This window comes from Chelmon rostratus, chromosome 4 (genome assembly GCF_017976325.1).
Source record: "Chelmon rostratus isolate fCheRos1 chromosome 4, fCheRos1.pri, whole genome shotgun sequence".
In the NCBI taxonomy this organism is placed as follows: domain Eukaryota; kingdom Metazoa; phylum Chordata; class Actinopteri; order Chaetodontiformes; family Chaetodontidae; genus Chelmon; species Chelmon rostratus.
Genome location: NC_055661.1, coordinates 24,938,825 through 25,010,913, shown reverse-complemented (window position 1 = coordinate 25,010,913; position 72,089 = coordinate 24,938,825). Strand labels below are relative to the sequence as shown.

At 43.9% G+C, this 72,089-nt stretch overlaps 2 protein-coding genes across 2 annotated transcripts; both read left to right on the top strand.

Moving 5' to 3' along the window:
- Positions 1-28,864: 28,864 nt before the first annotated feature.
- On the top strand, positions 28,865-29,827 carry gsx2 (GS homeobox 2). Its single transcript, XM_041936106.1, has 2 exons — positions 28,865-29,240; positions 29,487-29,827. The coding sequence occupies exons 1-2, from the start codon at positions 28,865-28,867 to the stop codon at positions 29,825-29,827; spliced, it is 717 nt and encodes a 238-aa protein (XP_041792040.1).
- A 5,129-nt stretch (positions 29,828-34,956) lies between these two features.
- On the top strand, positions 34,957-52,959 carry pdgfra (platelet-derived growth factor receptor, alpha polypeptide). Its single transcript, XM_041935163.1, has 29 exons — positions 34,957-35,135; positions 37,458-37,533; positions 37,608-37,898; positions 38,143-38,403; positions 38,849-38,988; positions 39,847-40,009; positions 40,393-40,585; positions 41,067-41,182; positions 41,274-41,570; positions 41,646-41,912; positions 42,015-42,145; positions 42,235-42,403; positions 42,671-42,860; positions 43,018-43,133; positions 43,278-43,404; positions 43,538-43,734; positions 44,845-44,939; positions 45,404-45,536; positions 45,862-45,966; positions 46,829-46,939; positions 47,320-47,476; positions 48,168-48,328; positions 48,639-48,754; positions 49,321-49,443; positions 49,538-49,649; positions 49,734-49,833; positions 50,031-50,136; positions 50,888-51,123; positions 51,216-52,959. The coding sequence occupies exons 2-29, from the start codon at positions 37,476-37,478 to the stop codon at positions 51,361-51,363; spliced, it is 4,419 nt and encodes a 1,472-aa protein (XP_041791097.1). The 5' UTR covers positions 34,957-35,135; positions 37,458-37,475; the 3' UTR covers positions 51,364-52,959.
- The last annotated feature ends 19,130 nt before the right edge of the window (positions 52,960-72,089 follow it).

The window sequence follows — 72,089 nt, the reverse complement described above, 5'->3', positions numbered from 1 at the left end:
ACCAAGTGACTAACATGCAAAAGTCCCTTCACCAAATACCCCGTTCCCATCTTCTTCTCACCAAATTTTTGTGTTCAGTCTCATATTGTTGATGTTTTCAAACCCGAAGCCCACTCCTCTGAGCTTTCCAGTAGACTAATATTTGTCTTTCCACCTCCTCCCTCTCTCTGAACATCTGGACTGGAGCTTTGCAGGAACACAAACTTCCTTGGCGAGCCTTCGTATCTTTTGATGAGTGCATACATAACCGTCAATAGTTTACTGCGACCATAAACATTCCCCGCTGGCCACCAACACATGGCCACCCAGCTGACTGGTGATTTTTGTCAATTACAATATTTATCAGGGGGAGATGGGGCACTCTTGCTGTTGTGGATTAGCAGTGCAACATGTATTTATAGTGGAAATTGCACTGATTGCATTAAGGTTAAACAATCTGAAGCAGTCTGGTCATGGCAGCAGCAGCAGGTATAGTGATGCATCCAGACAAACTAAAATTCATCACCAGGTTAAATTCATCACGACGTGAATTTGCAGGTTTGAAACTCTTGGCTAAGATCTTGCCAGAAAAATCAGAAAAATGGAAGCATTGATTGCATACAAACGATCTCACAATCCTCTGAATAGCTCAGTGGGAAGTCCGACTTTAAAAGGTTTTTTTTGCTGTTGCTTCATTTTGATAGGATGATCTGCGGGAGGTTGATGCGTCTGTGACCCTTGGGAATAATCAGATTGGTGCGAGCAGCGAGGAGGAAATTAATTACACGCCTAAGCTTTTATTTTGTAGCATCTCTTTTCCTGCTTTCCTGCTTCTGTGGCTCAGGTAGTGATAAGAGAAACGAAGAGTGGGGGCAGAAACGAGCACGAGCTGGTTGGGAACGCGCTCGTACTGACGATCTGTATGTAAGTCCATGCATGCCTGTCTGAACGGCTGCTCCGCTGTGTGTTTCTGCATGTCACCAAGTCAAACAGCCTGAAGTTTGGTCCAATTTTCTCCTTGTGATGGAAGTCATTACAGCTCTGGCTCACTGCTCTGATTGAAGTCTTTTAGTCACAATGGGCTGCTGTGACTTCGTCTGAGGCAGGGTCAGCGGTAATCAGGTGGGATTCAGGAGGGAAGATGTGTTCAATCAGGCACATTCCAGCTTCACTCTGCAGGTCATGAGACTGAATTTCATGAGCAGCTCCATGTATGAGTGCTGGTGTCAATCACAGACACATTCAGTGTGCTGTACTGTATGTGTAGATGAGACATTTATGCATGCATGTATGCAAATATGTATGCATACATGCAAATATCACACAGGGATTTCAACTAATCTTTTATTATTAACCTAATGCAAATGTAATTAGTTTCATTCAATTTAAGTTTATTCAATTTAAAGTTTCTAGCTTTTTGGCTACTTTTGGCTTGAAATGATGAGTTGAATTAATGTACAGCTGAGAATTCACTTAACTCACTGAATTAAGTTTTTAAAGAGACATGCTCAGCATATTAACTTCCCAGCAGGCACTATTTAAGATTAAAAACTCTCCATTGAATCCTCTTTTTATACAATAAAGTAAAGATGTATGATGGAGGTTTAATGTGTGTCTTTAACATTTATTATAGTGAGCCATAGTTGTTTCTTTTTATAATAACGAAACTGTTACACTGTGAACCACAATGAAGGTTAGTACAGAAATTAGCCAAATTAGAAGTCTGATGCGACAACATCATATCTTCTATGGTACAAAATTGGCCCAAAAATGGCAGTTTCTCCAAGTCAAATAAGGGACTGTTTTCTAAACCAAGAAAATATGAAATTACTATCAGGTTTGATACAACAGCTGTAAATTCATATGCATGAAAACATACATGCTGTGTTTGACACTGTGTCGACGACATGCTGCAGGACACAGCTGTGTGTCTCTGTAGATGGCAGTGTTGCACAGATTTCCTACAGCTATGTGCGTGTGTGGGTGTGTGTGCTCATATATTCAAGCCCCTGATAACCAAGATAAATCCTTTAAACGGAAAAATTTCCCATTTCCTAAAATAGCAGCACTCTATCTTGCCATATTTATCTCACTTTTACATAAATGTACAAATGCAGAACGCTATAAATCACTTAACTTGATTGGATTTCTGTCTTTGCAAACTGAATTGTCCCATTAAGTTAAGAGCTTTGGTACAAATATAGCAGATATACGGGAGCGTTTGTGCATGTGTGTGTATGTTTCAGAGGACGATTGATGGAAACTGCAGATTCCTCCTCATCCGCTACACGGGGCCGTCAGGAAAACAAGCCAGCTCTTTGAGCGAGAATAAACCCAAGTCCTGCATTCATTTGCATTCATGTTTCTAGTAAATATATTCCTCTGTATTCCACAGACAGAGACATCACTGTGAAGAAGCATGCTCGAGAGCGGCCACAAGCAAAAGAAGACGGCTGCAGGAAAGGGATGAAACATAGAATAAAGGAGCAGATTAGAACAGATTTGGCAACGGAAATAGTAAATTTAGCAGATATGGTATTGATAAGAGAGAGGAGGCTGCGTGTGAGGAATGCTGCCAGGAAAGACTTTGACACATATCATAGTGTTGAGGAGGAAAGAGAGGAATGACTTTATGTTGAAAGAAGGAGACGGATGTGACCCGGCAGTTAGTCACGTCCCCTGTGGGGTCCTGGGGGGCCGGCGGGGTCTCTCGCTTGCTTTCCCCTCCTCGTCCTCTCCTCTCTCTGTCAGGCCTCTTGCACTCCTGTCCTCTGCTCTCCTTCAACATCTGGAGTCTGTTTAGGATCATCAGCGCCAGAGCCCCTGCCATGACACCTCTCCTAAAAATGCCTCGGATCGGGGCTTTTTCGGAGGGTCGAAGGGATAAACAAGTTCCAGAGGGTCCGTTTGCCAGCGTTTTCTTCTTGCACCGTGCGGCATCTAAAACTCCCTCTCCCTGTGGTTTCTCACTACATAAGTCTTCATTTGTCCTGATTGTATTATAACAAATCAGCCCCGACCTCAGCCTGCTAAATCACGGCTGACTAAATGCTTTGACATTTTAATCCAAGGAAAATCTATCGCTTTGATGAAAAGCGCTTCCTGTAAGGTACAGCTCATTTCGGATGCTGTGATGATCCCTGCTCAATTAACTACAAGATTCCAGTGTTTACAGATGCAGCGATACTGAAGCTCAACCTCTGTGTGTTGTCTCTGGTCTTTGCTGCCGGTTGACAATGTTGTAAATGAGTCACGTTTAATTGGGAGGTTTAGCATAAGCCGCGAGCCGCAGCCTATTTGTAGGTATGTGTGAGTGTTGGGTGTTTACATGGAGCTGTCCCAGTCCCCCCCCGTGGCCAAAGGATTAGAGGTGAGCAAACACCTCTGTGAAAGTGGTTGACATCGGGGCCACGATGACGGATTTTCACGCTGGTCAGTCAGCAGATGAGCACACCATTAATTTTCCGTTGTCAGAGAGGTGACCTCCGTGGTCGTGCCCCATACGCAGGCTCATGGGAAACACCGAGGTCTGGGGGGCTGAAGAAGAAGTCCATGCTCTGGTCAACAGCTCAAAGCAGAGACGCTGTAAAAACAGGGGCGTCGGGGGTTGCTGGGAGAGCACAGGGTGGGTCGTAGCTTTTGGGTTTGGGGGCGCTGACAACTGTAAAATGTATTATTGAGTTCATATGAGGCGTGCGTGTGCCTTGTGTGTGCTGAAATGCCTGATGTGTTATGCTCTGAGTTGAGATGTGTTTTTTGTCAGCTTATTCAGTGAAGAGAATGAGATGAGTACTAAGTACCTCTTGGGTGTACATTTTGAGCATGCAAAACTGTGTGTGTGTGTTTGTGTGTGTGTGTGTGTGTGTGTGTGTGTGTGCAAACTGAGGCTTGGCTGTGGGGGTCCACATGGGAGAGGGCGGGAGTTCCTGGGCACCAGGCCTTTAACAGTAAAACATTTCAGAGGCTGTCCATCATGAACCTAATGACTTCAGCAGACAGAGCCTGGATTTTGGCTTTTCCCCACCGCCGACACCAGCGGCCATAAAACACTGCATGTTTGGAATGCAGAACATGGATCCTGTGGACGGGGGCAGCGACACAGAGGCCAGAAAGCGCAGCGGCGTACACGACAAGGTGCTCTGAGCTGTTTGAATGTATGACGTGCTGTTGTTTTGAGCAGTGGACTGTGATATTTGTTTGGATTCAGGATGTAGACTGATGTGCATCCAGCTCCAGAGGGTCAGGATTTTGAATGATTCATAGGGTGGTGTAAGTGATGGTGTTTACAGGAGGTCGTACCAACAGACCAGTCCTCCTGACCCTTAACCCCTAACCCACAGAGGCTAAAGAAAGGGTTAGCTTACTAAATCAGGGCCGAGCATCAGCAACACCTCATTGACCAGAGAGAAAAGGCGAAAAGATATGAAAAAAGTGAGGTAAACACACAAAAAATGGATGTATAAAACAGGAAGTTACAGACTCAGCAGAGACAGAAAATGCATTGTCTGTGAATAATGTTAGCCCCCCCCGCAGCAAACCATGTCAAATTCCCCAGCATGTGTCCATTAAAGTCCCTTATCTTGGCCCACCTCCTTCACACAGGGCAGAGGTGGGGTTAGGTGACAGAGCTGACCTCCCACATGGAAGCAGCATACAGCAGAGGAGAGCTTCTCACTGTGTTTACACTAATAAATGCTTCGTGGGTCTTCATCTACACAGGGCTGATAGCTGCAGCCTCGGCAAAGAGGGTAGGAGCTCTGCAATTATGCAGCTTAAACACCAAAAGTTGACTTTAATAATTTGCCAATCTGTTCCGAATACAAATTCAAATACATCAAAAAAAGGCAGTGGAGAAGCCATAACCGTCTGGGGATGAGTTTTTCCGCAAGAGTGACGGTTTTAATCTCACCGCAGGCCGAACGACAGGTCAGGCTGATCGAAGAAATGACTCAGATTATTCGGAGCGCCCCAGAGGTCGTTGTCATTTGTAGCTGCTCCCCATCCACTGTAATAGGTCACCTCCCCAGGAGCCACTGCAGGCGCACGGCCCAACGCGTCACCATGGAAACCAGACTGCAGCGGGGGGGATTAGACAGGATGAGCTGTCACGTCTGAAATGAATACAGTGGTTATGTGAGAGTGGACGGTCACTGCTGTGGGGAAATGGTTGTCGGGGGGCCAGGTGAGCAGGCAGCCTCATTAGCAGCGAGTTTGCTGCGTTTCTTTGAGGTTTTATGATGGATTTCAAACAGCAAACTCTTGTTATTGTATCGTAACTCATGTCTAACACTCAGCATTAAGAAAACTGTGTCACTTTTTCTTTCAGCACTCAAACCCGGAAATTAAAGGTTAATGGAAAATGAGAACAAGCTTTGGGAGTGAAATATCTTCCACACGACAGATTCCACCTTAAATTTGAGGAACACGATGGAAGATGGTGAGAAGGTCTGCAAAAGCAAACACACATGCTTTACATTTAGACTCTTATTAGAAGCTGCACCAGATGTTTGTTAACCTAATTATAACATAACTGCAATCTAAGTGGAGATTTACACAGTAATTAATAAAAAGGGCTGCAACACCTGAACAGGTTCTTACATAAAGATCAGTGTTTGCTGAAAATGTATATAAGGTAACTGCCAGGTGTAGCTGTTTCATAGCTAACTGAAGTAACTGAAAGCAAACATTAGCGTGCCTGACTGTGTCTGCGTGGAACTGTAAGGTGCCTGTTTCTCGCTCTCCTTATGTGAAACTGCTTACCCACAGAAATTAAAACTGATCCTGAATGTGGTCATTTTAAACACAAGCAGACATTTTTAACGAGGGAACAGTCGTGCATCATTAGTGATCTGCTGCATGTCTTTCAGAGTTATTTTATTGTATTTGTATAAAGGCCCATCTAGAGAAAGGCTTTACATACCAGCACAGAATATAGATGCTGTGGTGGAATCAAATTGCATTAGTTTTGTTAAAGGATAGGCTAAGAGCTTAATAATTCCTCCCCTTCATACTGGCCCCTTCTAATGCATACTGAAAGTGATCCACAGTCCACATTTTGTGCAAAAAATATATTCAAAAGTTCCTCTGAAGCTGCAGTGAAGCTCCAGCGAAAGCAAATCGAGTGGATATCTTCCAAAGTTTACATTTTTAGCAAGAAATTTGCTCATGTGCTTCCCCAGACGATCTCTCCCTGCTGAGCCGCAGCGGATGGGTAGTAGCCTCACAAAGAGAGGGAATTTTCTACTAAAATAAGCTTTAGCTTTGGGGGATAACCGCTTGATTTGACTAAGTTTGACAGCTGAAGCTTCATAATAGCGTCACATAAAAACTTTTGAATGCATTTTTGCACACTGGATTTTGGATAACTGACAGTGAAAGTGCATTGGGAAAGGATGTCCTTTTAAAAAGCTCTTGCATTGTTCATATGGACACCTGACTGTTGTTTTAACTTGACGTAAACACGTTTGAATCTACTCAATGAGCACAATGACAGAAATGATGTTGTATTCGGTGTGAAACATCCTCTCAAATGCAAAAAAAAGTAAATAAGTTTCTACATGAGCTGATATAAATCTAATTTTACTTTGCTCTGCTTAAACCTCAGAGTAGCATTTAATGGTTATGTATAATTCATTCTTCCATTCATGCTTAACGCTGCTTCTAGGAAGTTTGCCAGTTAAAGCGGCCTTCGTAGGCAAAAAAGCTTCCACTTGGTTTAATTTGAAGGTTTTTCTTTTATGTTTTTTCAACTTAAGGCAACACTGTGACATCCTCAGCCATATCCCGGATCTAATACCCTCCCTCCCATTTGCCTCGTGGACATGGCCGATGTTTTGTTTCCAGAAGAACTTACTGAAAAATGTTTGTTTTGCTTACAAAAACCTCACTGATAAAACGGAGCGTGTGAGAAAGCAATAGTGCGCTGACATGCAGATCGGGCTGACAGCGTCACAATGGCTGTTTTCTTAGTGGGACTCGCTGAATGAAGGGCCCCATGAGGCACACACCCCCCCCCCCCCCCCCCCCCCCCCCCCAGGTTAAAAAAGACATCACATTGTCATTGGGGTGGTAAATGAAATTCTATTGGTTCCCTCTGAGAAACAATTTATCGATTCACCGACCACACTCCTCACTGAGTCAACAAAAGCTCTGCAGCAGAAGTCTCTCAGCTATAAACAACTGAGGGAAATGCCATGCAAAAACTCGATTACAACAACAACAAAATATCATCCGAGGCCAAATATATAACTGCTAGACCTCGCAGGCTTTGGGTGACAGTTGGGGTGCATCCCATTGTTTATAGTCACTACAAATTCAGAGTGAACCATATTCATGTAATTCCACATGATGGAGATAGAGGGCAGTGTTTGTCTTTCAAGCAGAGTTGGTCTCTGCTGTGAAGCACAGAAGTGTCTCTTGAAGATAAGCACGGATCAGGGAGATTGAAGATGGTCACTTAATAATTTTTGTAGCAGCAGATTAAAAAATGAACCCTTTGCCAAATGTTCCCACGAGTGCATTAGCTTCAATATGTTAAAAAGCTTTCAAAATTGTATTAAACCCTGTAACATGCATTTAGTGTCCTTAATCTCTTCTATGTACTGTGCTGTGCCGTGTGGAGGAGCAAACCATTATCCTGTTGTAGTTTGCATCTCTGCAGCGCTCTGTTGACCCTAAGAATGATTACTTCCCGTAATTGCTGCTCTTGTACTTTGTCTCCTTTGAAGGGACGCATTGAGAGCGTCTTAAGAATAGTCTCGAGTGCATCTGTCTCTCTTGAGGAGTTAAGAGTGGTGTGGTTTTTGTAAGCTGCCTCATTTACCCTGAGAGTGTGTGTCTCCGGCAAGCTCTCTGCTTGTGCTGCGGCCCATCGAGAACAATGCTCCACTCCGGACTTTGATCTGAAACAACATGGAAAAAGCAGAAGTTTGAGCGAGAGAAAGGATTGTTCCACTTCAAATGCTGGTGAGGCTGTCGCCGTTGACGTGTTCTGCTCCGGAGCCGGATCAGATGTGGCTCCCATTCTGCTGCTTCGTTATTTATGTTGAACCTGACCAGATCAGTCATGTAATGTTTTCGCTGGTCGTTTATTTGTGAGCACACGATGAGCTACGACTGCTGCTTGGAGGGCTTAGACTCCATCTTCCAAGTTCAATAACGTGTAGGTAACTCAGCTGAGTGCTGGGCCAGGCAACACGCGATGCGTTTCACCTACAAATGACCTTAACTGACAACCAAATCCTCTGACTGCATCCCTGCGAACAGATTAGCCATCAAATCCCCCTCTGTGTGCCACCTTGCCTCTCTCTCACACAAGACAAATGTGTGACCATGACAGCCAGTGACATAATAGGGTTTTGCATGTCTCTGAGCTCAAGTGTATGAAGTCAGCTTGTGTGTGCAAGTGTGTGTGTGTGTGTGTGTTTTCCTGCTGTAGGTGGGCAAGATTATTGCTCATGTCTCGATCGAATAGACTTGCTAGTCTTTTGATGTGTCAGCCAGACGTTAGAAGAACTCCACTGAGTGATTTATGGAGGTGCTGGAGAGCACACACACACACACACACACACACACACACACACACACACACACACACACTGCCTCCCTGCAGGGAGGCGCAGGAGTGGACAGGACCTGGGCCGGGCCTGTGTTGTCCGATGGTGCAGACTAAACAGTAAACAGACACCTCACCGGGCAGAGTCAAAGTTTGCATAACCGCCCGTGTGAGCTGCCTGCGACTCGAACGAAACAAACAAAATCTCACATTTTCTCAGCGTGCGACACAATCATAATTCTTCCTATTGGAGGAAAAACGTGACCCTTTGAAATGTATTCCCACTGTTATTTATAAACATGTGAGTGTTTGCACTGTGTCTGTAATTACAGAGAAATGTGTCAGCAAGGGAAATGCCATAAAAATGAATGGCACAGTGACAGAATCTATAAGCTCTAAGTATGCGTCATGTGTAACTGTGTTCGGTGTGTCTGCGTAATTCTTGTGTGTGATGTCTGTCAGTGGAGTCTTTGTGGTGCAGCCTGTATAATAGGAGGATCTGGTTTTATAATAGGACCCTCTCTATGGGCCCTGGCCCACTGCCAGCAACCCCAAATGCCTCTTACTGGCTGTTGGTTTAGCCGTTGATCCCTGGAAGTGGCGGTGGAGGATCGTGGCCGTATTGGTGCTCATATAAATCACAGGATATGGTTGGTTTTGCTGTGGTCGATTTTTTGCGGCTCTACAATGGGCTCGGGCTCTCTAACAAAGCTGAGACAGTTTCTGCCTTAAAATAGTCTTCTGATAGGTCTGTAAGCCGGCAGACCACAACACAGATCAACATCTTTAATGTCTGTCTCGCCTCTTTAATGTTCGTTAGTTTCAGTCGAGCATGTAACAGCCCCCCCACCCCCAAAACAAAGTCCCCTCCAGTATCCCTCTTATCCGTTCATGTACTAACCTCCTACACGCAGTCAGAGACAGACGGGCGGGCACAGACGCAGAGGAGCTGAGATTATAGCTGCTGGGGCTCACGCTCTCTAATCAGAAGCAGAAGTGAAGATGTTAGTTGCAGCCAAGGAAAGCTTTCGTGACACTGGCTGGTGCACAGAACATGGCAAACGCTTTGTGTTCATGGATTGCTTCATTTTTTTGTTGAGGAGAATTTGTGCCGTTCACAGGGTTTTATTGTTTTCAGCGTCCGACGTGCTTACTGCTGCAGCCGGACTGATACATCAAATTTTTAAAGCTCTCTGAGGCATGAGCATGAAATGAGGCACGACCTTTGACTCTTATTAACTGTAAATGTCCTGCCTATGCTTCGTCTTTCCTAAAGCTAAGACTAAAAAAAACAATTAAAGTGTCTCTGCTAAAAACAGTTATATTTACAAATTATTAACTGTATGTTTTAGAACAAGGCTAAGAGCAGCAGCCATGCTAGCAGTTCTGTAACGCTGTAACAAAGCCACACTGCTGCTTAGAGCTAAATGCTAACATTGGCATGCTAACATGCTGCCAACAACAATGCTGGCGTGCTGATTTGCAGCACGCGTACAGTGCTTTTTACCATGCTCACCATTAAGATTTGCGTGTTAGCATGCTAACATTTGCTGATTGACACAAAACATAAAGCACAGCAGAGGCTGATGGGAGCATCGTTATTTTTGCAGGTATTTGGTCATAAGCCAAAGTGATTATGGCCCAGTAAAAAGTCAGGGGTTCACCAGAGTTATTCAAATTCATCCACAGGTGAACATGAATGCCTGAGCCAAATGTCATGGCTGTCTATCCAACAATTTTTGACACATTTAACAAGAAAATCATGCATATGTATGCATGTATTTATAGTTATTCCGTTATATCACATCATAGCTGAGCTCAGACCTCAATGCATTGCATGTTATTTGCATATGAAAAATTATATCTTTGTCAAAGCTAAGACTAATACCCAGTGTGATGATTCTTAGCTCAAAACATGTGTATTTATGTATTTATTTCTATATATTTTTAGAAAAAGCATCCAAATCCATTGTAGCCCGCATCACATGAGCACAAAGAAGAACTCCAATTTCCTTACTTGGGAAAATATATATATAAAAAAAACTTTTTCTCAGAACTTGAACAATGAAAACTGGTAGCAGAGGTTCACAGATAAAACGGGAGCTATCATCCCATCTCGTCTCATCAGGCCTGCGGGCTTATCCCGCGCGTAGTGCCGTTTCGCTGTGTGAGGGCGGCAGATACACCACCCACAGCCCCACCCTCGCTGTAATGAAAAGTGTTATGAATGTATGTGACTTAATTCTCTTCTACTAATGTCTGTGGGTGGCAAAATTAGGGTGGGCTGTGCTGGGGCCACTTAAATAGAAAACCGTGTCCAGTTTAACCGAGCTGCTCTAAGCCGATTTTTTAAGGTCACATTGGCACCAATGGGGGATTAGTTTGGTTCAGATCAATGTCTGATTGGGATCTTTCTCTCTGGCATTGCCTCCCTCTGTCCTGGGAGAATGCAGCCAAAGTCTTGCGATTTGTACTTGGGGAGAAGAAAGGCTCTCCCCTCCCATGGAGGACAAAGACACACATTAGCTCAGTTTTGCTGTTTTTTCTCCTCCAGCAGTAAAGCTCCCAGGCAAAAGGATCAAACGTATGAAGACATGACCAGTGATGGCACCCCACTGCAGCTGCTGTAGCTACTGTTGCGCTGGATGTGTGTGTGTGTGTGTGTGTGTGTGTGTGTGTGTATGTTATGTAGAGTAAAAGAAAAAAACAGGTGGCTACAGCAGCCTGTGCATGCATATGTTGTGAATGTACAACTGTAAACATTTCGGGGCTTGTGAATTTTGCCTCTGGAAGGAATTACCTCTGAACAAGTGGCGTCCACATTAGTGAAATGTTTGTCATGTTTCCCACAGGACCTTAAACATAACTTCAGAGTTTAACTGTCACTGCAGTCAGCGCTGTGTCCCAGTCAGTGATGTTAAATTAATCCAGTATCTTCATAAAAACCACAGATCAGGTAGAATGAAAGGTCGTCACTAAAGTTTGTATGGAAAAAACTACGCTCACATATGAAAGAACTACTTGCAAACTACTTGGTAAAAGTAATCAAGTGAACACATCTGATGTCAATTTGAGAGGAAATGTTACATTATCATCTGAATTAGATAATTAATTGATAAAATTCAGTTATTCAGTCCCCATCTCTTAAGAGTGGTCACAAAATTCACGTATGAATATTCCATCAACATCAGAAAGTGAGAACAATGTTTATGATATATTTGGTTCTTGTATTATATACTTGTGATCTGACCTGGACCGCAACTGTTCTGGGTTCAGCAGACCACCAACCTCTTCGAAGATTGATAAGGAAAGAAAAGAACGTGCATTGACTGAATATACATAAAAGGAATTGAACATCCGGATCTAAAGAGGTAAAGTACTCCAACAAGTGTAATTTATTCCAAACAGTGTGTTTAAATCTAATTTAAAGCTGCTGTCATATTTGTCTCTGACCTGAAGGATGGGTGAGGAATATTGTAAATGAAGTGGGTCCTTATCTCAGAAATATTAATGATGGCTTTATGTCAGTGAAGAAATTACAAGAATACAATAGAATATTAGAAATATAAGAAGTATAAGAATGTTTTAAGGACTACTGCAGGCAAATACTTGGATGAGAACTCAACTCCTAAAAGCCTATGGTGAGATTATCATGGTGAACATGCCGAAGCCCATAATATCATATTTGATGCGTGGTTGTGATCTGAGATGAGCTCTCATCAGTGTTTTTAATTTTGCTCAACCCACATTTGTTCAGACCAAAGGTTACAGTTCATCAGCGGGCACAAAGCATGGAGAGATAATTGCTGGTGTGCATGGAGGGTGAAATGCGTCTTTGTTCATCTATATCTCTTGTTACAGCTCAGCGTGTCATTATCCAATCAAAGACCAGACCAACTAAACAAACAGGGCAGACCATAATTGACAATGAAGCTGTGTAGTAATCTGTAATTCCATCTGCTCTCCCACCAAAACCAGCGTCATTATTCAAATAAAAGAGCAAATCAGAAATGTGTCAGGTGATTTGTCTTTTTCTCTTCACTGTATGCACATGATGTGATTTACGCTGACACAAAAGGCCGTGCATAAATAAACTGGTTTATACAGAGAGGTTCCCAGCAAAGGCTGAAAATAAACACAGAAGGAAGAGCAAACATCAAAGAACGTCAACATGAGGATTGGTTTTTTTTTTTGGAACCTGAATAAATTTGGCATTTGGCACTCACTTTGAAACTACTGAAATGAATTGTACGCTTTACATTATTCTCGAACAATGGCTAAATCAAAATACAATTCCTAATTTCCATCAGGTTTATTAGAAAAACGGTGTGAGGGAGCTTTGTCCATGCACATTTGAATTATTCTTAACTGCTGACACAACAGTCTCAAGTGACTTCCTACAAGTGTACTACAAGAATCTTGAGCCTACTTCGGCTGCCGCCACAGAATAGACTCTCCTCCCCTTTAGTTGAAGCCATTGAGAGCCTCAGCAGCTGGGAGTGTTTGTCTCCTTGTAGTACACTGGTGAGGGTTAGTTAAATTAGGGTCACAGGTCAGAGGTCAACCCTGGCCCTGGTGTAGAACAGGTTTAATTGACACGGTGCCAACCACCTCAGCCTGGAACTTGCACCACAAGACTAGCAATAAAAGATGTGCTGTAAAGAGTAGGTTACAGCAACTTTAAATGTTCAAATATCGTTTGCTGCCAAATCAAAAGGTCTGTGGCCTATTGCACGAGCTATATGTACTGTTGTGATGTTATTTAAAACAGAAATAAAACATTTTCTAATCCTTTTTGACATCTATTCAATTGAAAACAGTACTGGAAGATGGTGGATATTACAGAATCTGGTGAGATAATGCATAATATAAAATTCCTTAAAATATATAATAATGAATTAAATTTTTGAGGAAAAAGCAGGATTTTCATACATGCTCACATTATCAATATAACATCCAGAATGATGGCGGTTCTGTGCTCTCGACTTGTGCTGCTACTAGCTGCCATTTCCTACTGGAAGCAAGTGTTTGAAAATACAAAAAAATCAAGTGCTGCATTTCGCTTTAAACTGTATTTTGACTAATTTGCAGCAAATATTAAAAATGGCCACAAGTGAGCCATCGTGACACTGAGGCAGCGTGTTTCTACCCCTCTGCTGTGCAGGCATCCTGGATTGTTTGTTGTGTAAATGGGAAAACTCTTTTATTGACACATCCAGCAGAGCAACATCAGCTTTCATTTGGAGTTGTGTTTGTGTTCACCTGGTGAACGAAAGTCAAGCATTCACGCTTCTTTTAGCTCTGTTTTGTCTCCAGATTTTTTGTTTTGCCGCTTGGTGCTGAGCTGAGTGAACCAAAACAGGAAAGCTGTAGGCTAGAAACCACATGAGGTAAAAGATGTTATAAAGCTCTGTGCAACTCTGCAGGTTCATCACTGTGAGTGTCATCTTTCACAAACAGGTTGTTCCATTGTTAATATAATAATATTGCTTATAGCTGCTTTAAATAACCATCCCTACTTAACACATCATCTTTTTTCATCATCAAGATGTACATGAACTCTGAACAAACCAGAGCCAGTTATCATGTGTTTCAGTTAGCTGGAGACTCAGAGGGCCTGTGAGGATAGATAGATAGCATTTGATGAGGGTTAAGTGTTGTAGTTTCCTCTGGTAACTCTGTGTTTGTTTCTGTAATGTTGCACTGAGCCTCACTAAAAGCACAACAAATAACACGCACAGCTTTCCTCGGAACAGCAGCCTCTGCTGGAGGCCAATCTCTGATTGTCTAATAATGCTAAGCGCCAACGTAGGTGAAATGGTCTGAGAGGTCATTACGAGGGGAGACTTCTCACACAGCTGCAGGGCAGGGACAGATGTGCTTGTGCTTCTGAGGGCGAAAATGAGAAAAAGTTACAGAGAAGGAGAGATGAGTGAGCAAATGATGCAGCTTAATAGATTTAAATACAAGAGAAAGAGAGAAGGAAATGAAATAACTTGAAAATCTAAAGATATGCTGCTTTAAAACGGTGGCATTATTCCTGGTTCTATCTTAGAAATGGACTCAAGGTAAAATTATTTTGTCTGTCTTCACTTGGGCTGATGATGAAGACATACAAATACATCATTATTATTAAATTAATGTGTTATAAATGTCTGCTCCTCTGCTACAACTCAATGCATCGTCATCCAGTAAGGTGCTGCATTGGTTCCTGGTAGTTTACATCTAATGAGGATGATGAATTCCTGCTCTTTGCTTCACAATCGTCGTGACCAAAGAGAAACCAGCTGCCTCTGTTTTAACTTTCCACAGTTATAAAATCCTTTCTGTTAGTATAACAAACCACTGCACAGTGTGTTAGCATCTGCTACACCTTTAAGCACATTAATCTGTTACTTCAACTGTACTTCCTGGATTGTATTTCATTGTTTCACAGGTACCTTAAACAACACGCCCCCACCAACGTGTTGGTTTAACACAGGGAGGTTTTTAGTCCGAGTCCCCCACTAATGCAGTCCAGTTCGACCCAGAAAGCCTCAGCAGTGTCAGCTGTTGATTGTTATAGCCTGTATATCTTTGGTACTGTGAATGAAAATGCTAAGAAAGAGGTAGCCTTTGGTCTATGCTTTTTTTTAGTAACTATGACAACACTGGATAAACACTGAATGGGGCTGCTGTGGGTTAGGATTAGGGTTGTCAGGGTTAGGGTTGGAGTTAGGGTTAGGGTTGCAAGCATGCAAATTAATTTGCAAGACCGTCACCTGCACGCAAGTCCTTCTCCCAATGGTGAGCCGAGACCGCATTGCAGTTTCAGTCCAGAACAACGCAACAAGCAAAGCTGCAGCATTTTTTATCCCCACAGCCGTGAGTCCATGCTCAGAGCAGGCATCGCACACGTCCTCCAAAGTAAACGTAAAAATAGCTCCTTTCCAAAATGACACATATGAGCAATTAGAGTCAGTTATACCCTTACAAAATGATTTAATGTAAGCATGACCTGATCTGCCATCTCAATGTTTTTGTTAAGTTTAGGCACAAAAACGAGTTGGTTAATTGTGGAAAGGTTGCGGTTATGGTTAAAAGAAATCAGCGTCATCACAACCGCGGCCTCTGGTGTCACAGGAAGACGCCTGCTTCACCCAAACCATTCAGGACAGGAGCCTGGCCAATGAATACTAAGTGTCTTTTTTTTTCTAATGAGAAGAAATTTAATCTTTCTCACTGCACCAAAAATCTACTGAAGCGTGACCCCAAAACATGATTTGTATCAAACATTCGAAACTGTTATGAACCTAATTTGCAACGCAGGCTGCTGGACACATTTCTTCCCATTTTCTCACTGAGGGAAAAAATATGTTTGTTTTACTCATGAGTTAGTTTTTGGGTTTGAAAAGGAAAGATTGACAGTGCACCTGTGGGCTGCCAATGAAGGAGTGACCCTGAAAAAGAGAGGGGGAACAAGAGGGGGGGGGCGGGGGGGGGGGGGGGGGGGGGTGGCAGCCCGAGAGGTTCCTCGGCTCTGCAAACCACTTCAGTTCTCACTTGAGTGCCTCTCTTTGGGCCTTAACCCACACGGACCCCCACCTAACCGCTTCAGATTGAAATTCCTCCACTCCGCAAGACCCTGCGCTCCCCTCCTCCCCCAGTGCTCGGCACACACCAAGGGGCATTCAAAACGCATTAACACCAAATCAATGGGAAACAGTGAAAAAAGCAAAAAAAAAAAAAAAGAGAAAGAGAAAAATCTCCTTAGCAACATAATCTAGACGGCCTGACGAGAGGAGAAGTGAAAAGAAAAGAAAAGGAGAGGGGTGGCGGTGCCGTTTAGGGAGGGAAGAAGAATTGGACACAAAGGCTGGGCACACAGACAGCAACAAAATTGAAAATTAACACAGAAGAAACTGTTCCTTTTTTCATGGGAGCACAATCAGCTACATTAAACCCGAGCCAGGCCCCTCCTCCTGGCCCGGCCTTCCCTCGCCCGTGGACGGAGGCTCCTGCGGGACATGTTTCAGAGAAGCCTGCATGGTAGTAACCAAGGAAAACTGTTTCTAACATTACCATTAAGCATGTTTTACGCTGAGCTTCCTCCTTTGAAAGAGGAGAATTCATCAGGTAATTAATATGAATGTGTCATCTTAAATTGATGTGTGTTAATCTTAAAATGTGACTGTAATTCTCCTCTAAAGTGAACATGTGTGTTCGTGTGTCCCTTTTTAAATCGAGCGTGTTTGCAGAACTTATCTGCATGTCCACAAACACTCGCCGGGGATTTGAGTTGTCTCGTCCAGCCTTTGGACAAACACTCAGTCTGGCTTAATGAACTTAGGCTCTACGTCTGTGGCAGGACAATGCAGAAGTGCCTGAGAGAGGCTGCCGGTCTCTGTATGTGCTGAGAGACTGGGTGGGGGATTCATTCTGACTGAACAACAGATGAAAAGACAAAAAAAAGTGTATTTTATAACGCTATCCTGCCAGAATTATGATGATGTTCGTGTTTTGGAGGGCAATTAGCATGGAGCAGGAACTCTGGCCACCAGCAGCCCTGTAAATGACCTCTGACCTCCACTACATGATCAGCCCATTGAGAGGAGGTACTGCTTTAATTAGGAGGCCATTAAGAGCCAACCTCAACCCGCCATGGGACCACATAAAGCCAGCACTCACTCCCACCTGCAATCACAAAATCTGCACCGCAGCCTTTATTCAAACGCAGCTGACTGCGCCACCAAGCTGCGTGTGTCTTTGTGTATTCATTGAAGTTCATTTGATTCAAGCAGCTACGTGAAATTAAAACCAGAAGAAGAACAAAAAGCGTTGCATTTGAGCAATTTAGGTAAAAATCAAATGACAAAAACAATTTCTTTGCAGCATCGTCACGAGAATGCTGAATGTGATTGGCTGATAGGTAAAAAGAGGGTTGCACTCTATATAGGATGAAATATAGAGGAAATATAAAAAGTATGAAAGGCGAGTGATCACCAGAGAGGAGAAGAGAGCCTAAAGAGGGGAAACAACAAAGTCGGATGGAGTATAAAGGTGAGAGAAAATAGATGACAAGAGAGAGAGTGATTCCGGAGCCCTTTTATTCAAGCCTCTGATTTCACACTCGCACAAAGAGCTTTGGGGACGTTTCATCCTTTTCACATTTCTTCCGCATTTAGTCAGTGTTATTCTGCAGTGCGGTGTCTCCTATGTGGGAGAGGGAGCGCTGCCCGGAGAGGAGTCAGCTCCATTCACAGCTTTATAAATCACCTCAGCATGTGCAGACCGTGGCCAATCGGCCAATTACGCCCCCCTGACACACCGGGGCTGATAAAGAAGGCCCAGGACAATGGGATCACAGGCCAGATAAACGACCCTTTAATGAAGTCGCCCACAAAACAGGCCAAAACCGCGCGCCCCACTTACGTATTCCATCATGCCGTTGCCCTCACATTTCCTCTTGCTCAGCCGCCACGGCAGGCACAGCTGGGGAGAGGGAGACACAGAGAAAGAGAGGCAGAGTGAGAGAAAAAGGAGAGAAAAATGACTCTGTGCTCTGACACTGCTAAGCCCCCCACCCAAGGCCCCTTTCAGACTTTTGGCCGAACAAAAGCATCTGTTGCCATACTGTGCCGCTCAGACCCCCCCCACCCTCACAAGCACGCATACTCAGGCCGGGTGAGGAGCCTCGCAGGAGCTAAAAAAAGGCAGCACTGGGCCGTATGCAGCTGAGGCTGCTCACCTTGTGGCACAACCTATTGTGAGGCCCATTCCAGGAGCTTCTCCATCCATCTTTGTGTCTCCGGGACAAATAGAGAGAGAGAGAGAGGGAGAGAGAGAGGGAGAAACTTTGTATGACAGAGTGAGAGAGAGGGGCACAAGACTGCAGCTGCAGGATGAATAGGAGAGGGAATGAAGGGATGAGGTGGGAGCAAGAGAGAGAGAGAGAGAGAAGGGGGCAGCTGCAGGGTGGTCCCACCCCTCCGTCCCTCCACCTCTAGAGTGTTGTTTGGCTTCGCTTAGGATTCAGAACACAAACACCTTCATGCTGCAAGAGCAGACTGTTCCTGTAACGTCGCTGAAAGAAGAGCCGGGGGTGGAAGAATGTGCAGGGAGGAGGGCAGAGGTGTGTATGTTTACCGACGTGTTTCACATGTAAACCGTCAGGACGGGGGAGGAGAGATTCAGCCATCAAAACCCCTGAACATCCACTTTAAATCAGCTTGTTACAAGTTGTCTGACAGAATCATGTACTGTATCACATCATCATCGATCTTCAATGAGTAAAATACTTACAACAAAGACTGCAACGCTGCTTGCATAACCAAATTCGACATATTATCTGGTATCCTCTGAAACGTGCTCCTGGCGAGCTTCACCAGAATGTGAAATAAAGTTCTGTGTGTTTTTGAACCGTGTTTGGCTGCACTGCGTGAGCTTGTAAAGGCCGATCTACTGGCAGGCTGCTGCTGGTTTGAATGGACCGATTGATGAAGGTGAGCTGGAGACTTGCACACAGAAAATAATGCAGAAAAAAGAAAACAAACAAAAAATAAAGAAAAGATTTATTAAAAGATAGTATTAATAAGATTTCTTAATCATTTATCTTTAAAATAATTCATATTTTGCAGTATTTAATTAAGCAGCTCTACAGTTTCATTACACAATGCTAAGACCAATGATGGCTGCAGTGAGTTCTGGCATATGATTGGTTAAAATGTATAAAAAGTTATCTGTGCACGTTATTTACTGTAGTTGAAGCTATGGAGAGGACTCTTGGACTGTGCTCGATGTCCTTATTGTAGCTTCATGCTTCTTGTTCACATTTTGGTTCGTTGAAGCGTGAACCAATGACATGCTTGTGTAGCTTAAGGAATAGATGGAGCAGCACTTACATACAGTAATATTGATTAATCAGTTCAATTTAAAGTAAAGGAATAAGAATGTTGGTTCCTTAATTTATATACACAGTGTATGTATGGAACCTACAGCCAGTTGCCGGTTTATTAGGTACACCTAGCTCAGTCGTGCAGTAAACCAGGTCTCAGGAAGGTTCTAATGTTCAGTGTTTCTCAAAGCTGTTTGAAAGACGTGCTGATTGGTCTTTGTGATCGTTTTGAAGGCTGCAGTTTGTGTTTTTTGATTAAATGCATCATACAGAGAAATATTTCTGCTATTTAGACTACCCTGACTGATATAAATGGGGTGGACAAAATAACAGAAACACCTAAAGCAGGACTGCTGTATTAGGCTGCATTAGCTTTTAGCTGGGCAAACCTAATAAACTGGTAACTGAATGGATACTGCATAATGAACTGTCATTTTTCTTTTTTTTTTTTTTATCTAATGATTTTGAACCTGACCAATTAATGTTCAATAAAAACCACATGGCTTCAAATTTGATGATTTTGAATTTTTCAAAAAAACTGAAAGATTAAGTGAGAATTTTTTGTTCTTCTTAAATTGAATTTCCAGTTTTAGCAGATTGGCTGAGAAATGCACCGTGACAAATGAAAAGCTGAAAACAAAAATATAAGCAAATATTCCAAATTAGTTTCTTTAGTAAAATATAGTGAATCAGGCTCTTGCTTTAAAACCAGCAGAAGCCAATGAAATGAGAGCGTTCTGGCCGCTTGCTGGAAGAATAAGCTGATGATTACCACAGCTGCAGGTGCAGAAAGGGTGTCACCAAGTTCAACTCCCTCCGCCCATCCCTCCCCTCACCCTCAGCGGTCGTGGTGTCACGGCGTCCAGCGGCCGTCCTCTCCGTCATCGGACACCACGGGCCGAACCTCCGGCCTCCTCACCTCGACCCACTTCTTCATACTTTGTGTATGTAACCTTGCTCCTGCTCAGTATTATGGATCAAACAAAAATGCTCTTTCATCCACAGATACTTCTTGTGATAAAGTACCTTTGTCTAAAATCCTCTCTACTATCATCATGAGGCTTAAAGCCTTTTTGGAGAAGATCATCCGCTGACGTCTGTGTGTGTTTTTCTGATTTATATGTAGATCAGGTCTCATCCAAAGATGCTCCTACAGTATCTTCACTGTCGAGATATCTTTTCTCCTTCCACACAAACATCCCCCACTCACACTTAAAACAAATTTACTCTCTCTGGCATTGTCATACTTCAGAATGAGACTTTTAAGAGTGTGTTTAGCATTCAGGTTTAGTCATTCATCGCCCTGTCTCTGCTGGGAAATCTTTGTTTGGCCGCTCCTCTTCAAACCTTGGAGTGTCAGGAGGGGCGGGGGGATCGATTTGATTCTAATCGGACCATGAAAAGAACATGATCTAACTACTTTCAGACCGGAGTATATTTAGGCCCACTCCTCTTTACACTCTCCCTCTCCGCGACCCCCCCAACTTTAGCGCAGGCACAATGAAGCTGGCCAATTTAAAAAGCTTTGAATGTCTCGTCAATGACTTTGTGAATGCAAGGGAGAGAGATTTGGAGAGCAGGAGAGGGAGAGAGGGAGTGAGGAAAGCAGGGGAAAAGAGGGGGAAATGGAGGAAAAAAAGGCCAGGGAGCAGACATAAAAATTCCAAGAGTTGTTTAAGCGTGGGTGGGTTCATTTGCATGACAGCGCCATGTGAATAAGACTGACCTCTTGGACCGCCCCAGTGCTAGGCCGAGCTGCAGCCTGACGTGCAGGCTTTGACCCAGCTCATTGACTCTGAATGGATACTCTGTCAAAGGGAGGGACCTCGCAGCTCTCAGCCGGACAGGCATCTGCAGACCTCCTGTTTGACACCCAGCTACCTCTATTTCCATCCCTACTGCTATCACAGACAGCCGTGCACGCACACACACACAAACACACACACATGCATAGACACACTTACCAAACCATTAGGCAGATCTCCAAAACTCTTATCTCCAACCCCCAGGCCTGCAAGAAGAATAACTCGCAGCAGAAAGATGAAGCAAACATCCATAGAAACAGCTAAAACATTTGCAAAGACTTTACTTTCTTCAGAACAAACACACACACATGCACACACACACACACGACAGGTGCAGCAAAGCTCTTGCACGTGCAGCCCCATCAGCACGCTTCACTTGATAGCTCTATGATTTACTGCAACGGGCAGGTGAGAGGACATAGAGTGGACCAGGGGGGTGTCTGAGCGATGTAGTCTGCATACAAATCTTAGTAGCTGCCCCGAACTCCCCCTCAGCCCCATACAAAGTTGTGACTCTGTGCAAACACAAAGCTCAGCCAGCTTACAAACACTCTCTCCATTTATCTGGCTGGCGCAGAGCTGGGACGGTGCAGACAGGAGCTCCTGGCCCTGACCTCCACCGTCTAGGACGCCCGCTGCACTTGGAAATGCAAACTGTGTGAACAAAACACTTGTTAAATTTCAGTGAACTAACTTAATCTCAAATTTTTAAAAAAACCACCCTGCAATGACAAGGGTGGTGCAGATTTTTGTTGGAGGATTATTTTACAAAAATTGACATCTAAGCGCTTACATGCAGCCCGGCTCGACACCTTTATGTTCACTTTACATTTCAAAAGCTTCTTTCATGCAGATTACAGAAGCAATACGTATTTCATGCCAATCATTTTATCACGGACTCTCCAGGTGAATAGCACTGCAACACAGCTGCTTATTACTGAACCACATAAAGCCTGCATGGAACAGGCCGTGCAGGTGGTGGAGGTCATGAACAAGTCATGTGGTTTCTGTAAAAATCAGACTTTTAAAATGCTGACTTTTAATCATTTGTACCGCTGTATGATAAGTTTTAGTTTTTTGCCCGTTTTTATGATAAAATACTTTAACTTTAGTTTGTGCTACACAGTGTGTTGTGGTAAACTGAGGCAGGTACAGACCAGCTGTATGGCTGACGATAGATTAAGTTACATTTAGGGTTGGAAAGAAACACTTTGACCTTAGAAGTACAAGTATAATATGAATACTACAGTATAAAAGTATCAAAAGTAAGATTACTAATTACACAGAGTTGCCAATTTTAAATCACTTTGAATTTTGTTTGGTAGTTTCATCCATCGCATCATGTTTCTAACAACTAACTACAGCTGACAGAGAAATGTAGAGTCAAAAGTGCAATATTTCCCTCTCAAATGCAGTGAGTAAAGATAAAAAGTAATGTAGCATAAAATTAAAAAATAAAGTGAAGCACTATTGAAGAATATTGGAGTAAATGTATTTGATATTCATTTGGATTTAATTTATTATTAATTATTATTTTTTTATTTTATTTGGAGATTTTCTGAAATTTGTCTCCCGTCCCAAACCGTGGACTGAAACATGGCAGAAATACTTTTTATGTTAGTTAAATATCAGGTTAACTTAACTTCTAACAGCAATGCACATCAATCAGAAAGTACATTTTTGATAAAATATTATTTTTAAGTTTGTTTTTATCAGACATTTTCACTTGTCACAGCAGGAAATCACAGATGTTGCTGATAACACTAATAGGGATGGCTCAGTTTTTACTCCATTTGTTACTTTATTATGTTTTCATTAACTACAGCTTTTTGAATCCACACTCCTAACTGGCAGTCCCTCTGACATGCAGATTTCTTTTCAAGCATTATCTTTTTATTTATATTTATTTATTTATCATTGATTTGTTTGCTTCTCATGGATTTATCTTCTTTAAAGTCCTCTGACTGTCGATTTAAAACACCTAATAATCTACATGCTACTTAGAAAGTAGCTTATTAAAAGGTTTTATTTGGCACGATGTTTGGATTTGTAAAGGAAAATACTCAAAATGCGATCACAGCATTATCTGATTCAAACAGAATCACATGAATAATAAAAACCTGTAAACATCCCACGCACAAAACAAAGCAGACCTCCAGGCTGTGCTCCTGTGGAGGGCGTCTCTGTGCTGCTACGCCTGCTGACTCACTGAGCTGGAGTGTGGATGCAGCTGCTCTCCAAACACCAGCCAGTTCATGTGATGCCCCAAACTACCCACTGCACAATTAGCTGCCTGTTGTATAATAAGCTCTGCTGGGCTTTATGGGTTTCTCTGCTTCTGGACCTTGTGATTCCCTCCATAGATGCAAAAACTTGGAAAATAGTTCGATTTACTTTGAAATGCTTGCATCCCAATTAATCTTCACTTCAACGGGATCTTCAACATTTCTGAAAATTTCTCCCTGCAGGTTTTCCAAAGCTTAGTCTTTGCTCCATATCTGAGAATTACACAAAAACACTCCTCAAGAAAAGGCAGTAAACGACTGTCTGTGGCTGCCTGCTGCCAATTAACATGTATAAATCTGATAATCCTCTCATAAAAAGAACCACATGCACTGGCGGGAAGGAACACATTCACGGGAAATGCGAGGAGGATTTCAATTACATTGGCCTGTGTTTTTGCACAACAGTGGAACGAATATAAATGAGCGCCGAAATGCCAACAGCTGTAACGATGAAGAAGACAAAAACCGAGGAAAAATCAGATCGATGCTTCCTTCATTGTCCAAATGAGCAGAATGAGGCAGAGTCTCAGAGTGCGGCTGGATCCTGACAGCTCGCTCTCTACCTCCCTTTAAACTTCTGAATATCTCCCAGTAAATCACATCAGAGGAACACCACAGCTCCAATAATAGACGGGAAAATGTGGGCATCATCTCAATTAAGGAACGTGTAAGCTTTCCCATTTGTTTGAAAGCTTCTATTGGACCCAGGGAAAGCTGGGATGAGGTGAGAGCGACAAGCTGAGACGCTAACAGGCAACAATGAAAATCAGCATAATGACAAACCTTACTCAACATGACACTTTTCCTAATCATTATTAAATCTGAGGGAAGCGCACGCGGAAATATAAATCAGAAATATTATTTATTTAAAAATAAAGTCCCTCTTAAAGCAGTTTGGAGCCATGAAAGCCTCGATCTGTCCTCCCTGCCTACAGTTGGCATGAATTGTGGAAGACAGTGTAGAGGATGCTGCAGCTTCCTGGATTTGTGTGCTGATTGGATTAAAGATATGATCCGGAGGAAGGCATTCTTACAGGAAAAGTTCAAACATCCCATCAGACAGGGAGGGGGAGGAAAAAAACCAAAAAGGTGATTGACAGGTAAAAGGTGCCGGTAGCATGCAGATGAAACATTTTGGCTTGTTTGCTTCTTCACAGTCTGATAGACAGAGGACAGAGGGATTGCGGCCCATGTCTATTCACGTCCCCGGCCGGCGACAAAAGACGCAGCCCGGACACACATTCCAGCCTGCTTCCGCTCCAGCACACAAGCTCAATCCCAGGGATTTCCCCTTTGAAAGGGAGAAAAGGGGCTACAATATCACCTCCTTTAGACCGAGGGAGAGACTGGTCGGGGTAACCGGGCGGAGGGACTCCTGTCATTCACTCTTTGAAACATTTCCTGATTTAGGTTTCACAGGAAGTCAGGATCTCTCTGTTGTGAGCAGACGAGGGGTGAGAAGCTCTCAGGTTTGCTCGCTGCTGCTCACGGAGGAGGCAACTGCTCTCCATTTATAGTGTGATGTTGAGTTAGAACTTTGATAGAAAATGTTCTGTCATCTGCGTAGATGAGCTGAAAATCATCACTCTGTTCTGGTAAAAAAGGCCAATCATTAACGAAGATAGAACAGCGTCTTGAGCTTCTTGGAAAACGGGCACAGAGCACAATAATGAGTGTTTGCAGCTGATAACTCCTGCAGGGAGAACATGCACTCCAAAGTGACCATCAATGGACTCGCTTCCTACTACAAAAAGGACGGAATCGCAGGATTATTTGACAACTCAAGCAAGAAAAGATTGAAATAAGGGCTGTTCTGTGCTGTCTCTGTAATGACATTTGCTTAGTCTTTTGGAAACATCAGAGGAGGCCGAGGGACAAATCAGGCCTTGAACAATAAGCTTTGATAAACCCATTCCTGGGGGAACTTAACCGTGATCGGCGTCACTATCAGTTGGTGTTTATCTCATTTTCGAGACTCGTTAATTGTGTGCGCCATAAAGCTCAGGCGCATACACATGCCGCGTTGAGTGTGGACATCCAGACGCACTCGTTGGCGCGGGGGCACACTTCAGTCTGGAGTGTCTGGTCTGAGCAGCTCTGTGAGACTGAGAAGCGTCTCTCTAATTAGAGGGAGCCTGGTGCAGGACATCTCTATAGGCCATCAACAGGGCGCTCGCTGGCTTTGTTCAGCAGCCTCTTCTTACACCGAGCCTGTCACTTTACTTTTCTATAGGACTGAGGGTCCGTGCTCCCAAACAGCGTTGTCTGTTCCCAATCACAGACACAGTTTGTGGACATTTTCGAGGACGGAGCTGCAGCACAACAGTCCCAAACTGAAGGAGAAGCCGCTCCCTGATCCACTTTTGCACTAAACTTTTAAACGTTAGCTTGTTGATCTTGACCGGTGAATAGAAAAAGCTCATCAGCACCTGGTGTGAGACATTAAAAAGGACTGCTCGTCTTTGTTTATCAGCCCGAGTTGTCACGCCGTTTTAAAATGCAATTATTTCCAACTCATTTTTGCATAGAAACCTAATTATTCACTGAGATATAAATTAGATTCCACATTCATGGAGACCATGAACCCCCTAAACTCCTGCAGGATGCTATTCACTGGCAAGCCTCTTTCTCTCCCCTCTCCCCTTTTCTCTGCAAACCATGAGATGGAGAGTAGCCACTGCAGCTGCTATTCACATCAACCAGATAATTGTTAATGAAAAGTCATTGCATGGCATTATGTTGTCCACAGGATCATTGTTCATTTTCCCCCATCGCCATTGAGATCTATATGGAGGACCAGAGTGTTTCCTTTGAGTTTTGGTATTCAGGATCTGTTGCCTGGTAACTAATAAAGGGGCAAATCATCCACTGTATTGGCCAAGATGGGCCGCAGACTGGCCCTGCGCAACAATGCAAGGTTTGTAAAAAGGCGTTGATACAAGTTAATGACGCTTGTTCAACAAAACATTAATGGACTTCTTCACGGTATAATATGGCATGGGATGCGATGTGAATGAGAGGGGGGAACTTCAGCACTGCACTTTAACAAGTTCCTGTGTTTTTTACTGCTGGGAGGAGCTGGATACACACACACACACACACACACACACACACACACACACACACACACACACTTTTTCCCTCTCTTTGATGCACTTGCACAGACTCTCATGCTCATGCCAGAAATGTTGAGTTCCACTGAGGAAGATCAACTCAGACTAACCAACCTCTGCAGAGACTCAACTTGTTTTTTTTTGTTTTTTTTTAAATCCCTGTTTAAATGTAATTTTCATGTTACTGAATAGGCCAGTGATTAATTGCCCATCAGCATGATTTGAAAAGGGGGGTGGAGGGGAACCGCTGCACTATAAAGTAAAAGGCGCACAACACTGCAGAGAAAGAAGAGGCAAGCGAGAGGAGGGGCCCTGGGAGCTTTACACATTTCTGAAATTCTTTTTTTTTCTTTTTCTTGTTGTAATCTAACGTTTAAACAGTGAGTGATATTGCACCGGCCCCATTTGTTGCACCGGCTTCCTAAGCGAAGCGGACAAAAAAACTGCAGCCCTGTCACCCCGAGCAGAATAAAGGGAATCAAAGGATTTTTTCCCTTAAATGGACTAATTTTCTCCTTGAATTATGAAAGTAATGGCTAGGTAACAGCCTGTGCTCAGTACCCGACGGCTTAATGCTTCCTAAATCCTTCCACGTGGCTCCACTAGTCCTGGCAATTAGGCCTCATTATAGCCTCATAAAGGATCTCATTTGTGGGATTACTTAATAGACAATGAAATTTTATCGTGCAGAATTATGGAAAAATAATATTAGAGCTCGCATGGTGTGATGAGGGCGCGCGCCACGCATCATTCCGCTTGGTTTGCTCTCTCTCTCTCTCTCTCTCTCTCTCTCTCCCTCTCTCTCGTTTCAGATTGTTATCTGTACCATAACAACTCTGCGCGTCTTCCTTGTTAAACGCTGGATTCACTTTATTATTGCAATTACTGTCTGTGTGACTGACATGTTTGTTTTTGTCTTTATTGTGGTTGGATTTTAAATACTTTCTAATTCTTTCAAAGACTGCATCTTAACTCACAGTTCAGTGCCTCGGTTGCTTATAATCATGTCTCCAAAGGAGGTGGAACACAAACAGGAAGTGGCTTCTCGTCAACAGGCCTGGTCCACCTGGTGTTTGTGGGGTGTTTTCTGTCTGAGGTCAGTGGACAAACTAACACACGTTGTTGTGTTGGACCTGGACCCACCGACGGCTCGCCTCTGTCTGAAGGTCTGAGGCGTTACTTGGCAGATGAAAGCAGAAGCTAAACCTACCGGTGACCCGCCTGGGGATCAAACTCGCTAATTATTGTCACAAGATGAGGGATTAACGCATTTCTGAAATAGTTGCCTGTTTACCCCCGCACAGAGCGGCCATTATAAACACTTTCTAATTGAATCCTAATCGCCATCAAATAACCGCAGCCCAGACTCGCCATCAGTTCATAATTCTTTAATTGCTGGAAGTGAAACCTGGACCAGCCGGATTCAGAGTCTGATTAGGCTGCAAAGCAATTAGTGCTCATAGTCGCGTGCGCTATTCTTTAAATCGCATTTGGGGAAAATAGATCGATTATGGAATAAAAGTAGGTCTTTACTTGTTAGGCTTATTACGCAGTCATTTCAAAGAATAAGACAATTTTAATTCATCTATATATGGAAAAAGGGTGAATAAAGACCAAATCATCTTTAGTCAAATGAAACCTTAATCAGTGATTATTCTGTTGTAACCAAGAAATTTGTTGGTTTTTGCTGCACCTGCTGTGACAGGTTCCTCTTTCAGCTGTCTCTAGTTCATCTGATGTATTTAATGTTTCACTCTTTTTTTAAAAATGTGATTTGGTGAACAGAGTTTAAAATATTCCGAATTACGTTTTAAATACAAATTTTGCGCTATTTTATTTTAAGCTTCCTTTCATTTTGTTGCATTGTTTGAAAATGATGGTTCAGTTATTGAACAGTTTTAGTCTGCTGAAGAAAACCAGTGCAAAACTTAAAAAAAAAACGTTATACATACATATGTTTTAATATCGCCGGTAATATTATACTAGTCTCAAAGACTTTTCCAAATTCGGGGATAAAAAGAGTAAATCTGCAAGTTGTGATTGGAGGCCCACGGAGACATCACGTGGTTCGGGTCGCTGACAGTATAAACCCTTGGAGACGGGTGCGCACGTGGGTGACGCTGCAGGGCCAACCCTCTTCGGGGTCCCTTTTGTTGAACCATCAAACATAAGCACCTTTGGAGATCCCGAGGGGTTCAGATGAGAAACAGCTATCATCTTGTGCAAAGGAGCGAACACTTATCAGCGGCACAGCCATGTCGAGGTCTTTTTACGTTGATTCTTTAATAATTAAGGATACGGTGCGACCTGGACCAGCTGAGCATCCAGGACAAGACTTCCTTATTCCCATCAGCATGCACTCTCCGAGCGTAATGACGGTCACCGCTCCGGTGTGCCCATCCAGGAAAAACGGGACTTTCTGTGTCTGCCCGCTGTGCGTCACGTCCCACATTCACTCTTCCCGCAGCGGCATTCCCATGCTAAAGAGTCAGTTTCCAGGAGCGGAGGCACAGTACTGTCAGAGGATAGCTCATCAGCAGTCTCCCGCACTCGCGCACCCGGGACATACACCTGTCTGCACGCCCACCTTCAGCGTCACAGATCCCAGGAGATACCACTGTCTTTCTATTGGTAAGCCACCTGTTTGTTACAGTCTCAGCTCACAACAAGGAGCAACGTTTAGCACCTGTTTGATAGCCCCGCTACACGTCATGGTGCACTTTCAGGCAATTCAATTAATTTCAAAGATCAGATTTTACGCACCGGGATTTACGCGCAGTGTGTTGTGCCATTGGCATTTTTGATTCAGGTTAGACTTATAGCACAAAAGAGATAAACATAGACATAAAATTGTTTTTTTCTTTTCTTCTTCAACAGGCGCCTCTGAGAGCAGCCACATACAGAATGGCAAGAGGATGCGCACGGCTTTCACAAGCACGCAACTCCTGGAACTTGAAAGGGAGTTTTCCACGAACATGTATCTCTCGAGACTCAGAAGAATCGAAATCGCCACGTATTTGAACCTGTCAGAGAAACAGGTGAAAATCTGGTTTCAGAACCGCAGAGTGAAGCACAAGAAGGAGGGGAAAGCCACCCAGAGGAGCGCGCACAGCGGTTGCAAGTGCACAACCGCTCACACAGACTATTCAAGGTCAGAGGACGAGGAGTCTCTGTCTCCGGCCTCTGCTGAGGAAGAGAAAGAGGTGTCGCCCATCTGAGAGCAGTTCCCACTGCTGGCACGTCCTCTGCCCCGCCGCAGCTGCGGGTTATCACGCAACCTCTGGGCCAGAAATCACCTGCATGAAGTCTGGGAAGAAATGTTGTCAATAATATAATATAAATATGTCAGTTGTTCTTCACTTGAAGCTTATCCTACATTTAAATTCGAATATGTGAATACACGTTTTAAAAATATAAGAAATATTGGGAAACTTGACCTTGTATGCCGTCATAGAGTGATGTATTCTCACCCCGCATGCCCAGGTCTCGTTATTTATCCCCACTAAATGTTTTCAGTCGCTGCCCGAAATCCCATCACTGTCAGTGAGGTTGTCCGGTGATGAACGCCCTTCGAAGTAGTCGGCCTAACCTGTGTTGAACCTGTACGCAACAATTTGTAAACTATGTATATGTGTATTTATTGTAATAAACACGACGAGTTGACGTAAGAGGTTGTCAGTGTATTGACTCATAATGATCCGTGAGTTCACTTATAAAAATGAAGGACCTGCAAGGATACTGCAAATATTTTTTTTCATCAATGATAAGAATTTTGCATCAAGCAAGTTGAGAAACTTCAACAAAAATGGGCCATTTTGCATTTCAAAGTGTATAGAAATATACTGCGTAGACTCCAATACTATGACCGTGTAATAACATTTTGATTATCATCAATTTGTTATAACTTATTGATCACCAGGAAGCACTGAGTGAAAAAAACAGCATCTCCTGTGTAATGATGCAAAATAAAACTTTTTCATTTACATACGTTACATATGAGTGGACAAAATATTTGAAACACCTCTAAACATAACGCAGTCCACTAAAATACCAACCGAATCTTTGAAAGACTGTCTGACACAGTCTCGACCAGAAATGATCGTTTCAGAGCTTGATTCGTGTTGGGTTTCATACGCGGGTTCCTATTTTTCTGGCCCCTCCGTGTTTTGGAGTTTTCCATAAGCGCATATCAACTGTGCGCCGAGTTATCCTCCTCAGCAGGTTTTTTTCCTGTCAACTGGCAGCCATTATTATTATTAAGCTGTCATTACCAAGCTATTGGTGTTATGTTAAATAGCGAGGCAAAGTTCGGTAACGCAGAGAAACGTTATACAGCAGAGCTCCATTTACATGATATAAGCGATTTAATTCAAAATGGACCGAGTGAGCTATATGAAAGTGTAGCTGTAATTTCTCCTTAGATCTGACCACAAAAGGGTACCCGATAACGCCCCCGGGGAGCAGCCAATAGCCCATTAATGTTCGCTTTTCAAAAGATTTTCGTTGTCCAAAGCGAGTTTAATTGCGTTTTCGGTCCCACGTTGGTTGATTATGCTGCTATTGCTTGAAACCACAGAACAAGGATATATAGAAGTGGGCAAAGGCTTTGACAGGTTAGATTGTCCTGCCTTGGGACTCGCATTTAGCTGGAGACCCCCGACGGCTGTGTGCTCAGAGAGCTTTGAGGGACAGCTACAGGGTTCCTCCGAGCGACAGAGAACGATTTAGTCACTGTTTCATTAGGCACTATTTGAACCTTTCAACTTATGGTGAATTAAAGGGGGCACGCTCAAATGGAAGGACTCTAAGGGGGGGATTAGGTGGGAGGGGCCAGTGGAAATTAGCTGACGCCTAATTTAACTCGTTTCTGTCAGAGTTTGGGATACATTCCTAATTGAGAGGGGAAGCAGGTGAAGTTTTGGTCCCACGCAGACCCATTCAGAGCGGGAATAAATGGTCCCCTTTCACGTCCCGCTGATGATCATATATTATTGGGGGAAAGCCACCTAATGAATGTATATTGAAGTTCCTATTAATCGAATTAGAGCTTCCTTGCAGGTGTGAAAGACCAATGCCGCATTTAAAGCGATTAACAATGCTGTAAAGCGCAGTTTGGAGAAAGAGACCCCCCCTCATCAGGCCTGCAGGACGTGACCTCAGACTGTAAGGCCGCTTTAATGCGCTGAAGCTCATTTTGATCTATTTGTCCAGGTCAGATGGATCCTTCGCCCCCCCAAACTGTCACGCTCACTGCAACTTCTGGCCACACCGCTCCGGCAAACTGCACGTCAAATAACGCGAGGCGAGGCAGAGTCTGCGGAATTTCACATGAAAGGGAGCATACCTACTAATACACAGACAAACGAGGGCACTCCAAGGACGTCAGGCCTCGGCCACCATTGAAAATGTGGCAATTACGCATGACAAAAGACAATTAATAAGAGCGCTTTTCAGCCGGTTGCAGCTGCTGTCTCATGCGGGGAGACAGAGGCGAGGAGAAGCTGAAGTGCCGGTGTGGAAGAGAGGGGACCAGCGTTGTCTTTTCCCGAAGAGACGTCCAGTTTACTAATGAATCAGCAGCTCAGTGTTTCACCTCCGCAAATGCGGCCTATGCTTCCCCAATCTAAAGCTCCAACACATCAGAGAGTGTGAAGCGATCTGGAACAGAAAGATATATCCTTTTAACAGCCGAAATCATCGCTGCTGTATGAATGATCTACATTTCCAGGGAGCCGAGTTTGTGCCAGGGTCGTTTTGCACCTTTTGGCCCCACATTTTACAAACTTTTTGCGCAGTCAAAAACGCACCTGCATCGCTGAAGAGGCCTTGCTGCAGTCAGATTTGACTATTGTTGGGCTGTTGGGGAGCAAGCTACAGTGGAAAAGTGACAATATTTAGGCTGCTGGTCTTGGTGTGTTGTGAATAATTGTAGGGGTGATCTGTATGTGTGTGTGTGATCACAATGATGAGCCGGAGAAAGACAAAGTCAAGTGGGCAAATCTCTCTTTCCATAAACAAGGTCAGATCCATTCACACACAGTAAGAGTGGCACACTATAGACACTTCATTTATTCCAGGCTTTTCCTTCTGCTTGCTTTTCGTGTGGTTAACCAAAAAACACTGTTTGCTTTTCACGCAGTAGAATTAACTTCTGCTTCTCTTAATATACACATATCTATAGATAGATAGATAGATAGATAGATAGATAGATAGATAGATAGATAGATAGATAGATAGATAGATAGATAGATAGATAGATGGTACTGTAGCTGAGGGGCCAACGCTGCCAGGACATGGTAAAGACACAGTTCAGCACGCTGGACAGCTCCCACAGGGACCGCCGCCCGGAGGCCACCGACCGTCTGTGGAGTCACTGCTCACATCTGCATGACTGCTGGTCCATGTCCACGTGCTTCGGCCTGTTATGTACTCTTAACCATAGACTTGCAAGTCGAAGAGTGACAATAGAAAATCATTTATTTGCGTATTATGCGTGACTAACAACTTGCAGGAAAAAAAGAACCTGAATACGGCAGAAATGGGCTGAACTGTGCATGTTTACAGGATGTCAGTTTGAAGAGCAGCCTGAAAGATAAAGTTTTTAAAAGCTGGCCGTCAGTCTGCTGTTTATATCTAGTTTTGACACATGAATGGCCGACATTTGATGAACATGCTCAATATGTTCAATTTCGAACCGCATTTATCATGATTCCTATATTCTATGAGTCTAATTTGAGCGTAGGTTGTTGATGCACATTGTGATGTTGCCAAAGCCCCCTGGCGGACAGCTGGAGTCAGGACCGGGGAAGTCCTCGCAGAGACGGTGAGCTCTGCTGGTGGGAGCAGCGTCCCTGTTTGAGCGATCATGTGCAAACAGCCTGACTGTGAAGGTTTTGACAGCCGCCGAGAGTCCCAGCTCCATCTTTAATTTAAGAGCGTCCAACCACCTTCATCAGCACTTACATGTGAGGAAGCAGTGGGGCATATTTAAGAGCAATATGTTTAAAAAGTGCCTCATCATTTTAGGACTCAGCTGTAATGACTCAGCAAACTCTTTAGTGATATTTAGTTGCAATCATTTGCGCAAGAGATACCTGACTGGAGACTTTTCATGACTCCTGTTCAAAGGTAATTTGTTGTTGAGTTTTAGTGAAGACCGATGTTTGCCTTTTATCGTTTTTCATGTATTCAAAACCAAAAAAGTACATTCCTCAGAAAAAGCTGACCTTAAACCAGCCTTTAGAATTTACTGTACCTGTAATTTGCTGTGTAAGTCAGTGTTTTTAAAGCGGGAAGTGTCAGAAGTGAGAACCTCAAACTGGTTTGAGGTAAGTTTGGCCTTATGAAGTTGAGATCCTTTGTTTGGAGAACAAGGACACTGTTCTTTTCGCCAACATGTGGAAGTAATTGCGCCAAGCGGCTGCGCGGAGCTGGAAGGGGGGGGGGGTTGATAATCGGCCCTGGGGCTCTGCTCCATGCAGAGACACCGGTCCGATGCCCCTCTTCTGTGCTCAGAGATAGGTGATTCATCGGGCCCCATTATTCTTCTGTTGGCCTTCAGGAGAGCCCCGGGGTAACAGCAAAATAACGACTGTGCGCGAGGACTCGGTAAACAGCTGACGCACGTGTGCCAGTAAACAGGGGTCCCATTGGTGTTCCGTGGTGCAGAAAAGAAGAAAAGGAGAATCACCCTGAAAGTCTAATTTCTTTTCATATAATTTGAGTGATACGTGTGTGTGTGTGTGTGTGTGTGTGTTTATAAGTGTGTGTGTGTGTGTGTGTGTGTGTGTGTGTGAGAGAGAGAGAGAGAGACAGAGAGAGAGAGAGATGCGGCTTGAGATATGACGGTGTTGGAGCGCCCTCTATGAGCTACGCGCTCCACTGCTCCCAGTTTCTGACTGATGCACAAGGACCGAGCTGTCATGCATTACGCAGAAAAAGCAGAAAGAAGTGCCAGCGTGTGCTGTACTTGTCAAGAGCCAACAATTAAACACACAAAACAATAAGATTCATTCGGATTGAAGACAGTCAAGCATCATCAGATACAACATAATCACTGAAAAACACACCGGACCCTCCTCTGTCCCCCAGAAGTTTTCCTCTCCAAGTAAAACCCGTGAAAAAGCCATTCGTCCCCTCACTTCGGCGGGGATATTCGTCTGCTTTCCCCCCCTAAAAAAATGAAGACTCTTACTTTGAAAAGGGGTCCAGCGCTCGCAGGGAGGAGAGGGGGGTGTCATTTCCTGAGAGTTATTTACTTTGAGCCAGATGATTTTGCGGAGGGGGGGTTGGCGGCGGAGGGGAGGAGGGTGGACTGTAACATTGAATCAGTTACAGGTCGCTTAGCTGGAGCGCAGTTGTGAGGACGGTCGCGGATGCGGACAGAGGGTCGCACATATGCTCTCACAGCGCAGGATCTCTGAGGATTACAGCCGCTGCAAAGGACCCTTACTGCGCCTTTTGGAGCGACCGATTCACTGTGGATATACTAACACGAAAGGAATATAAAGAGGGGATTACTGAAAGGTAATTGAAAGGTTGCTGGATTCCAAAAGATTCTTCTTTTTTTTCTTAGTCTTTAAAAAAGTTTGTGGTGGTTTTTTATCGAGCGAAGCGCGAGGAATAGAAGATAAAATCACACTTTATTGGTCGAACAGGAGTTAAATTGCAGACTTAATTAGTTTATCCAATTAGGCCCATTAGATGATCGTCTGGAAAAGTTTCTTGAAAAGTTTTCTCCATTAGTAAGAGAATGCACTGCTGCCCTGCAAGTTGTATTCAACTTCTGCGTGCGGCGATGCATTCTACTTTTTTTTATATTTTAGATTAGGTTTCTGGTGCCTGTGCACCATATGGCCTCGCTGCTGGACGCCGAGCAGGGAGATGTCGCTGGCTCTGTTGGATAAAGGGCGCTCGGTTTCGGCCTCGCAGCTGGAGGTGTCACCTCGAAGACCGAAGGCACCATCGCGGGATGCCGCCTGGCACTGAATGGGAAACACATTGGAAATTGTACAACGCATTGTTTTCTCGTCTGCTCGTGGAATGTGAGGAATTAAAATGGAAAATCGGCGCTGGAGGCACCGGAATGAGTCCGTCTGAGGCTCCGGAGCGGCAGCTGAGGGGAGTCAAAGAAGGGGGGAAGAAGAACTGAGTGTTTTGGAGCCACGACGCATTCTTAATTAACCACTTACCCCGCTGTGTCACCAAGGGATCCTGCACGGGAATACTGTTTGTGATTCAAGTATTTAGACAAAAAGACGTTACAACTTTTTCTGAAAAAGTGCATTCATGCTTTTTGCACAAATTTTGTTTTTTAGAAAAGCATTTTCAATAGAAATCCACCTTGTTTTGACGCGGATTTGAGCTAATCACCATCTGTGGAGGGCAGAAAGTTGAGACAAGCCTTATCAGCTGCTGCTCAAACGCATCCAGCCCAGCAGAGCGATGCGTTTGTTATCTGCCACATTTGTTGAGTCGCTTGGTGGGAGCGGGGGACTAAAAGAGGAGCAGGACATGCGAGCAGCCTGACTGCAGCTCCAGGCTCTCGCAGATTTACGCGCAGCGGCTGGAGGACCTCCGCCAAGCCGAGGCCAAAAAAGAAAAAAAATCTTTATTGAAATTGTTTGAGACGAGGCGTGTGCACAAACACGTCAAAACGGATTAGACATTTTGTCAGCTGATTCCCACGCGAGTATGTACTTTTGTGCGGAGTGGGCCCGCTAATTATAGAGTTAAACTAACCTTGGTTGCTTATGGATAATTTAGCCCGTTTCGGATGAGCCAGAGCGGACAGCCACAGGAAGCTATCTCTGCGAGGGCCAAAAGTTTTGTTGTCTGGGGGGGACAGTGTCCATGGAAGACACAGGATGTGCAGAGAGGAGGATGAAAACAGGGAAAAAAACAAGTTACAGGTCAAATTAGAGTCTTTAAGTTAAATAGCCCCTGAGGTAGAGAAGATTTAAATAGTGTTTTTAGAAGCGTTTTCTTTGAGTGAGCGCGTCTCAGACTGTGTGGCCCCTGATGAAAACCCTGAACCAGCACAGACAGACAGACAGACAGACAGACGGGGAATGTCCGATGGAGAGCTCCGTGGCAAAACTATACATGATAGACACCGTGTGATGAGTTGTGAGGAGTCTGGACTTAACTTGGGAATGTCTTAATTAGGAGTCCTTTGGACGTTTCATTTAAAAAAATGAGGTCGGATCAAACACAAAAGGCGATATTTCTACAACAACAATTTTTTTTAGGAAAGTTAGGAAAAAAGCAAAGAAAAGCGGACATTTTCTCTAATCAGACGACAAGAAAAACTTTTGAAAGGCGGGTGGGCAAAGCGGAGATGATGAGATCCAGAGAGGGTTATTGCCCTCAAAAGCTGGACTGTGTCGCCCTCTACCGACAGCTTTCATGTTCACAGGCAGCGCAGCGCAGCGGCCCAGTCTGTCCTCTCCACCTTCTCCACCCTGTGGATTCTTCTAACGCACTGGAGCACTCCTGCCATCTCAGCCCTCATCTAACGACATTTAATTCACACAATCCTGTGATTCTTTCTTTTTTCCAACACTGAACTGATGTGGGAGACCACAAGTGTTGCTGTTAAGCTGCCCAGACCCCTCCATAAGTCTTTGTGGCTTTGTTACAGCGTGAGCGAGTCACCAGGGCCTGTGTGACTGCACACATGCTGGGCTTGAGAAGTCAATAAGTTGTTGATTTATTGATCAAATAGTTATGTTATCAAATTGGATAGAATGCGGAGACTATGGTATCTTATCTTATCAGAAAGTGACAAATAAATGCCAGTATTTGCTTTACTTGTTGACTAAATGACTCGCCTTTCTGTGTTTACAGGCCAGAACATCCATAATCATGGATGGATTAAAGGCGTATGTCGTCTTTGGGGGCGTCTTGGTGGTGCTGGTTTCAGGTAAATATATAGCGTTTTGCATAATATCCTAAATTTGCTACAGTTCCTCTTATGTTTTCAACGCTGTCTTCCAGTTGCCTCAGGACTGTCGCCGCCAACTATTGTGTCCAATGAAAAAGAGTTCATCCTGCAGCCCGATTCTGTGTTCAACATAAGCTGCACCGGTAAAAGAAACGTGCTGTGGGCTGAACCCCTGCCCAAAAACACCTTCGTTTATCCAGGGTACTACACAGCGACGCTCTTCATCTACAATGCAACTGTGGAGAACACCGGGTATTACATGTGCACCTATGAAGACCAGGACAGCGAACTGGAGGGCGAGCTGGAAGAGGACAGAGAGGCTGGAATATACGTCTTTGTCCCAGGTGAGTGTTTTCTCACATGGTGCCAAGTCATGAACACCAGCTGTAAAGGGAAATCTGAAGAGAGACAGGTTAACAAAGCTACAGAACTAACAGGAGCTGTGTTTTAAACTGAGCAAAGGTGCATTTTATTGCTTATGAATTTCACTTTTCATTCAAAAGTTACACAGTCTAGAAAAATAAGTATAATGGGTCACAATAATGGCTTTAAATGAAACCAGATCCCATCTTTTCCTTCTACACCCAGATGCCCAAGCTCCATTTGTCCCTGAGATGCCCGGTAACTTGGTAGTCCCCATGGAAACAACAGGGGTCCCCATCTCCTGCCGGGTGTCGGACCCCTACTCCCACGTCATCCTGAGGAGTGTCCCCAGCGGAGAGGAGATGCCGGCCAACTACGACAAAAAGATGGGCTTCTTCAGAAGCCTCTTGCCGGGGCAGTACCAGTGTGAGACCACAGTGAACGGCCAAACATTCAGAAGTGTCGTTTACACTGTGGAGGCTGAGGGTGAGTCAAGACGCATGGAGAGGGAAAAAAAGGGGGCATTTCGTGTAGATTTGGTGTTATGTTTGCTAAAAAAAATCAAAAAATTCTCTTCATGGGATGAAGTTAGAATAGAAAAGTCAAGTTATTGTGTGTTTTGCTCCAAAAAAAGCATTAAGTGATGGGATAAGGATTCGAAACTGCACAGCTGGAAACGCTAGCTGAGTCTGTTTGCCATGAGAGAGCTGCAGGGTGATCTCACTGCATGAGAGCCATGACATTATGTCATTATCACAGGGGGGAGATGACTTAACGTGCCTGTTTTCACTCTGTGTGTGTGTGTGAGTGAGTAATGACGACCCACTGAGCCGCCACTCGGTGATAAATGAGCTCGCGGTAATCAAGCTGTCACTGTGTTGGGACCTGTGAGACGACCGTGTTGATGTCTGCTCTCTGGTGGTCCCTCTAGCCCCTGCGGACACGGAGGACTTTGACGTGGAAGTGAAAGCCAGCGAGGAGACGGTGAGAGCGGGGCAGCCCTTTAACGTCACCTGCGGCGCCCCCGCTGGACTGGGCCTTCGGCAGCAGTGGCTCCATCCTAAAAAACAGGCGAGACGCGACCCTTTACCCTTCTGTGAAATGTCTCCTTAATCAGCTTCTCAGCCTTCCTGCCTCGTGCCTTTCAACCCCTCGTCATGTTTCCATGCCATTTCCTACCCGGCAGCACTGAGCCCTAAATTAGGGAATAATGGTTTTGGACCTAAACGTAGCAGCGGTGGAAGTGGAATATAACTCTGAGCACGGCCCTTAGTGGTTGCAAAGTATGTGTTAGGAAAGCAACGACTAAGTGTTGTGTCTTCATTACGAGGACGTCAGCCAAACAGCTCCTGCTGCAGTTAAGCCCGAGCTTCCACTGACGGGAATGTCGAAGCTCGGGACGAATGGCTTGAGGGGAGCAGGCAGTTCAAAAGAAGTAAATTCTTTGACCCCGGCGACCTTGAGACGTGTAGGACAGATGCCGTCTGTGCATGACAGCCAGCTAAACATCTCAAAGCTTTTGAAGTGCTCGCTGCAAGGGGCCTGACGAGTTTCATGTGCAATTTATGTTTGTTGATATTTATTTCCTGAGTCCTAATCTATGCAGCACGTTGTCTCTTTTTCTGCATGGGACTCCTTTAAGCCATTTTCCAGAGACGGTGAGGGCAGGAACGCTGCAGTCTCGACTCCTGGTTTTGGTCTCAGTTGCAATTACAGGCTTTTTAAAGGCTCTGTGATCCTGATTTATCTCCTGTGGCCTAGCAAGTGTTTTAACCATTAGCCTTCAGCAGCGCGACACTGCGACTCTTATGCATTGTACCTGTGAAATGGAAAAACACTGAGAGTTAAAAACTTCAAATATCTTATTACCAACATTTTTTATTCCACTGAGTAGGAGCTCAAATCCATAATTCTCTCCTGCTCCTGCAGGCTGTGGACGCACTTCAGATCAAACAGACCTTTCCTGACCGGGTCATCTACATCCTCAGTATCCCACAAGCCACCTCTCAGGACAGCGGCACCTACGAGTGCTCCATCACCCACGAAATCAGCGGAGAGGTCAGAGTCAGCAGCGTGGCTGTCACCGTCTTCGGTAAGTCAGTTTCCTGGATACCTTTTAAACGAGTTTTCAGCCGATCTGTAATAAGTGCTTATACCACTGATTTATACCCACTTAATCCAAATAATATTCTCATCATCATTCAGGTGAAACTGTCACAGTTTCACATATGTGCACAAGGTGCTGTGAGCGGTGTGTGGAAGTCATTTTCCACCGTCCGACTGTAAAGCTTCACCTCTGCTTTCAGCATCAGCTGCTGTGTTTTATGGGATGGCTTCAGCAGATGTGTGTCAGGCCTTCATTTCACCCCAGTCTCAGTCCTCGCCGTCCCTCTGCTTCTACTCACCGGAGCTTCGGCCGTTTTCATCCAACCAGCACCTGCTTATTCTCTTCCCCTTCTCTGTTTCTCCCTTCAGAGGAGAACTCCTTCGTGGCTCTGGACCACAGAGGGATTCTCGCGACAGAGTTTGTCAGCCTTTTAGAGGAGACAGAGTTCACAATCCTCATTGACGCCTACCCGGCCCCCAAAGTGACGTGGCTGAAAGACGGCAAAGCCATACCGGGCAGCTACTATGTCCTCGCCAAAACTAGCCACCTTGGAGGGAATCGGTGAGAATAAAGATTGCGATATCTTAAAAGATTAATAGATGTGTTCATCTGGATCCCCATTAGTCACTACCAAGATAGAAACTACTCCTCCAGGGGTCCACACAAGTAAACAAGTGCCCACATTACACCTGAATACAGTAAATATTTGATACAGCTCCAAAATGATAGTAGTACCACTGAAAACAGCTGATAAAGTGACTGAGAAAATCAAACACAATGACATAAAAATTAAACATATTTATTATTATTATTATAGTATGTTTAGTTTGACAGCTTAGAGATACTCATTTTGGGAAATGTATTTGCTTTCTTGCTGAGTGTCATGTCTGTACAGTGATTACGAAGCTGGAGCCAGGACATGGTTAGCTTAGCTTAGCATAAAGACTGGAGGCAGGGGCAAACAGCTAGCCCGGCTCTGTGCAACGGTAACAAAATCTGTCTGAAAGTAAAAAATTAACGTGTTTTTAACGTCTTCTCGCAGGTATCAAAGCATTCTGACACTACGGCAGCCTCTAGTGAAAGACAACGGGAATTATACCATCACAGCCCTGAGTGGCTCTCGCACTGCTCAGTTCTCCTTTACGATCAAAGTGAAAGGTAAGATACACGTTGTAGACAGACAGACAGAAGACAGACAGATAGAGGATTTCTGATCTATGACTGAGCGCTCTGCATGTCTTTCTTCCAGCTCCCACTGCTGTGCTGTTCCCACCATCCTCAGCCCCTGTGCTGCTGCCACAGGTGGAGGAGATGGTGGTGCCCCTCCACACTGCTTTCACCTTGACCTGTCGGGGAGAGGCAAAACTAGCCTGGGAGACACCGCTCGATGTGCCCGAGAAAACACAGGAGGACAACAGCGGCCTGTTCGTCACCACCGTCACCGTGGACAACGCCACTGCAATGCACACCGGCTACTACACGTGCTTCTACAGCAGGAACACCACTGAGGATGCAGAGGACAGCAGCGTCTACGTCTACGTGCCAGGTATGGGCCGCACGTGGCTTTGAGCTTCTGTGTTTTTATTATTTGATCTAAGAAACTTATTTTACTCCAACTCAGATCCTGAAGTTCCCTTTGTGCCGTCGCCGGTGCCTTTTGGCAACCACGTCCTGTCCGACCACGAGGAGATGGAGATCCAGTGTCGAGTGTCTGATCCCAGCGCTAACGTGACCCTGGTCAACGTCGACACCCAGCAGCCTGTGCCCAGTGTTTATGACAGCAAGAGGGGCGCTTTGGGAGTATTCACTGCTGGAACCTACGTCTGTAAGGCCCTCATAAACGGAGAGGAACACCACAGTGGGGAATACATTGTGCACGGCTGGACAGGTGTGTGTCTGTGGACACGTTAGACGTGTGCAGCTCTGTGTTTTCTTTCGGCGGATCTGCACCCTTGCGGGCATTTTGACCATGCAAATTGTTGCTTCTCAGGTGGCGCGGCACTGCACGTCGAGCTGTCCGCCAAACGGACTGCTCTGCTGGTGGGAGACACCCTCACAGTCACCTGTCTGGCTCGGGGATCGGAGATTCTGGAAGACCACTGGAAATACCCTGGCAAAGTGGTGAGGGCACAACGCATCCCATGCAGAACAAAAGTCCGACTGCGCGTAGGTGTGAGGCAAAGCACCTGATTGTTCTTTCTGCTCGACAGGGTAACCGTGCCATCAAAACCGTACATGAGAACAAGAGGGATCAGGAGATCCTTTACACTCTGACGATCCCGCAGGCCTCAACCAAGGACAGCGGCGTCTACTCCTGCTCCATCACTGATATCATTAGTAATGAGAGCCAGACAAAGCAACTAGCTGTTCGCGTTTTCGGTATGAAAGCTGTATTTTCTTTACAACCGATAAAGATTCAAGTTGAATCTTAGTGATTTAACGGTCAGCATGATAACATCCATGAACTCATCCATCCATCCAAAGTGCAGAGTCTTGTCTGCATGTCTGTTTTTTCCCCATTCATTCAACTTAGTTTCACGCTCATCCACACTCCCCACCCTGCAATGGCTCTATGCCCTCCACCCAGTTTGAGAAGCACTGGCTTGCTGCAATATTTCATAACTTCGTCTCTTTCTTCTCTAACAGCAAGTGAGTTTATGTCCATCTGGCCGGAGTTCGGAGAGTATGAGTCGGCAGAGCTGGATGAGGTCCGGGAGTTCAGGGCTGAAATTAGCTCCTTCCCCAGTGCTAGCGTCACTTGGCTCAAAGACGGCGTCCCACTCAGCGACGTGACGGCGGAGATCTCCACCAGCCTCCGGCAGCTCAGCGAGACCAGGTGAGAGGCTCCCTCACGAGGTCGGCTAATAACGACGGAGCTAATGACAAGTTAACATTCCCACACGTTTGCCGGGCCTGTCATTAGGTTTTAGTGTGATTGTGAACTTCTCTGACTGTGTGGCTCTTACATTCTCCCATTTTGTCGCTCTGTGCAGCTACATGAGTGTTCTTACCCTGATCCGGGCCAAGGAGGAGGACAGCGGGAACTACACCATGCAAGTGGAGAATGGAGACCAAAAACGCAGCGTCGGACTGATCCTGGAGGTCAAAGGTCAGAGAGAGGAATGCCCCGATCCTTTCATTATCTTTATTTCCTGCAATACTGCTCTCACAACCTTTTAGCCCCAGTGTGTCTGTTTCTCCCATATTCACACTTTGCTATGCTTACCCCCCTTCTGCCTGGACTACATTACAGTGCCTGCAGTCATTGTGGACCTCATGGACATCCACCATGGCTCAGCCACAGGCCAGTCTGTGGTGTGCATTACCAGAGGGCAGCCTACTCCTGTGGTGGAGTGGTTCATCTGCAAGAACATCAAACAGTAAGCTCAGTGTCCTTTAGCCCAGCACGCAGACGCTAACAGCCAACAGGAATGCCTCCAGACTTCAAAATCTACATGCACGCCATCCCTGCACGCTCAAACTGATTATATATATCGCTCTGTTGCCATTAAGTTGTGCCAACGACTCGTCCTCCTGGGTGCCGCTGCCCGCCAACTCCACTGAGATCACAATGGACTCGCACTTTGACGAGGACAACAACCTGGAGACCCAGGTCATGTTCGGCCATCTGGAAAACACGCTGGCGGTGCGCTGCCTGGCCAGGAACGAAATGGCCGCTGTGAGCAGGGAGGTCAAACTGGTATCCAGTGGTAAGAGCACACACACACACGCACACACACACACGCACACACACACACCTCATCCATGATTGTTTCCTGTGAAGCAACTTTCCTCTTTACCCAGCTTTTAAATTGACATTTGCTGTTGTTGTTTCCACTGTTTCCTCTGAAGTTCCTTCAAGTTCTGACACTCTGGCGTGCGACAGTGTTCAGGGCCGGCAGAGTGCTGTCAGTGTAGCAGCAGCTGTCAGATGATGAGTTTGTGGTCAGACAGCTGATAGGGGGCCATGAGGAAGGGGCTTTTATTTTGACAGCTAATTCAGGGAAGCAAGAGATCGTTAGGCCATTTGCTCCTTCCAGATGAGCTACATACCCCAAGCCTCAACCCCCCTCACACCCACTTCCCCTAAACCAGTGCCTGGACCCATCCCCCACATCCCTGTCATCCTCCAGGCACACCTTTTGGTATTTGGTATGTGGACTCCTCCTCGGCCTGACAGACAACATTTCTTATGCGAGACGTCCAACCCTGATTCTAAAAGAGTTGGGACGCATAAATAAAAACAGAATGCACTCATTTGCAAACAAACTGTTCCTGAGCTCATGTATTAATCTCCTTTATCCAATCACATGTTCACAAAGTGTTGAACCTCGCTCCATCCTTGCTTGTGAACCACTGAGTCTTTCCAGGATGCTCCTTTCATACCCAATCATGACACTATCACCTGTTACCAATCAACCTGTTTACCTGTGGAATGTTCCAAACAGGTAGTTTTGGAGCGTTCCACATCTTTCTCAGTCTTTTGTTGCTCCTGTAACAACTTTTTTGAAACTAGTTGCTGCATCAAACTCAGAATAAGCAGATATTTACAAAAAATCAATGAAGCTCATGAGGCAAAAAAATATAAAAATATCGTCTTTGTACTGTTTTTTTTTTTTTGAGTTTTTGTTTGATGTCAAAAAGAATGAGCAAATGATGACATCATGTTTTATTTCGTTTTACACAACATCCCAGCTTCTTTGGAATCATCGTTGTCGAATGTATTTCACTGCAAACATTCATTTGTGACACGTGCTGACACATGTGATCAATGCTCTCTCCGTCTAACATGCGTGACCGCTGGCTCTCCTCCCGAACAGGCCCTCATCCTGAGCTGACTGTAGCTGCTGCTGTGCTGGTGCTCCTGGTCATTGTCATCATCTCACTCATTGTCTTGGTTGTTATCTGGAAACAGGTATTGGCTGCCATCATTCTGCATTCATTCTCACAGATTCACTCTCATCTATTCTTCTGCTTTCTCACTTCTTTAAGACTTATTTTTTTGGAGTGAATTAGCAAAATGAAGCCTAAACGTCCCTCTTTGTGTTTACAGCTTAAGACTGCAGTCTTAAAATGAATGATGTTAGTGGTTTATTACAGCTAACAAACAGTGATGCATTTTGAATTTCTAGTATGGACTGTGCTTTGTTTTCTGCTCTGACCGGTTTAAGCTCATTATCCATCAAATAGCAACACTCCTAACCAAAGCAAAAGCCAACTGAGCTAATAAAACTTTGTTTTGCACAGCTGTTAAAAACAACTTCATATGGGAAAACTGTCTCAAAAGCCAATTATGAGACCCAAAAGCAAGTCGAGCAATCCTCAGGCTCAACTTGACAAAAATAATTGATTAGCTCTCATTCACGTTTTGTCTTCCAGAAACCGCGGTATGAGATCCGCTGGAGGGTCATAGAGTCTGTGAGCCCAGACGGCCACGAGTACATCTATGTGGATCCCATGCAGCTTCCCTACGACTCCAGATGGGAGTTCCCCCGTGACAGGCTTGTGCTCGGTGAGCTGACTGTCATTTCTGACTTGTTGGAGCTGCAGTCTCATGCCAGCGGCTCTGCAGCCTCCCTGCGGCGATGCTCCAGCCAGGATGTCTCGCTCTCTCTTTGAAGTGAGGCTGTTACGAGCTAATCTGGCTTGGGCAGTAGGGGTTTGCTGGCTGGGGTTTGGTTTGACTCAGTGATCAAGGGGACATTGAGCCATTGACAGAGTCACAGATGAGAAAGCAGAGGCATCCAAAGTGCATGGATGTGTTTGCATGCCTGTGTTTGTGTAGGCTGTCTTGTTTTTCTTTGTTGATAATGGATCCGATGTTGTGTTCTTCTCAGGTCGCGTCCTGGGCTCCGGAGCCTTTGGGAAGGTGGTGGAGGGCACCGCCTATGGACTCAGCCGCTCCCAGCCTGTCATGAAGGTGGCAGTGAAGATGCTGAAACGTGAGTTTAACTGAGTACAATGGAGTTAAAATTACAAGACACTGAATTTTCCATGTTGCTACCCGTCATCTGATATGTTTCTTTACACCAGTGAAGCTCACTATTATAGGAAATTGCTAGCTTGAGGGGGAGACATGAGGCAGTGATTCTGTGTGGGTGTGTGAGGTGAAAGGCACAGGTGAATGCTGGAGAAAGCTTTAAGACCATTAGAACCCCAAAATTGCACTCGTTCTCAGAGATGCAACACAGACAGGAGACGCTTGTCTCTAGATTCACTTTGACTCACGCTTCCCAATACCATTATTGTAGATATCCACTACAAACAAACATGCTTAGGGGACTCATAGGGAAAAAATATTCTGTAAAACTGCAGAACTTCCCTGAGAATCATCACATTTTTATGTTTTCTTCAGCATCAGCGTAATCCAATGATAGCTTTCTGCACATCCTTGAGCACATTGCAAACAGGAATTGCTAATAGCTAATTTGGCGTACTTTTAATGGTGCCAAATGAGGGTGGGAAACTGCCACCATAACCACAACTGCAGTAATAAATTCAATCAATGGCAAAAATCAATCTGATTCTAAAATGTTACTGAAAAAAAGAAAGACATAAGTGTAGCAAAACCTCACCTGACCACTGATTTTATTCACTGGGTGCTGACCTTTGTACCTGTGGGTGAAACGCTAGAGAAGTGGAAAAATTGATAGTAAGGAAGATAATAAAGAATCAACAAATGAAATAAAGACACTGGTTCACACCAAGATAGAGCGACTGTTTATGGAATTAAGATGAAAGAGGTGTGCGTGGCTGAACGGTTTGATGATGTGTGATAGTCACGGTTGCTGTACCCTCTTTCAGCCACGGCGCGCTCCAGTGAGAAACAGGCCCTGATGTCTGAGCTGAAGATCATGACTCATCTCGGACCACATCTCAACATTGTGAACCTCCTTGGAGCGTGCACCAAGTCAGGTGAGTGCTACACGTGCAATGTCGAGATATCAAGACTCACAGTTTAACAGGCAACCGCATTGTGAATAATAACAGTTGGACCACTGTTGCCTCTCCCACTCTACAAACACACACACACATTAACGGCTGCGGTCATGCTGCCAGAAACGTGCGCGCACACGCTTATTCAGATTGGCTTTTGTGCACAGATATGGCTCCAACAGCCAAAAAAGATTGACAGCCCTGCCTCAGCTCTTGGTGGGTGTGGTATTTTAACAGGCTTTTTATGGGAAAGCAGAGGCTTGCCCTCCTGACTGTGCTTTCAGCCTTTACGAGCCTCTGATAAGATTAGCCTGCAGACTGACGCCGATGCACAACTTTATCTGCTGTGTTGTTCTCAGGCCCCATCTACATTATCACTGAGTACTGCTTCTACGGGGACCTGGTCAACTACCTGCACAAGAACAGGGAGAACTTCCTCAGCCTGAACCCCGAGAAGAATAACAAAAAAGAGCTGGACATCTTTGGAATCAACCCAGCAGACGAGAGCAGCAGGAGGTATCACATACACGTTTCTAAGCTCTAAACGTGCATCTGCATTTCAAAAGCTCTGTTTTGATCCTTATATCTTGAATTGTGCTTTTAATTTGCTTTTATTGTGTATGGGAAATGTTAAAGAAAGGACAAAAGCACATATTTAAATATGCCTTTTACGTCAGTTCACTCCCCCTTTGCCACTCCCAAATATCACAGCCACTGTCACAACAATTTGCGCAATTGTCCCACTCACATTCTCCCCTTCCCCTAATCGGTAACTCTATCGCCATTTTCTCCATGGTCGAGGAGATTGTCTGGCGTCTTCACCTAATCAAATCGCAGTCTGAAGTGGTCTCAGCTTTCAGCCTAATTTCATTGTGTTGGAGGTACCTGTTAATTCTGTCCGCCCAGACGCTCGCGGTGAAACAGCAGCCCTCGCCCTCCCTCCGAGGCTTGTCTGCGTTGATGGATGACTCACAGTGACCACACCTCGAATTGACCATAACATGATTTAATCCTGGCGGCCGTGTTAGGCTCGACCACATCTTCCTCTAACCCCGGCCAGTGGGAGCGAGAGGCTTCGAGGACACACAATAGGGGGCTGAATAAGACGCATAACATAATGTGTTATCACCATCAATCCACGGCTCAGGATTCCCACAACCTGTCCTCAGCTGTCCCCTCTGCGTGTCTCTCTCGTCTTTGTGCACAGTTATGTGATCCTGTCCTTCGAGAGCAAAGGAGACTACATGGATATGAAGCAGGCCGACAACACTCAGTATGTGCCCATGCTGGAGATGAGCAATGCCTCTAAGTACTCAGACATCCAGGGGTCTAACTATGACCACCCGCCCTCCCAGAAAGGATCAAGCGGTACGCTCAGCTCTTCTCTCTGCCCTCCTTTTCACTCTCTCCTCCCAGTTAATGGTGTGTACTTGCTTGGCTTCAGTGCTATGTTTGAGTCAGTGTTGGTTGAGGGGTCCACCCTTGTCAGAATTTAGGCCTGGTACAGCCCTGTAATTACATGGAGAGGATAATTGTAGCACACGCATAATAATGCCAGGTTTCTCCCTGCCATTAGTAAAAGCCAGGTTTGAGCAGCCAGCACTATATTTACAATACATGATGAACTTATAGTCATACACCGCCTCATGGTGTTTTCTGCGTGTGTTGTCTGAACCAGAGGGCGAGATGGACGACCTGCTGTCAGACAGCATGAACGAGGGCCTCACCACCACCGATCTGCTCAGCTTTACCTACCAGGTGGCCAAAGGGATGGAGTTCCTGGCTTCCAAAAACGTAAGTTCAGTCCATGAATGAAAATATGATCTTTTTGTTCACAGATTTAGATATTTATTCCGAAGTTTGCAAATTATATAGGATCTGCAGCTTTTTTATTCCCCTGCTTCCCACTGGTTGTGGTTTTTGCACTGTGTCCTATATGATAACAGCTGTGCTGGCCAAAGGGGACCGAGGAAATCAGCAGTTGTGTGATAAGCAGTCCTGTGAAGGCTGCTGAGCCCACTCAGGAGGCAGGCCAGGGGCTGAATATAGTAGCAGCACAGCCAGGGCTAGAATTACCAGACAGGGACACGCTGCAGCCAGAGGCTATTCATTCAGCTTCATAGTTATTATCCCTAAATATCCAGTGGTCACAGCCATGCCTCCAACTGGCATGTTTACACAAAGATCATGCTTTATAAAGCAATATGAAACGACATTAAAAATGAACGGGTTGAAATGAAATGCATGCAGAAATAGATGCAGTCAGTGTCCACAGGAGCCTAATGTGTCGGTTTGGGAATGGATGGAACTGGGAAAAACAAGTGCGTTTGGTGCATTGAGCTGCTAATCTCTGTCTGCAGTGTGTGCATCGGGACCTCGCTGCCAGGAATGTCCTCCTCTCTCAGGGCAAGATAGTGAAGATCTGTGACTTCGGACTGGCCCGAGATATCATGCATGACAACAACTACGTCTCCAAAGGAAGCGTAAGTGTCCGTTCACACACGACTAAAATGTAGCTTTATTCCTCTTCTCCACAATGGTTTTCATGAGGGTTTCCTCTCTGTCCCCTCTGCACAGACTTTCCTGCCAGTGAAGTGGATGGCGCCAGAGAGTATTTTCGACAACCTGTACACCACTCTGAGTGACGTCTGGTCCTACGGCATCCTGCTCTGGGAGATATTCTCCTTAGGTGAGCCCCTGCGAACACATATCAGAGGACAGAAATAGACGGCGTCCAGCCGATTAACTCATAAGAATCTGTTTCCATCTGAAGGTGGCACCCCGTACCCAGGCATGGTCGTGGACTCGAGCTTCTACAACAAGATCAAGAGCGGATACAGGATGTCCAAACCAGAGCACGCGCCTCATGATGTGTAAGTGAGATCACTGGCATGACGACCGTGCTGTTGCTGTGCATGACATGAAGCTGCCCTGACATCCTGTCAGATTGGGAAGATTAGGACACTTTGTTCCTGAACTGCGATACACAGTGACTCACGGCAAAAATTGCACGGTGCAGGACAGGTCGTGCACTTCTCTATGGTAGCAATGCCTGTTTTTGCTTTTTCAGGTATGAGATGATGATGAAGTGCTGGAACAGTGAGCCGGAGAAGAGGCCTTCTTTCCTGGGCTTGAGTGACACTGTAGCTTCATTGTTGCCCTCCAGCTACAAGAGGGTGAGCCTCCTCGTGAACTCTTTGCTTTGTAATTCACCGCCTCTCGTTCTTGACCCCGTAGTTGGACCTGCACATTCTGTTCCTCCCTTTCTTTTTGAATCTCTAGCTGTTTTTTTTTTTTAGACGTCATCATCATCATGCTTCAGCTGGTGCTTTTTTCCCAAGCAAAGAACAAGTTGAAAATAATTTTAATACAGTCTTAAAGTAGCAGGTTGTTCGTTTAAAATCCCTTCCACTTCCTCTGGGAGTGCGTTAGGAGCGTTTCTGCGGGCTCTGTGCCTTTCTGTAAAACAGAAACCTACGAGTGATTAGAGTGCAAAAGCAGCAGCTGGATGTCAGAGCGGCTGGCCTCAGTCTGGGTAATGACGCAGCCCCAGTTCTCGCCTCCACCACCCAACCTTAATTACCCCATTAAACTCCACACCACACATGGCACATCAAAACAGCTTTACCTCTGCCTCCTTTACAGAGTTTTAACGGCTGGAGGCAGAGGAAGAACCGACTCTCGTTTTATCACCTCAGGCTCGTGTGATTTTCGGTTTGGATCGCGCCATCCAGCTGGCAGCCCAGCGGGTGATCGCGCTCATGCCGCAGTTCTCTTGTGGCGTTGCAGAGCTTTATTATGTCTGTGCTCACACTTGTTCACCGTCTTCCATCCTCATGACTTCTGTGCAGCCAGTGCATGTTGTTTCTCCCATGTTCCCGCTGTTAAGCACCATTGAATTCTAATGCATCCATCTGTCTTGCGCAGCACTACGAGAGGGTAAACCACGAGTTCCTGAAGAGTGACCACCCCGCCGTGACCCGGGTGTGCGTGGAAAACGATGACGCCTACATCGGCATCACCTACAAGAACCAGGGCAAGCTGAAGGACAGGGAAAGCGGCTTCGATGAGCAGCGGCTGAGCTCCGACAGCGGCTACATCATCCCCCTCCCTGACCTGGACCCCATATCTGACGACGAATATGGAAAAAGGAACAGACACAGGTAAATGGGGCCACACATTTACCTCTGCTACTCTGCATTGTCAATATCACCCAGCAGATGGCGCTAATTTGCGGTATTTGTGTCCCCTGCAGCTCTCAGACGTCAGAGGAGAGCGCCATTGAGACGGGCTCCAGCAGCTCCACTTTCGCCAAGCGTGAGGGGGAGACTCTGGAGGACATCACGCTGCTGGACGAGATGTGTCTGGACTGTAGTGACCTGGCGGAGGACAGCTTCCTGTGACAACTACCCAGCCCGTAGAGCAGACGCAGCAAAGAAAAGGGGTGTAAGGACACAGGAAACGAGATTTTAAATCAACCAAAGACTCTGCTGTCTGACCTCCAGCCCCTCCGATCCTCCTCTTCGACTCCCCTTCAGAGGACAGAACAAAACCACTTCTGGATGAGTCTGTGGTGACAGTATGGACACTTCTCCCCGGACACTGCCCCCTGTTGGGCTGGAGGAGTGCGCGTTGATGAAAACGTGACGTCAAGGACTCAAAGAACCACCGAGCCTGCGCGTCGGACCTAAAACAGATCAAAAGATTGTCTTTTAAATTTGCAGAGCTTTATTCTATCGGGCATTTTTTTTAACAGCAATATAAGCAAGAAGGGACGAACTCAGCATGTTGGTCAGCAACTCTAAACGAACACCGCAGGATATCATTCATATGAGGTATATTTAACCACTACAGATGCACTAAACTAAATGAGTCCAATACTAGCAACAGCATTGGCAGGTAAACTCACTTCACACTCACCTGCTGCAAGACAAGCACCTGATGCTGGCACAATCAGTAGCAATACTCGGATTAAAAAGCACAAAATCTGGACTATGTGCATTTCCTTTGTATATGACCATATAATGTTTTCAATGGCTAAATACGTGCAGTAATTCAAATTTATTTTTTTACGTCGTCATTATGTAAACATGTATTATTTGTGAATACCGATTAGATATTGACCATAGCTGTCTGAATGGTTATGAGAATAGAGCTTTTTGAGTTGCATGCATCTTTGCAGTGTCTCACCTTTTGCCCCAATACAGCAAAATCTTCTCAAGTGTCATCCCCGATAAAGACTTCAGTCGTATCCGTCATGTGGGCTTTGAAAAACGAAGTGTGATTGTATTGTAAATAGCTCCAGAGTTGTTTTCTAAGAGAGAGTTATTGGGATATCAGTATTTCATGTAAGCACATATTAAGCTTCTGCACCCTCATTAGCCTCAGTGAAGCCGATGAATCCAGGACAACAAAGGAAATATAATCATTTTGCTCTGTAGGAAATAACGTGAAATCATTTGCCATCACGGTGGAGAGCTTCTAGTCTTTGATAATATTTGTGGATCAGAAGGTTTCATGAGGAATATTCACAGATGGATACGAATAAATTTAACTACTACGTAATAGTGATCTAAGAGAAACCCAGTTCATCATGTCAGTGAACATGGCTGTATGTCAAAAAAAAAAAAAGAAAAGAGTTATATCCAATAGCAGTGCTTTACAAGCAGTTCGTGTCCTCCTGTCTCATATTTTATCTACTGTCCTGAAGTCTGTTAGCAGGTTCTAGTTATACTAAGACACCAGATGGACTAGAGATTCATGCTGATCTGATGTTATACATCAGTTCTGTGTAAACTCTTCGTAATCCAGCTGTGCCACTGCCTCCGCCTCTCTCTGTTAACTGTGATATAATCTGCAATCAAGCTGTTGCACTTTCCTTGTTTTCCGTTTTGGTTTGGATGTTGGAGGAGTTAGCCAGGCTGAGCTAGAAAAAAAACAAAAGAAAGAAAAGTCTTGCTTTGGCTTAAAGCAGCGTGTGTGTGAATGCTTGTGCCGCAGGTGGGTGACGTGTTGTTGACGGTACAATTATCTGTAATTCTAGCTTATCACTCCCAATATGATGATTTAATACTATGTTTCATTATGTTACATCATGTACATTCAGATGATTTATATTTCAATAAATGATTATAATGTAAAAGGAAAAAAAAGGAAAAGACATGTCGCTCCCAATGATTTTCTTCCACACGGAAACAGCCTTAGTAATAGAAAAGGATTCATGTGGTGCATATCTGTGGGGGAAATGGCCAAATAAAAAATGCTAATGTACATTATTTTTGCCCCCAAGGATGTTAGATGCAATAGAAGATTCAGCAGAATATAAAACATGGATGAACAGTACCCATCTTAGATATTTGGATATTAACATATTATTAAATAACATTTACACCATTAGTCCTGCATTTAAAATCCCACTTAGCACAATACTTATTATAAACTAAATGTACTTTAAGTATCAAATATAAAAGTACTCATTCTGCAGAAACATGGCCCCTGTGACTGATACATTATCATATATGACATTATTGATTGTTAATACTGATGCAGTTTTAGCCACTTTAAGTATATCTGTCGGGGGGTTCCCAACCTCCAGGGGGCCACCAGATAAATTACAGGGGGGTGTGAGATAAGTAATGAGGAAATAACAAAGCAGTATTAATGTTTAAAGGGGGACTCCGCTCTTTGGTGGAGCTACAAACAACTCATACACATTATGAAAAGGGACCCCAACCAAGCACTGCTTTTTTGTAAGGAGTCACAAGATAAAAAGGTCAGAAATCACTTGTTCAATCCTTAACAATTGCTTTTTCTGTGTAAAACCTTTTTTAAAAAAACAGCTACAGCTATTATATGTAGTGGAGTGGAGTAAAAGGTATTAAAACGCCTTCTGAAATGCACAAAAGTAAAAGCATAAAGTAGCATAAGATGGAAATCTTCAAGTAAAAGTGCAAGCACCTCAAACGTACAGTCCTTGAGTAATAGAAAATGAAATGAAATTCAGAAATGTGTGAAATATCAATATTCTTGTACGACACACAGTATGCAATCTGAAAAAACACCACGAGAGGGCGATAATCTCACTACAAGGCTGCAACAGACTGCAAACAATTATTAAGACATAAAAGATGTTGCCAGGTTTCTTAGTGTCACCGCTTAAAGGGTGGTTTGTGTGGTTCAATTCAAAGTTATTGTTAATTTTTTAAAGATGATAATCCCAAAGAAATCTCCACTGACTCCAACAGCGGGAGTGACTTGTCATTGTCATTTTCTTCCACTAGAGGGCGGTAGCATCAAGCTAATGCTCACTGCCTCTGAAGGTGTGTGTGATTCAGAGTGTGTTTGGCATGAAGGGTGTACAGCTTTAGGTTCCATCAGGCCACAGCTGCACACTGTAATTAGTCTGAAACCATCTCATGAGGCCAACCTTTGTAGGGCTTTTGTTTGGTAAATAAATTTTGCAGACTGTTTAACCGCAACTTTAACTGGAATCATACAGCAATAAATTTAATCTTGAGAAGAGGACCATTATTTGTTTGCGAAGGCATTTTATCGCTCCTACAGTCTTATTACTTTACCCACATCTGCACAGTCACACAACTTTAACAGCAAACACTTTTCCCTTATTTGTTTCACTAATTCGGTCTTGTTTTACTAGTTTTATTTTTTGTGTGTGTTTGCTCAAAGTGTTAAGTGTTACGCTTAGGATAGACCGGTTCTGGTACAAAGAAGGGTCAATATCTGCTCCAAACTGCAACTTGCAGCCCCAGGGGCGCTTGTAAAGGACTGGGTGGACAAGTAGGGATATTCAGTGGAGATTTGCCCAAGGTAACCAGTAACCACATCAGAGTTCGAAGAGCCAACAGCTACATGTAGATTTTTCTGGCAGCAGAAATAAATTACCAAAGTGATGGTACAGCCTTTAAAATATTTTTTATGATAAATGTTTTCACCTGGGCCAAAAAGCATCTTACATCTGGGATTCAGTAAAATGATTGAGAGAGTCTGCAGTCTGCCAGCGGGGGCTTGCAAACAGAACAAATAATTTTTCCACAAAATTTCAAAATATGCTAGAATGATATTTTATGGTAGTATTTGTATTTCTCAAAGAAACAACTGTGCCCAGAACAGCTCCATAGGAGGCTGAGAAAAATGAAATCCATTGTTGTGTGTGGGGTGGAGGAAACAAATGCACATTCACCGAGACGTGCATGCAAACGGCTGTGGCAAGCATACAGCAATAAAGTCTGGCCAAACCGCTGCATTTGTAAATTAATTCCAGAGTAATGTAGAATTTATTTCCTTCTTTACATACACAAATACAAAACCTGCTTCAGATCAAAGAACATCAAACACAAGTCTTTCTGGCTCTGTTACATATCACGAAAATAAAGTTTGCTACAAAGTAAATTTCTCTTTGGAGATTAATAAAGTATCTATCTATCTATCTATCTATCTAAGACTTGAGCCCACAGCTAGGCTAGCTGTCTTGTAAAGCGCCACTTTGAGCTAGCGTTAGCATGCTAACATTGCTAACTAGCACAAAACATAGCGTACAGCTGAGGCTGATGGGAACGTTAGTTTATTGGTATTTTCGTCATGAACCATAAAAAAAAAAAGTATTGGACCAAATGAGACCTGGTGATGGCGTTTGCTGAAATGTCAGGGGATCAATAAAATGATTATAAATCATCTTGATCTCAGATCCGTCTGATAGTTGTCGGACCAACCGACTGACTGACTGACCGACACTGCCATGCTCACACTGACGCATCGAGCAAAGCAAATCAACCTAACAAACGTGCTAATGTGAAAAGATAACAGTCTCGCAGAGGGGCGCGGAGCGCGAGACAAAGACACACATTATTAACTGTGTCAACACTTGCGTATTTATAAAGTGGTTTGGTGCTCTGCTGATACACTTGGTGCTGTTTGCTTCATTACTCAGGCTAATACATGGAGCTGCTCAGGACAGTTTGTGCCCTGCAGTGTTCTGATGTCTGTCAAAATGTGTCAGCGGGGGTACAAAAACATCTGCTGGGCAAGGTAGCGCGCAGGAATAAGCAACTCATCATGTGATTGGGTCAAGGTTGACCTTGCCTTTCCACAGGAACAATTCATTTCTTTGAGCCGCTAATGGCCGACTGAGCAGCACATACGTCGTAAACGAGGCACAAGCTCACAACATGTGGTGCGTCTGTTAAACGCCTTGAGAACTGAACCGACGCTGGATTGGATTTAGAATGACAAATAGAGATCTCTTTTAACGGCATGGAAAGACTCAGCGAGACCTTACCAGATCATAAGTCATGAAAGAGACAGAAGAAAATTGGATTGTATCATGTTTTACTTTGCAAGAGTGAGAGGGAATCTGATTTTGATATATTTGGCTGCACGAGTGAGTGTGAGACAATTAGATTAGCAATCTCTTTGGTTTGTTTGATATGTAACATCAGTCTCCTTCGTGAAACCCGACGCCTCGTTGCCATCCCTGCGGTCTCTCCATCCTCGCTCCTCTGGGAGAGCAGGTCCGGGAGTGCAGGGTTCAGGCTGATCTGCTGTAAAACAGATCTGTCTCTCGGCCGCGGCGTGTCCTCGAGGCCGGTGTCCTATTTCAAGCTTCTCCTCTGAGGGGTCTGCATGCGCCTCGCAGGTTTTCTGTTTAATGAGGGGGGCATCATATCCAGATTAAAACACCATCTCTGTAAGAGATACTGCCATTGAGTCAGCTCATTGGATGGGGAAATAAACAGCAGTCCGATTACATAAAACATACTTTTATCCTACCCTCAAACCATAAAAAGACACAGACACACTCTCACATCATATAAATTTTATAGGAGAAGCAAAAGCCCATTCATCTTGATTTGTAACTTACAGCTGTATCCACATAGGCCTTGTTTTTGGGAACTTGCTGCAAGCAAGCAGAAAAACATCCCAACTCATGACTGTGTAGACAGTTCGCTTTCAGGAATCATATGAGACGGCTCGAGGCCGGGGCAGCACAGGACTCCAAATAGCACTTTCAGATATCTATTTACTCTTTTGTGTTGGCAAGGCAAGTTTTGTGGGGTCACACCGCACTCTTACATATTACAAAACAATCAGGAGGACATGTTTTTAGGCCAGAAAAAATTAAATATTGTCAATGTGCAACGCCCACTCCAAAAAGTTGAGACCCTGCGTGAGATATACATCAAAACTAAACCTTTGCAAACTAGATTCAATTAAATACAGTACAAAGACAATATATCTCATGCCAAACTGACAAGCTTTTGGGAAATATACATATACATGAATCTGATGCAGCAACACGTTTCAAACAAGTTGAGACCGGAGCAGCTAAAGACTGGGAAAGTTCCACAGGTGAACAGGTTGATTGGTAGCAGGTGATGCTATCATGATTGGGTATGAAAGGAGCATCCAGGAAGGCTCAGTCGTTCACAAGCGAGGATGGAGCGAGGTTTGTGGAAAAACTGCACGGGCAAATAGTCCAACACTTTAGAAATAACGACGCACAATTGCAAAAAAATTAGAGATTCAGCATCTACAATCCATCATCAAAAGATTCAGAGATAAAGGCCATCACTACATGGCTCCAAGAACACTTTGGAAAATCATTGTTGGTAAAACAGTCGATCGCTGCATCGTGAAATGCAAGCTAACACTCTACCATGCTAAATGAAAGCCGTTCATCAGCAGCTTCCAGAAACACCAGCGAGGGCCGATGGACTGACGCAAAATGGAACGAGTCCACATTCCTGATTGTGTTTGGAATTCGTGGACGTGTGTCCTCATAGCGCACGAGCCGGCGTCTGTGATGTACGGGGGTGTGTTGGTGCCAGTGACAAGGCTGACCACCATTGATGCTAAAAGGAACACAAAGGTTTTCAGAGTGACATATTCTGCCATCTAGACGATGTCGCTGCTTGTTCCTTTGGACAGTGATGAGCCACGTTCGCATAGCTGCCTGGCTTCAAAGTAAAAGTGCCCACGCTATAGCTGCCTGCAGTCCAGACCTGTCTCCCCTTGGAAATTTGTGACACCTTGTAAAACGCAGAATATGACCACGAAGGCCCCAGACTATAAAGATCCTGAAGTTGTATATCAAGCGAGAATGACAGTACTTCACTTTCAAAAGCTTGAGTGATTCCTGAGTGTCGTTAAAAGGAAAGGTGGTGGTGCACCGCAGGGACCCCGTGCCGGCGCTCTAGGAAAGAGCTAAAGGCATCAAATTCAGACTTTATTTTTTAAAGTCAGCAGAGATCTAGGTAAACCGAATTTGTTCACAGGAGTCTTATTTTGTCTCTTCTCTTTATCAGGTTTGAAACTGTTGTGTATACCTTTTTTCTGCCTTGGATTAATCCTGCGTCTATTCTGGGGTAAAGGTCATTTACAAGGGCTGCCGTACTATTACCTACATATATATACATGCCTGTTGTGTTTTTCCATTTGTTAAATAATTACAATTGTTTCTGTGTAATTTATAACCTTATAACTAAAGAATCAAAATATCAGCATCAAATATTCCAGATTTTTTCACAGTTTTTCACATTTGCAAGCTTAATCTTTTCCTAACTGTCGCATAAACTGAGGATCTGAGGAGCCATACGAAGCGGTCTGGCTGAAGCTTATGTAGCTCAGCACACTGGCCACTGTATAAATTACCCTCAGACAGATTCAACATAATGGTAATTGTCCATGAAAGGGAAGTTCATTCGAAAAGATGAAAAGCTTTGACGAGCACCACTTGTTTGTGGACTATAGTGGTGATTATTGAAGATACCAGACACCAAGCTATTCAGTTCCACTGTTGCCTACACCACTGCAATCACATAGTATATTTAAACATTCATGCAGCCAGTCCGCCTCACATTACAGTGTTTCCTCAGTTCGCTCAGCTGGTACCACATTAAAGAGGTTTTTGATAGACGTGTGTGAACAAATTCACTGTTTCCGAAGCTTTTTATTGAGAGATCATCTCCAGTGATGCACTATGGCTTTTCTGGACACTCGCTGCCTTTTTTCCCCCCCAGGGCCAAACGCACTGAAACAAGCAGACGGCTGCTTCCAAACTTCTCCACAGCAATAAGGCCATGCATCTGCATCACCCCCTAAAGCTTAGTTCAACCGTCCTCGTCCTCCCAGAACAAACAGAGACATCTTGGATATTCTGCACAGAGTGATCATTGTTTTATTTTTGTTTCTTTTTTTACTCAACCCCATTCCCAGTTCTTTACTTTACAGCTTGCGGCCTGTGCCTCTTGCTGCTTCCCGGGGGTTTGACCTGAATACAGCAATATTTACTTAAAGCAATTGTGCATGTGGCTTGTTTTTCAGCTTGTGAGGGCTTGTTTTTGGATAAAACTGTGTCTGTATCTTACAGCATCTTATGCGGGTGTATGTGTTTGCTGCGGTGTGCGTGCTCGTCTGCGGCGACGCATGTGAACAAACAAAAACCGATGTAGTAGTCATGTGCTTTTTGACTTGTGGCCTTGGCCTGGGGATGACATCCTTCCATTCATGTGACCGGTGACAGCGGGCTGTGTTGGCGCTCTGGAGGAGCCTCAGGCTTAAGCGGGGAAGATACACTCTTTTCATTTGCCAGCCTGAAATAGAAATCAGCTCTCCGCAGTCACCAAATCACCCGTCCCCCGACCAGTTTCGCAGAATGGCCACGACGTGCTCTCCCTGTGAAATATCAACTCAGCCACATCAGCTGCACATACTGGCCGTGTGTGCTCGGAGCCTTTTAAAGTGATCTCAGTGGAGATGGTTTTAATCCTGTAGCGTCCTGCAGAGCCAATACAGCTGCAGTTCTACTGATTCAGCACAGACAGCACTCACACTGAGCCTGTCTTCATCTCATTTTTTTTCTGACCAGCAAAGAAAACCAAACAAGACTCCAGTTGCTCTCAACCCCTGGTCCTGGATTTCCCCGTGCTGAATAGAGTGACACTAACTGTAACTCCCACAGGCATCGTTCATGCAAACTTCTATTCTGCTGTGACATCAAGTGTCGTTTTGATGAATTTGAAGTTGAAGTGGGGGGAAAAAAAGAAAGAGTTCAAAAAAACTGTTCATATATTTACAACATGATTTATCTCCCAAACATTCCCAGCAGGTAACGGCTCCCATGAGTGTTTTTTGGTCAAACTGAATTCAGCTGACCACGAATGTAAAGCATATTTTTTTTAAAAATGCTTGAAAGTGAGAAGAGGCAACCAAATCCAGGTGACGAAGAAAGAAAAAACAACAGGCTGCGAATACAGAAAGAAACAACAAATGCAGCAACGGGCTGCAAATAAAGGAAGAGAAACGAATAAAGAAACTGTCTTCAGTCGTGTTTTCTGTCTGTTTTGCATGTGTCTGTAATTCGTTGTGAGTCCTGGCTGTTGTTTTCTCCCTTTGCTTTTCTGTTTGGATGTGTTGTCTGAATTGCAGTGCCTCGAGCGGTTGGGGTTGCCACAGTTAACAACCTTTGCTTTCAACAGCACACATCACAGCATGGCTCAATGTCCAAAATACAGACCACAATTCAGCTGCTTGTAAGGAGCACAACACTTTTGAAATGAGATATTAGCGGGTTTTTCATCCCCCCGTCGCAGCTGCTGAACTGTCGGCTGCCCTGTTTTGACTGTCTTTGCATATCAAAACTGTGTGATCGTCCATGTGAGCAGCGATGGCCGGTGTGAGACGAGGGCTGCGGTTGCTCACAGAGCAGCAGCCAAAGCCCAAAGCGGAAAAGTCCATGAAATGATTCAGACTTCTGTGTTATGATTCTCATTTGCCAGCAATTTAGGCTTCTCAGGAAGCAAATGGAAAAGCTTTTAGAACATTATTCAGGCTTACTGGTTATCATTTCATTCTCACTGATCACAAAACATCTCTGACTGGGTGAGAATGATGACTACAGGAAAATTCTCAATTCACTGTCCGACTGCAGGGAAATATTTGCTATATACTGTAGGCTAGTTACTTTACAGGTCCTGAGTGTAACTACACTTAAAAGTATTTTTGGACCAATCAAGAGCAGCGTTCCAGATTTCAAACTGTACAAATTACACAATAAATACATGTGTTTTGTGTATACAGAAATACTTGGCTTGCAGTATAACGTATTTTTAATACTCTTTTAAACTCAAAGTTGTTTACCTCTTATTCCCCAACCTCTTGACAATAAGAGGGTAACAAGTAATTAATTACTTGGCCTATGTACACCAAATAATTACACTGTTGAGGACTGAAATCTAAATTGTCACCAAGATGTCTGTGCAAGCATTACTTCATTAATATTCAACAAAGCTCAGAGGAAACAGCAAGGGGGGGAACCTGAAAAAGCAAGCAGGACCCCAGTCTCAAGCGGTGAAACAGTCGCACACAAAAGCCTGTCTGTAAAACCACTCATTTAATGTTTACAAGAAAAAACAAGTACAAACCTCTTTTACACAGCAACTTGTTGTTAGTCACATCCTGAGTGGTAAACCAATGTGGCTAATTAACTTGATCACATTTCTTGGTGTGAGAAGCTACATTTTTTCTGCATTTTTGTTACGCCTTTGTGGTCACGGAGGAGATGAGAGTGAACCTCAAACTGTATCGAAATCCAGACACCGGGTTCTTGTATTAGGAAGAAATGAGTGCTGTTTCACGCACACATGTGTCGGGTGTGGAGAATACATTTGTTTTTGCTGTTGGATTGGTGATCTGGCAGTTTTGAAGCGACCATCTGAGCAGCTCCTAATCCCTCCATGATGGCCAAACTGATTAACTCCCCCTCCCCATTTTCCTCATGTCCTGTTTTTCTTGGAAATGCCATCGCTTGATTTACTTCACGTTACCATGTCACACCTAAACATGTCAATCTGAGGGACCCTGGTCATCACATGCTTTAAATTGGTTAATATTGACCATGCAGCACCATGAGATCACAAAGCCGTTTTACCACAGCTCAGTCTATAAGTTGTAACAGATGGACATTACATGACCGACTTAAATGAAATATTCACTTACTGCAAGTGATGGATATACTATAGAGTCGGAAATCTCTCCTGTTTCTGCAGCTGGTTTAATCTGCTGTAGCTGAACCAACAGGATTCAACATATATCATATGTAAAAAATACATTATTTGTCAGTCTTGACATTCATTTTCACTATCGGATGTGGAACAGTGGCTCCACAGAGGCTCTGGAAGTATTTCTATACCCAAATGCTAACTGCGTTCATTGGCCGTGTCAATATTGGTATAGGGAGACGAGACCTGCAGGGAATGCTGCTGGCACACTTTTGAAACAAAAACAAAAGGCTGTGGAAGGAATTACAGAGTTGTCTAATTGTGATTCATATCCGAGCAAACTTTCCTGACTAAAATATAACAGCAGCCTCGGAGGAGTAATTAATCCAGCAAACATAAAAACGTCTCTTCTCTCAAAGCTGCAATTTCCAGTCATATCTGCATCATAAATGTGTCCAACCTCAAGCAGCAAACAGTCGTCCCCCTCTGAGAAACAGGACTTATAATGTCTGCACAACACAGCTGGGCGTCCCCGTTGAACACATAGAGTATGCACAATATTAAAGTATAGCTGTGTCAGACCTGCTGCTTCCTCTCTTGTGACTCTCAGACGTTCATTGCAGTCTGTTGGTATCGAGCTGACTGGTTTATGGCTCATAACAAACAAAGCATTACATCTGGTAGAGACTGCAACAAGTTCATGCGATAGGTATAAAATTGAAGGAAGTGCAAAAGTTGACAATTCACACCACACAGTGATAAGTGCTCATTTTTCATTCAGCTGTCTTTTTTTTAAAGCAGCAGTCAGTCTGACCCTGGTCCTGGGAGCCATGAGGGGTCCAATGGGGGAGTTAAAAATACTGATTCACTACTATTCGCTACTGCGGTAAAATATTTCACTATTGCCTTTGTGCCTCCAGCTTTTAAAGCCGAGCAATGCAGCGTTCGCGTAACGAAAACGAAATCTTCTGACAAGGGATGACATCAAGAAGGTGCCCTGCGTCATTTAGCTGGCAAAGCGGTTTGACTTGTACTCGCCAATCTCTAAAACGTTTGCAATAAAACTACCAAGAATCATTGTTTTCATTCTTGTCCGTAACATCGGAACACAGAAGCTGTCTGTTATTGACTCAGTGGCTCAGTTCATGTTGTAAAATGCAAAACAATGTTTGACTTCAACTATTTCTTTAAAAGTACACTTTTATCAGGAGGTCAAAGTACACGTGTAGGTTCTCCATTAGCTACCACATAACAAAGGCCTTTCTTCACCAATATGTTTAGTATTTTAAAAACATGCTAAATACATGAACGCTCTTTCCTCGTAACAAAGAATATTAAACTATGTTCACAGAAAGAAATCTTTCATTTTCAGGTTTCTGCTGATTAATCCTGTTAACAGCTACTTCCAGGGTTTACAGCCATTCTAGCAGCTCTAGTAGCCATGCGGACATGCTAACACAGATGTTTGTCTTTATATAGCAGGAAGTAAGTAAGACCTCTACTGACCGTGAAAGCTAAATGCCTAACCCCAGCACTTAACCCCAATCAAACCTTAACTTTGAACCAAGCCTAACACTTAAGACTGTCTTTTGAAGTAGTGAGGACTAACACTCCAAAATGTTATCACAATGTAGAAAGGTCCTCACTCACAAAAAAAAGTCTTTATTGTCATTGAGCATGTCAATGAAATTTTCATTGCAACCCCCATGTTAGGAACAGATAGCAAGAAAGATAAGAAGATTAGAAAGAATAAAATTAAGATAACTACAATAAACTTAAATAAACATGCAGTAGAAATATTCGCAAAAGCAATTAAAAATATAACAGAATGAAAATATGCTAAGGCAATAAAATATACTTAACAATAAACAATAAAATATGGAAGTGAAATGTGCCAACAGAATAAAATATACAAGCAGAACAAAATATACACAGTGAAATGTACCGGCAGAATAAAAAATCAAATATGAATAAATAAATACTTTTTATTTGTCAATTATATAAGTGAAAATTTAATGAGAAATAGGCAGTATGACAGTAATTAATTACTTTTTGGTGGAAGTAATCACGATAAAAACACTGCCTGTTTTATGAAAGATGGCCCAATAACAAAAATGATCACTGGAAATATTTTGGTCTTCTGCTTACCTGGACTTTTTTTGCAAAGCAGGCTTCACTTATTTCTGTCTTCAATAACAGCATGGAGGATATTGGTAATAGCATATCAGAAATAACATTAAATACTCATATTGGTTGCAATATAAAGATAAAAGTTGTATATGAGCAGAATTACATCATCAGCGTACAATGGCAGTCCATGTCTCGCCTATATTTATCCCAAAACTAAACTTAAACATGTTATAATTTCAAAATATTAAAAAAGATAAAAGATTTCATGTGTTAAGATGGTCATGTCTTAAGTCACCTTCCAATTCTATTAGCTATCAATTACCCTTGCAGCTTTATTAAACCTGTGCCGTTATGCAATGAATCAATTTTGATCTCTGTTAAGGACACTTGATGGCAGCCCATATTTCAGATTTTACACAATCAACAGACTTGAGAATCAAACTACACGAGTAACAACACAATCTTCAACTCACAAATTAAAAGCAGAAGTAAGAGGCGCTACAGCTCTGGTGGTTTTGACCGTTCTGGCCAACTTCACCTGCTGTAGCTGTAGCTGTTAGCTTACTGTAGATATGATACTGCGTGATTGACATTACTGGGTCATTGCAGTGGCTTCATGGTTCTTCTCTGCTTGTGCTATCCATTACACTATATTGCAGCATCATCCAGTGATTGTCACTTGTGGCAACAGTGGCTGTTCAGCAAAGGTTACAGTATATAGCTTTAATTTATTAAATGCATTGGCCTTTGGTTCCTCTCAGTTGTTGTTTGGTTTTCTGGTGATTCTCAAATGCTTCACAACACATTTCCTAGAGTGATTTTGTGGCTCTGGTTCTTTTAATTGCAGCCGAGATTCCATCAAGTCTTGAAGTCATACAGAGTGTTTATTACAGCCAATATTGTCTTTTGTTTATATTCCCAAGCACACTATTCCCACCACCCTGCCCCCAGTCCCTGCCTCGCTTTCTTTGTTTTTTCATCAACATTGTGTGTACCAAATTTATTTAACTTCCATTGCTTTGTTTTTCGTCTCTCTCTGTGTGTCAGAGCTTTTGCTCTGAATGCCAAAGTGTCCTTTTGTTAACCAGGATGTGCCTGTACCCTAACAGAACACTTCCATGCTTTCTTTCTGCCCTGAGGTCAAACTACAGGCATTTCAGGAGCCCAACTGCCCCCAAAATGACCTTCAAGTCAGCACAAATGCCCAGTTGTTTGCCTATATGTGCCACCCTGTAGTGACCTTTAAGAAATGTGAAACTCTAAACACTACTCTTTATCCTGTGCACAAGAGACAAGCCCCTTTTTCTTTTGTTCACACCATATCTGGATCAGATAATGAGACATGTTAATTAGCATAATTCTATAGCTAGCAGGCAAGTATAATTTCTGTTAAATAAAGGTCTGCAATAAAAGTCACAGCATCCATTGGTTTGTATTTGAGCTGGTTTGAGGCTAGGAGTGGGGATTAGGAAAGGTGCCAGCTTGTCTGTTTGAAGTCAGGAAGTTGCAAATGAGGAGTTTAAGGAGCAAAGATACCTTGGGAAACTCTATGGCCTGATAAGACCTGCAAGGCCAGCTGATCTGCTAGCACATTTACTGTCAACTGATTTCTGTTAGCAGTGCAAGCTACATCATTTCAATGTTTTCTCATAAACCACATTTTTGTTTAAAAAGTCCACAACCAAATTTGCAACTTTAGAGCATTTATGGATGAAAATGGGATATGATCTGAGCCAAGCAGGGAGACCAAGGAGTGGGTAGCGGAGCCGAGCAGGTCCAGCTGGAGATCAGAGCAGACCAGATATGATTGCGAGGAGACAGGAAATAGGGTGAGTCCCAGGTTACAGGCAACGAGGAAATATAAACTACAAAAAGGGCTGAAACTGCAGACTGACGGAGCACAGCTATGATCCAGCAGGGTGGATGTAGCGGAGCTGAGTCTCTGTAGGAGTCTTGATTACAGGATAGGATGCAGCTGGAGAGATGCAGCCCTGGCACACCTATCTCCACTCAGACAATCACACACCACACAGACACACAAGGAGAGACAGAGGCTAGGTGGGAGGTTTCTGCAGATGGGGGGCAGATGTGACACATACTCGCCAACCTACAGCCACCATGGCCTAAATCAGTAGACCAAACCTAACCAGGGTAACAGGGGATCTCTGATCCGTTCAGAAACTGTTTTCCTGCATTTTCCTGAATTTATGGGGTTATTTTGTTGCAAATGTGGAGTCAGGAAGACGGGAGGGGAAGGGGCCTTTGAAAAATGGGACTCTCAGGCGACTCCTGAGGGTTGGCAAGGCGCTACAAACATCATATGCAAAAAAAAAAAAAAATGCAGTCGTAAAACACATTTAACAGTGGGTCCCGCAGGATAATTTTGTCCAGAAAACAAACAAGCTAGATTTTATTAAGCTAGAAAGGCAGCCTAAAAATAGAAGAGAGGAAAAAAGTTTTTAGCTGAAATATTTTGTTTGAATTTGTCATATTTTTCTCTCTATGTCGAAGGTGCTTTCAAGCATATTTACTGATAAGACTACAAATTCATCTTGTGACACCTCGCCACCTAAATGAAGCTACGTGCGCCTCCGTCAACTAAAGCCACACAAACTTTGATCTGATCATTTAATCCTGTGCACATGAAGGAGGTTTGAGGCCTTCCTCTTACTTTGCATGAGATCTGAGAGATGCATCTGAGAGAGATGAGAGTGTGTTGGCAACTCTAATGATTACCAAAAATGTAAAATTATGTTGCAAAACTAGATTTCCGCATTGAGGTTTTAAATTAAGTTCATGTTTTTGCATAGGCATATTAACCATAAACCCAGTTGTTAACCACACAGGCAGGTGTGAGGGGGTTGGGTGAGAGGCGGGTGTGCTACAGTGTGCATGGGAATAAATGACAAAATAACAGAGCGTGTATATTTGATGCTTTCCCCCTGATGTCTGTTGCACTGTGCTGGTGGGTCTTATCTGTCCGTGCAGTTTCAGTGTCTTCTTTTTACAGTTATTTGCACTACGCTGAGAAGAGAGAGCGTGTGAAACGTGACAGAATCCTCACAGTCAACGCCTGAGAGCTGATAGCTCTGAACTTTTGCAGGAACTCCTGGCTTTTAGCCAGCATGTTAACACCAATTACCTGAGGCACGCCGTACCTATGTCCGCTTTACATTGTCTTCCCTTAGCCGCTATGGTTGCTGCATTACTACACTTACGGTGACTGACACTTGGTCTTATTCATCCAATGTCAAAGACAAGGTGTAAGTTTTGTTATCCTCTAATCCTGACACATCCTCATGCCTAAACGACTGACTTGGCCGATTGCCAGTGACTTTCAATGAGAGTATTGAGCAGGTACAGCATCTGGTACAGCTAAGGTCTATCACCATTGTCAGGTCGTCAACATAGTGAAACAGATCACTGGATAAAATACATTTGTTACTGTTAGACATGTGACTTAAGTACACAGGGGACTCGAGCAGCGGTCTCCTGGCTGAAAGTCCTGTGTTTGTTTGACCCGCCTTCCTCCAAATGCAAACTTTCTATCTCTTTATACTACGTCCATCGACTATATAAAACACGGACGTCTCTGTGATGCTCAGTGTCAGTGGCTCTGGCCGTCGCCATCTTGGCGGTGCCTGACTCCGCCAAGCTCCAGGCTAATCCAAAAATAGGCAAAGAGGTGGAGCGCGGGTGGAGCCGAGGTGGGCCGAATGAAGCCTGGTTGCTGAACCCTAGTGGCTAGCTGTCACTCAAAGCTGCCATGCCCATGATTATGCATTACTTAACGCCTTAAATTAATTAAACGAGTTAATTGTATAAAAATTCACCCTCATGTAGTTGTCATGAACAGGGAGAGTAGCTAGAGAGAGCAAAACCATTTTTCGTACCAGGTATTTGTGCCATGTTTAATTCTGCTGTAAAGTCTTGCTGCAGTTTTGGGCACTTTCGTGTTTGAGCCCCAGAGGTTGCAGCTTGACTGCATCACCTGACTTCCTCCTTTGCTCCCATAATGACTGCTACACCCACCAGAAGCTGCCTATTAATAAACCTAAATATGGGTCGCAACCTGCTTGTCAGCATACACAGCTGTTTTATGGTGAGGACGACCTCTTTTTCTACATGCTTAGTTAGATCTGTATGGAGCTCCTTGCATGTTATGGTAACTCAGCTGAAAACAGTGTTTTCCAGTTGTGCATGCCTATTTTCTTCATGCCTGTTGTCATATTCCAATTAGCAGGAGTAAAACTATGTATCAGTGGCAAATGATCTTTAACAGAGACGATGAGAACTACTTTTTTTTCCTTCACAAAGGGCACATATCTTTATACAGCAATTAACAGGATTCTTAGGAAATGAGACCAAAATACCACCAGAAGTCTGAGGATTGGCATGAATCAATGAGACACTGCTACAAGACTTTAATTATGAAAAGCTGCAGGCATGCGATGTACATGGAAGCGTTTAGTTAGCCAGAGGTCTAAATCTAGATTTTTTTTTTTTTCGTTTCGTCCCTTGAGAACACTGCAGGAGGATTAGCCTCCTCAAAAACATGGCAGACATAGTAAATAATGCACATCTGCTTCCTCTTAGCGGGGAATAAAAATTGTTCTCAACGATGCTAGCAATGCTACGCAGCCAACTCATTATTCTTTTTTAGGGTAGCTATCACATAGTAGAGGTGATGTCTTTTATATCGCATTTTTTTTTCACTTTTGCGTGTCTTAAACTGCACAATTCCACAAACGCCACACAGCAGCTTTTAGGACCAACAGCAATAGAAAGAAATGTAAACGAGTCCGTAGCAGCTTCTGTGTTAGGTCACCTGTTGTCAACACTTATTGGGTTTTGCACTGTAGTAAAACACAGTGATTACAGATAACAGGGTATATCCACAGGTGAAATAAAGACGACTTCTTCCAAACAGATGCTGTATTACAGCATCAAAATGGGACAAAATGTAATAAATCAACCCTGTTTGAGACATTTCTGGACGAAATGCAGTCTGAAGAGCCGCAGACCACTCCTCACACACTGGTCTTTAAACTGGCTGTGCTCTTTATATGTGACACCATATATTTTATTTTAGCACTTGGACAGACCTGGGGGGGGGGGGGCAGGTCATATGCTCGCAGTATGGGTGTAAAAATTAAAACTAAAAATAGCAGCTGGGAATGATGTCAATGGGAAAAAAGGAGTTGTGGCAGCTGTGGCTGAACAGTAAAGCAGTCATCCACTTAGCAAAAGGCCGGTGGTTCCTGCAGTCTATATGCCAAAGTATCGTCGGGCAGGATACTGAACCCCACATCGCTCCTGATGCTGTGCCATCGGTGTGTGCATGTGAATGGTAATTGCACGTGACGAGCATCTTGCAACCAGTGCATGAATGTGTGTGTGCATGGCTGACTAGAAAAACACAGTCTTAATGCAACCCATTTACCATTTTGCATACTATTTACATTTTTACTCCCAGTTTCTTTTTCAGAGAAAACAAAAGAAGCTGGAAGAATCCGAACAAGTTGTCGTCAAAAGCACATGTGTGAGTTTTAACAAGCCTGAGTTCCCTCACCAAACACCTGTCCTCCATCATTTCCCATGTGTTGCTTATCTAAATGTGCATACACCCACATACACCTTTAAGTGATTATCACAGAAGCAACTGGCACAATGTTGGTCTGACGGCCGCGTCAAAACTGACAGCGATTCCTGTAACCGTGCACTTAGAGTACGTTGCTCATAAGTGGGCGGGCACAGACTTGGACAAACATTATTTAGCATGAAGACAAGGATCATGTTCCTACTTCCTTCTCCCAGTATCCCTGTGCTTTCCCCTTCTGTCTTCCACCAAACACATCAGAGGAAGTGTTTGTAAGAGACACAGTTAACACTGTGTGTTAAAACTGTGTAACACTGTTTTATCTGAGCAAACAATAGAAAATCATTCCGGCATTGCAATCGTGTTTTGTGGGTAGAGAGCACGCTGGCTGAAGAGAAAATAGACAACATATAGTTTGGTTTACGTGCATTACATATGTTGAGACTCTTACGGAACATGTACTAATTTCCATATTCATAAGGTTTTCCTTCTGTGCAGCTGCTGTATCTAGATAAACATTAACAAGGTGACAACCACAAACAGAACAAATTTTTATGATCAATTTATGATTATAAATATATCAAAAAAGTTTCTGGCTTGCACATGTTCACATATTCACCAACTCAGCCTTGAAACTGGCCGTTAATCTCAGTTCTTTGGTGCGCAGGAAGCTGCTCCGTCTGCTTTGTTAATGTTCAGGCCATGCCATTGAAAGCAACGTGTGAATAATTAGGTGTAATTTTCGCAGTCGATAACCACGCTGTCGGAGACGCTCAAATCGGTTCCTGAAATAGCAAAATAAACCTGTAACAATGCGTATTTTTCGCATGTTGATCAGACAAAAATCATTTTCTGTTACCCCAAAAGACATTTATGTGCATGGAAAAATCAATGTGCGATAACTGATGGGTCTTTTACAGGAGTTAATGCTCCGAGGAAGTTAAATTAGAGATTTGGTTTCACTGTGTTGCCATTAGAGCCTGTAAGAGCGGTCTCACATTATGAGACATGGTTCTGGAAGATGCTAAATGACAGAAAGAATCAATTCTTGCTTGAGGTTATGGTTCATACATGTAACGGTGATAAGACATTCTTAGAACACGCACATGTTTCACAAATGTTCGACCTGTGTTTCCAAACGTGTGTTTTGAAGACAGCTCTGCACAAACTGCGAAAGAAGGAGCTCATCACATGAGAGCAAACACACAAATTATCTTGAAGTGTAAGTTCAAGAAGAGTCTAGATAGGATGTTTTTGCCTAATGCCACGTGTGAAATGTTGTGCAACCACCACATGTTTTTTTAGGGTCCTTTACCTGCGTAAAACATTTGTGACATTTGTTCCGATGGGATGCGAGTGACATTTATGGCCTCGGGTTAAAAAGGTGATGGGAGAATTGTTGTCACATGTTGAACAAGCTGGCCAAGTAAACACATTAATCACACAGGGTGTTTGGGTTTTGAACTGGTTTAGACAACGACCACAGCCAAAGTCTGTTGCATGTGTTTAAGGGTTTCTCTCTGTGTATACCAACATTAAAAATAATGGACTTCATCTTCGTCAAGGTGATGACCACATACAAAATGCAGAAATGCATTTTTATGATGAATTAACCATTAGAGATATATCAAAAGGTTTATGGCCTCTTATGACCATAGAAACACATGCAAAGCAAATAAAACAATAAGGATGATTTATTAATGTTGGACCTCATCAGCTTCATTGATTTTTGTGAAAAAAAATTTGTGCTTATTCTGAATCTGCTGCAGCAAATATGTTTCAAACAAGTTGGCAAAGGAGCAACAAGAGACTGAGAAAGTTGTGGAACGCTCCAAAAACACCTGTTTGGATCATTCCACAGGTAAACAGGTTGAATGGTAACAGGAGATAGTATCATGATTGGGTATGAAAGGAGCATCCTGGAGAGGCTCAGTCAGGAACACGTCATAAAACCATTGTCAGTAAACACAGTTGGTTTGCAGAGGATTGCATTCTGTTTTATTCAGGTTTTGCACAACATCCCAACTTCTTGGGAATCAGGATTAAAGCTATGTAAAAACATCTTTGTTTGCTCTCCTAAGTCTGTGACACCAACCCTGATGACTCACGGCTAGCTGCCACTTAAAAGATGAAGAAGTCATCATTGTTCTGTTTAGTTATGCTTGAGACTTCAAATATTTAACAGCAAACTTGTGCTGTAAACTGGCAATAAATTAGGGGCGTGGAGAGAGCACTAGAGACACTAAAGGCACTAAGAAGTCAGGATAGCTCAATTTTGTTGACGCTTTTTTTTTAAATTAGTCTCTTGCAAAGCCTCCCAGATTTAAGAAAAAGGAAAACTTAAATTGCTGGAGAAGCCCTTTAAGGTCTTTTTGACCTTTTATTT

Bases quoted from the DNA above. Each gene is read 5' to 3' on its own strand.
- pdgfra (XM_041935163.1), top strand. From the start codon at position 37,476: ATGGATGGATTAAAGGCGTATGTCGTCTTTGGGGGCGTCTTGGTGGTG. The intron at 43,405-43,537 runs GTAAGCTCAGTG...GTTGCCATTAAG, and splicing joins ATCTGCAAGAACATCAAACA to TTGTGCCAACGACTCGTCCT. The intron at 43,735-44,844 runs GTAAGAGCACAC...CCTCCCGAACAG, and splicing joins GGTCAAACTGGTATCCAGTG to GCCCTCATCCTGAGCTGACT.
- gsx2 (XM_041936106.1), top strand. From the start codon at position 28,865: ATGTCGAGGTCTTTTTACGTTGATTCTTTAATAATTAAGGATACGGTG. The intron at 29,241-29,486 runs GTAAGCCACCTG...CTTCTTCAACAG, and splicing joins ATACCACTGTCTTTCTATTG to GCGCCTCTGAGAGCAGCCAC.